Source organism: Manacus candei, unplaced genomic scaffold, assembly GCF_025592945.1.
Source record: "Manacus candei isolate 608988 ecotype Guabito, Panama unplaced genomic scaffold, ASM2559294v1 h1tg000037l, whole genome shotgun sequence".
Classification (NCBI taxonomy): domain Eukaryota; kingdom Metazoa; phylum Chordata; class Aves; order Passeriformes; family Pipridae; genus Manacus; species Manacus candei.
The window spans coordinates 1,875,725-1,941,805 of record NW_026138085.1 but is presented as its reverse complement, the minus strand read 5'-3'; the positions used below and the strand labels follow the sequence as shown (position 1 = coordinate 1,941,805).

At 55.9% G+C, this 66,081-nt stretch overlaps 1 protein-coding gene across 1 annotated transcript; it reads left to right on the top strand.

Annotated features, from left to right (window-relative positions):
• The first annotated feature begins 13,022 nt into the window (after window positions 1–13,022).
• On the top strand, window positions 13,023–24,790 carry LOC127473788 (uncharacterized). Its single transcript, XM_051793834.1, has 4 exons — window positions 13,023–15,664; window positions 20,118–20,134; window positions 21,769–24,583; window positions 24,671–24,790. Exons 1-4 carry the CDS (start codon window positions 13,208–13,210, stop codon window positions 24,788–24,790), a joined length of 5,409 nt encoding a protein of 1,802 aa, XP_051649794.1. The 5' UTR covers window positions 13,023–13,207.
• Window positions 24,791–66,081: the final 41,291 nt, after the last annotated feature.

Here is a 66,081-nt window from a genome sequence, read left to right as displayed (position 1 = left end):
TATCCAAGAATCGAATGTAGGGGAGGTTGGTCAAACGACAGATTTTGCACTTGAATCAAGCCCACTTACATATGTCTCAGCGGTCAGCAGTTTCCAGTCCTTAGCTGTACTTTTCTTCCACTGCTGTATCTTTTTTTTTTTTTTAAACATGTACCAACGTGAACGGGATAGAATTAGATGAATACTTTCTTAACAAACTTCAATCCTTTACACATTGATTTCTGAGAAAAAGAAATATCTTTCTTGCGGCTATAAAATGACTTGATTAAATGTGGATGTGTATCATTTAAGGAAACCATAAGTTTGTCCTAGATAGGGAGATGAAACTTTTGAAGCCCTTCCAATTTCCTTTAAGATATTAGCTGCATCTTTATTTCTATTGATAATTCAATCATGCAGCAATTAGCTCTGTGACTTCAAAAAGCATGCCATTGCTGCCGTCCCTCTTGTGTTCATGAGCCTTATGGCTCTGGCTATCCGGGGTGTTGGGAGTATGTATCTCAAAGCCTGCTTTTGAACAAATAGGATAAGACTAACGGTAATCGAGAAGTTAAAATAAGAAAAAAATATTTTCATTTATATATATTGGCATTAGTAAATAATTAGTTGCCCGTGCAGTAGTAACACCAAGTGCAGAGGATGCCTCTGCCTTTCTCTGGATCGTGATCACTTGGACGATCAGAGCAGAGATCTCCCTCAGAAAGGCCGAGGCAGGAGGTTCGCGCTGCACGGGACCGATGTCTCCATGGTGCCCGACCCGTCTTTTTGAGCTTCCCGTGGGCGAGGCAGGGCGGGCATCTTTCGGCAGCGCTCGGTGCGTGCAGTGCCGGGAGGAGGCTGCGGGCGCCGCTGTTGCCCGAGAGGAGCGAGAGGAAGGTCGGAGCGCTGCAGCCCCGCCCGCTGCGGCCCGGCTCGATCGCTGGATCGCTGGATTCCTGGGTCGGTGGCGGGATTGCGGTCTGCGATCTTCCCCGCAGTGCGGAGCCCTGCTAAACCGAGACGGAGGAGCCAGAAGACGCGGCCTGGAGTAGGAGCGGGAGCCGGATCGGCGATCGGCGGCGGGGATCTGCCGGCGGCGTTGCGGTGCCGGCGGTGCGGCGGCGGAGATGTGCGCGGCGGGGAGGCGCTGGGGCCGGCGGCAGCGAGTGCTGCTGTGGGGCGTCCTGCTGGCGGCCTGGGAGGCGGCGTGGGGGCAGCTGCGCTACTCGGTGCCCGAGGAGATGCCCAAGGGCTCGTTCGTGGGCGACGTGGCCAACGACCTGGGGCTGCAGATCCCGGCGCTCCCAGACCGTGGCGTCCGTGTTGTCTCTGTCGGTAGGACGCAGTATTTTGCTTTGAACGGGAAGACGGGACATTTAGTGACGGCCGAGAGGATCGACAGAGAGCGGCTGTGCGAGAGTGTGGAGCAATGCGTGCTGCGCTGTGAGCTGATAGTGGAGGGGGAAATGAAGGTTTACAGAATCATAGTGGAAATCTTGGACATTAACGACAACGCCCCGAGCTTCAAAGAAATTGAGCTCGAAGAGAGAATGAGCGAGAATACAGTCCCGGGATCGCGGTTCCCACTGGCCGAGGCTCACGACCCGGACTCGGGACAGAATTCCCTGCAGAGCTACGAGCTGAGCGGCGACGAGCACTTCTCGCTGGCCGTGCAGACGGGCCCCGGCGGGGATCAGCGTCCCGAGCTGGTGCTGGCGAAGGCGCTGGACCGGGAGGAGACGGCGTTCCACGAGCTGGTGCTGAGGGCGAGCGACGGCGGCGAGCCGTCCCGGACGGGCACGGCGCGGATCCGCGTGACGGTGCTGGACGCGAACGACAACGCGCCCGTGTTCAGCCAGGCGGAGTACACGGTGCGTGTGCCGGAGGACGTGCCCGTGGGCTCCACCCTCGTCACCGTGACGGCCACCGACGCCGACGAGGGTCTGTACGGGCATGTGAAATACTCGTTGAAGAAAATCACAGAGAAAGCCTCGCAGATTTTCCATCTCGACTCTGAGACGGGAGCCATCACGTTAGTGCAGAGCCTTGACTATGAAGAAGACGATTCATATGAACTGGAGGTTCAGGCACGGGACGGAGGAGGGCTTTTCGACACGACAAAAGCCACAATCACGGTGACAGACATAAACGATAATGCGCCCGAGATTTCCGTGCGGTCGGCGTTGAATGAGATTTCTGAGGATACCCCGACGGGGACGGTGGTGGCCCTGCTGCACGTGCAGGACCAGGACTCGGGGGCCAACGGCGAGGTGCGCTGCTCGCTCGACGGGGGCGTCCCTTTCCACCTGGAACAGTCCCTCGAGGGCTACTACCGCGTGGTGACAGCGAGAGAGCTGGACCGGGAGCAGGAGTCGGAGTACAACGTGACGGTGCGGGCGGCCGACGGCGGTCGTCCGTCGCTGCAGAGCAGCAGGGTGCTGTGTGTGCGGGTGCTGGACGTGAACGACAACGCGCCGGTGTTCTTGCAGGAGCGCTACAGCGCTCGGCTGTCGGAGAACAACGCGGCGGGCGCGCTGGTGCTGCGGGTGCGGGCGACGGACTCGGACTGGGGGGAGAATGCGCGCGTGCGGTACCGGCTGGGGGAGGGTGGTGTGCGGGGCTCGGCGCTGTCGTCGTACGTGTCGGTGCAGGCGGAGACGGGCGCGCTGTACGCGCTGCGCTCGTTCGATTACGAGGAGGTGCGCGAGGTGGGGCTGTGGGTCTGGGCGGAGGACGGCGGCTCGCCGGCGCTGAGCAGCAACGTGTCGGTGCGGCTGGTGATCGTGGACGAGAACGACAACGCGCCGCAGGTGCTGTACCCGCCGGCGGCGGGGGCGTCGGGCTCGGGGTGGGCGGGCGTGGAGCTGGCGGCGCGGTCGAGCGAGGCCGGCGCGCTGGTGGCCAAGGTGGTGGCGGTGGACGCGGACGCGGGTCAGAACGCGTGGCTGTCGTACGAGCTGGCCAAGGCGACGGAGCCGGGGCTGTTCCGCGTGGGGCTGCACAGCGGCGAGGTGCGCACGGCGCGCTCGCCACTGGCCCGCGACGCGGCGCGCCAGAGCCTGGTGGTGCTGGTGAAGGACCACGGGCGGCCGGCGCTGTCGGCCACGGCCACGCTGAGCGTGGTGCTGGCCGAGAGCGTGGCCGAGCTGCTGGCCGAGCTGGGCAGCGCGGCGCGGGCGGAGGCGGAGGCGGGGGCGGGCGAGGCGGGCGGCAGCCTGACGCGCTGGCTGGTGCTGGCCGTGGCCGCCGTGTCGTGCCTCTTCCTCGCCTTCCTGCTGCTGCTGCTGGCGCTGCGCCTGCGGCGCTGGCGGCGCTCGCAGCAGCAGCTGCTGGCGGCGGGCAGCGGCGCCTTGCGCGGCGTGCCGGCCACGCACTTCGTGGGCATCGACGGCGTGCGCGCCTTCCTGCACTCCTACTCGCACGACGTGTCTCTCACGGCCGACTCGCGCAAGAGCCACCTCCGCTTCTCGGCCGCCAGCTGCTGCGACACCCTGCCGGCCCGGCCGCCGCCCGACGAGCCCGCGCCGCTGCTCGGAGACCAGGAACCTGCCGGACCCCAACCTGCTGACCCCGCCCCTCCCCCGGTGAGTTCCTCATGCAGAACTCTGTCTGGGAGTCTTCCCTCTGCTGTTCCTCTGTCCTTTTTCCCCCGTGGCCTGTGCCCTGCACAGGGAAATTTGCTAACAAGTAAGGAGAGGCACCGTTCTTTGCTATGCTGTGGGCTGGTGCCTCTCACTGCGGTGAGAGGGACGTGGGATCGGTGCTCAGCCTCAGAGTTGTTGGGCGAGGTAGTAGAAGGGAGGCTGCTCTTGTCTGGCGAGGTTTTTTTGCCAGGCTTTGTGTTTTCCGGAAGCATCATTTCTTTTCTCCTTTTGTCCCCCTACAAGTGGAATTCCTGTCAGCGTTAAGTATTCTCCACCGATGTGTTGCATTACAGGGAAATTGAATTTCTGTTGCTCGCAGGGTCAGGTGTCTTTCTAACAGCACATGTGCATGAACAGGTTGGGATTCTCTTGAAACCGAATTTAGTGGCCCCGTGTGCAACATCACACGATATCTGTATTTATTCTTCTCAGCCTTTCTGTGTCTCCACGGTAATGCAGAGACCAGTGAAATGTTTTTTAACTCGTCCGTGCTATTATCTTTGTGCTCCTGGTGGAGGAATAGGCCGGTTAATTAGCAGTGCCTTGGTGATGTCTGTCTACTTGCTCTGAAGAGGAAAGAAATTCGTGAATATTGTGGCTGTTTGGGAAAGTGTAATGTAAAGGGATGGTGGAGGAAATGGCAGAGTTGTCTCAAGTCCATGGTCTGATGGTGGTCTCCAGTGAAGAAAATTTGCAAAAATGTGACTTTAGTCTTCTCAAAGACTTTTGTGTAGGTGACATAGTAATCAACCTGATTTGGGAGCACAAGGAGGTTCTTCCTGTGTATGTGCAGGTTGTCGTGATGAATTTCACCAATAGCTTAATTACGGACTTATGACAAGTGCCTCAATGTAACCTTTGAGATCCTACACCTGTCTATTCATTCTTTACTTAAGACCGGAATTTGGTGCCTTCCATAAGTGCCCTAATCCAGAAGAGGACGTTGTGATCCCTTCCTTTCTGCAGGTGTTACCTTCTTGCCTTGCTCGCTGTCATGACTGAAGGTGGGCCTTTGTATCAGATAATGTGTGGGAGATCAGATCTGTCACCCTTGTCTGACTGTCCCGCACACGCCTTTCGTTTTTACAGCTGTAAAGAGAAGGACTTTCAGAGAGGTGTTTCCTTAAGATGTCACTGGCAGAAACGCTCTTACGTGTCACATACATGTGGTGTGAAATCAAATACTGTCCACGTTAAAGAGAAGTTGTCTGTGCAACTTTCCTATGAGTGGGGTCTGGCTGTAAATGGTGGGGATGAGTGAGAATTATGTGAGCTGTGGAGGGTCTTGGGGGTGCTGTGTGTGAGGAGATACTGGTAGAGACAAGGCATGTGTTTTGTTAATGCACAGCGTTTATTAATGACCTTCTGCAAATGCGCCTATGGATGTCTTATCTTTGACATCACACTGCTCAGGATCCGACTAAGTTGTGGGTTCATCAGTCTGCTTTCCTGTTGCAAGGTATTTGCTGTGAATGGCAGTTATTGAGCATTCAGATAAATGTCAGTTTAAATTTTGAGACTCGTGTCTCTTCCTGATTCCCCGTGTGCTGAAGTAGAATGATACTCGAGCTGACACTGTGATGAGTGGTCCCTTATCACAGCTGCACATGGCTTATGCACTTGAGAGTAGTTTACTTTACTTGGAATCATACATTTCTTACCGGCAGCTGTGCTGTGATCCTTGTCAGATAAGAAGAAGTTGTGTGTGCTGTTTTTCTGTCAGACCCTTTGCAGTGTCTGTCTGCAAAGGTTGCTTTCCTGTGGCATAACGTTTGGGCAGGGTGAAAAATTCTGTCTGTGCAGAGACAGGGCAGATGAAGAAATTTGCTGTGGTTTTATTTCAAAAGTCCAAAAGATGTAATGATAGCCTAGTAGTTCAGGTTATCCTAGTAATTATATTGAGCCTCACAATCGTGGTTCTGTGCATTTTCCCTCTTTTACTGTACAAAGAAATTACATGGAGGAGCTGTGGCTGTGGGCTGTGGTATGAGCTCCTGTGTGAGTGTTGTGTGGGCATTTTACCACCTAGATGCCCTTCTTGTGTACCTACTACTGTTGAGCTAATCTGAAATGACAAGCTATTGACCCTTGCAGAGAAATGCAACTCCCCTTTCTGGTAACTGTGGGTGGCCTGGTAACAGTGGATATTAAAGATATTTGACCTGGGCAACTGCAGTTTTGATTAGACATCCTTGCAAATGATGCGGGTCAGAGAACAGCGTGCAGGTTGTGCAGGGCTGGAGAGAAGAGTCCTGTGACCTGTGCTGGAAGGTCTGTTGAAGGTCACAAGAGCTGTGGTTTGCTCTTTGCCCTGTTCGGTGCCCAGCTGTAGTATCATGGGATGTGATTTTCTTTTTCCCCAGTAAGTTTGGCCTAACAGATCTTACTCCAGCTGTATGGAGAGCCCTGGGAAGTTCTTCCTGTGTGTTTTCAGGTTATTGTATTATTTTTAAGGAATGGTTCAATTAGGTACCTATGGCAAGTGCCATAATAAAGGGAGTTTTGGGAGGAGCCAACTCTGTATTCGTTCCCTACTAAGTACCTGAATTATGTGCCTACAGTTAGTGCATCATCTGGAAGAGCACGTGTTGATTCCTTTCATTTTTGCAGATGTAAAATTCTTACTTTTTTCCCTTTTAATAGAAGTGTTTTCTTATAATGTTACTGGAAGGAATCCTCTTGGTAATCACATATACAGGTGATGAAGTCAAATATTACCCATGGTAATGGGAAGCTGTCTGAGGAACTTTTTGTTGAGTATCTTTGCCAGTTTTGAAGATCTGTGATAATTCTGTGACTTGTGAAGGGTTTGAGGAGAGACTTGGGGTTGCTGTGTGTGAGAAGTTAGTGGTAGAGGAAAGGCATGTGTTTTGTTGATTGCCAGGGTTTCTTCATGGCCTTCTGAAAATTGTGTGAAGGTGTCTTTTTGTTTTGGTGTTCCATCATTTACACTTTAATGAGCAGGCTGTGGGTTCACCAGTTTGGTTTTCCACTTCACGATGTTTGCTGTGAATGGCAGTTGTCAGCACAGATGGAAACTTTGCATCAGGAGTCACATACCTTCCAAGAAATTCCTGTGCTGGAGAAGGAGGATATTGCCTTTGAGTGATACTTTGATGACTGGATCACTAAATGAGCTGCCAATGTTTTATAGCCTTTATAACACTTCACAACTGTTCAAAATAGTGCATTGAATAGAAAAATCTCTGTGCCTTCATCCGTGTTGTGATCCTTGGGATCTGAAAGGTGGGAGTGCAGCTTTTCTGTTAGTGGTGTCTGTCTTCTGAATTTGCTTTCCTGTTGTGTGATGACAGAGGGAAGAAGTCTGTCTATCCAGAGACAGAGCCAGTGGAATAGTTTGAAATGGATAGAAGAAATGTGTCAAGCTCCATTTGTCCTAGTAGTTTGATGAGGCCCTCACGTGTGGTTCCAAGGATTTTGTTTTTTATGTTATTCAAAGAAATGACTGTGGCTGGGGTCTCTGGTTTGAGATCCCCTGTGACCCTCCTGTGCACTTGTTGCCAAACAGTTTCCTTTGCTGCTACTAAAGACAGAGAATGCAGAGCGAGGAAGCTGAGACTGGATTTGAACCAGGAAAATAGGTGTGTCCAAGTGGTTTTGTTTGGGCAGTGGTTGGATTACAGGTCTGGTGTCAAGGCCTGTGCAGTCTTTAACCTGTGATCCTGCTTTCATTTTCCTGAAATTCAGTGACACTCATGCAGCAATAATGAGCCATGTTAAATGGGTAGAACGGGTTATAATTCCTGTGTGAAACATCTTTTCTTTGATTCTATGAAAGACTCAAAAATGGCTTTGCACTTTCCCAATGTTATGTTCTCAAATGTGGAGGCCCAAAAGAAGGAATTTTGATGAATGGGAAACAAAACAATGGGTGTTATTCTGCTTAGCATAGAGATATAAAAACTGCTTGATCTGTTTTTCATGTTAATTTGCCCCGTGTAAGGAATGCAGGAATTCCAGGTAATAGATGGAGTGCTAAAAGGCTCTTAAAGTCTTCAATACCTACTATAGTTTCTTGATCTTAGAGTTGTACAATGATTTCATTAAGAGCAGCTGAGTTCCTTTAAGTATTGCTGTGCCATGAATCTTGGCTTGTGACTATTCAGTGTGACTCAAGGAGATGACCTAAAAGCATTCAATAGAGAATCGGAGTTGCAAATTCTTTTGGAGTCGAATTAAAATAAGTGCTTAAGAGGGAGAGACCTCATGGCCGTTGCAGCCCCATCAGGCCCCAAGTTGTTCCCCGCCGAGCGCGGCCCTGAGGCGGCTGCAGTGTTGTGTCGGCGCCTCCGGGTGCCGCTGTTGGGCCGCCGCCGAGCGTTGCTGGAGCCGCGGCCGCCGCCGCCTGTGCGTGCTGTCCCCGCAGGCTGCTGGCTCGGGCGGGCAGTGCGGGCCAGAGCGGCAGCGGCACGGGCAGCAGAGGCGAGAGGCGGCGCGGGCAGCAGAGGCGTGCGAGTTGGAGGCGGCGGCGGGCTGGGGGCGCTTTGTCGGGCGCTGCTGTGGCTGCGCAGAGCGGCTGCGAGGGAGGCGGGGCGGCGGCAGGAGCCTGGCGAGCTCGGCGAGCGAGCGCTGTGGGCGATGTCGGGCGGGCGGAGGGCGAGCGGCGGGCCGTCCGGCGGGCGAGCGCTGGTGCTGGGCGCTGTGCTGCTGGGGCTGTGCTGGCGGGCGGCGGCGGAGCGGCTCCGCTACTCCATGGCCGAGGAGCTGCCCAGAGGCTCGCTGGTGGGGCCGCTGGCCCGGGACCTGGGGCTCAGCGCCGACGAGCTGCCGGCGCGCAAGCTGCGGGTGGCGTCTGCCGGCAAAAAGCAGCTGAAATACTTCACGGTAAGCGAGACAAACGGGAACCTGTACGTGAGCGAGAGGCTGGACCGGGAGGAGCTGTGCGGCGAGTCGTTGTCCTGCTCGGTCAGCTTCGAGGCGCTGGTGCACAACCCGCTCAACGTCTTCCGTGTCGAGGTGGTCATTCAGGATGTGAACGACAACGCCCCACGCTTCCTGCAGGACAAATTCCAGCTGGAGATCAACGAGTTCACTTCTCCCGGCGCCCGATTTGCCGTGGGCGTGGCCGAGGACCCGGACGTGGGCAGCAACTCCTTGCAGGGCTACGAGCTGGAGACCAACGGGTACTTTGCGGTGGAGGTGAAGGAGAGTCAGGACGGTAACAAGTTCGCAGAGCTGGTGCTGCGCCGTGCGCTGGACAGAGAAAGAGAGCACAGTCTGCGTCTGGTGCTGACTGCGCTGGATGGCGGTGACCCGCCCCGGAGCGGCACCGCCCAGCTCTGGATCAACGTCACCGACGCGAACGACAACCCACCCGTGTTCGCGCACGACAAGTACCACGCGACCCTACGCGAGAACGCGCCTCCGGGCTCGACAGTGCTGAACGTCTCCGCCTCCGATGCCGACGACGGAACCAACGCCCACATCACCTACAGCTTCGGGAAAATGCCGACCAAGGTGCTCCAAAAGTTCATGATGGACGCGAAGAGCGGGACAATCACACTGAAGGAGGGGCTGGACTTCGAGGACACGCGAAGGTACACACTGTTGGTGGAGGCAAAGGACGGTGGGGGTTTGGTGGCACACTGCAAGGTGGAGGTGGAGGTGCTGGATGTAAACGACAACGCACCAGAGATCACGATCCTGTCGCTGTCGAGCCCTGTGCCCGAGGACGCACCAGTCGGCACCGTGGTTGCCTTGCTAAACGTAAACGACCCGGACTCCGGCGAGAACGGTGAGGTGTCGTGTGAGCTGTCGGGAGAGGCGCCGCTGTCGATCGTGGCTTCGTCGGGCGGCTCATCCAAGGTGGTGACGGCGAGCGCGCTGGACCGCGAGCAGGCGTCCGAGCACCGCGTGACGGTGGTGGCCCGGGACCGGGGCAGGCCGGCGCTGTGGAGCAGCACGGAGGTGGTGCTGGAGGTGTCGGACGTGAACGACAACGCGCCGGTGTTCGAGGAGGCGTCGTACAGCGCGTACGTGCGGGAGAACAACCCGGTGGGCGCGCTGGTGTTGCGCGTTGTCGCTCGGGACTTGGACTTGGGCGCGAACGGGCGCGTGAGCTACTGGCTGTCGGGCGGCAGCGCGGGCGCGTTGGGCGCGGCGCCGCCGGTGTCGGTGGAGGCGCGGAGCGGCGCGGTGTACGCGCAGCGCTCGTTGGACTACGAGCAGTGCCGCGAGTTCACGGTGGCCGTGCGGGCGCAGGACGGCGGGTCGCCGGCGCGCAGCTCGACGGCCACGGTGCGCGTGTTCGTGCTCGACCAGAACGACAACGCGCCGCGGGTGCTCTACCCGCCCCCGCCGGCGGCGTCGGGAGCGGCGGCGGGCTCGGTGGGTTCGGCTTTCGAGGTGGTGCCGCGTTCGGCGTCGTCCGGGTACCTGGTGGGCAAGGTGGTGGCGGTGGACGCGGACGCGGGGCGCAACGCGTGGCTGTCGTACGAGCTGGTGCAGGCGTCGGAGCCGGCGCTGTTCCGCGTGGGGCTGCAGAGCGGCGAGGTGCGCACGGCGCGGGCCGTGTCGGAGAGGGACGCGGCCAAGCAGCGCCTGGTGGCCGTGGTGAAGGACCACGGGGAGCCGGCGCTGTCGGCCACGGCCACGCTGCACGTGGTGCTGGCCGAGAGCTTGCAGGAGGCGCTGCCGGAGCTGAGCGAGCGGGCGGCGGGCGCCGAGGCGGCGGGCGAGCTGCAGTTCTATCTGGTGCTGGCGCTGGCGCTGCTGTCGGCGCTGTTGGTGCTGAGCGTGGCGCTGGCCGTGCTGGCGCGGCTGCGGCGGGCCGGGCCGCCCGCCGTGCTGCGCTGCCTGGGCGCGCAGCGCTTGTCGCTGGCCGGCGCCGCCTTCCCGGCCGACTTCTGCGAGGGCACCTTGCCCTACTCCTACAACCTGTGCGTGGCGGCGCCGCCCCGCGCCAACCCCGAGGCCGCTTGGCCGCCGCCGCCGCTGCCCATCGTGCCCGCGGAGGAGCTTGTGGCCGGGGAGCCCTGCGAGAAGCCGAGTCCGAGCAGCAGCGCCGTCCCGGGAGAGCCGCCCGCCGACCCCGACGCACCTCAGGTGTGTATATCCGCGTACTCTCTCTTTTCCTTGAACCTCTGGGCCGGCGTCCCGTATGCCTTTCGATTTTCCCAGGACGTGTTGCTAAGGTTCTTTAGTTCGCAAATGATTTAAATACTTTATATTGGGTCTACACGCACCAAGTAGCCAGTCTCTGGATTTGGTGCTTAGATGTTAACAGGTTCTGGTTCACGTGAAAAGCATTGACCACAACTCTCATTAGAATTAATAGCGGTGTACGCAAGAAATTACTGATGTTGCGTTACGAAAAATTAGGTGGACGCCTGAGTTTTGAGATTTCTTCTTCGGATGTCCTTTTCCCGTACTCTTGTACTTGGACCTGGCTGACTGCTGCTATTTTGGTGTTGCAAGTTCTATATTCTTCCCCACCCTTTATCGTCTTTCTTCCCAGAAATGGTAGCACTACTGAGTCTGACTTATTTTTTCCAGTCCTTATTTCTCTGATGCAAACCCGTTGGTACTGCTGAACCGCAGGTCTGTAAGCTCGTGCACTCTTTCTCTGAATCTTTCGTAACGGGGTGCTGGCGGCACTGGGTCCTTCACCTTCGTTTCTCTGCTGGAGTGATTAGTGCTGACCTGCGTTTCTTTGAAAGAATTTGAATAATACTATGTTGCGTCTGTTTTAGTAGCAAGCCCTGTGACCCGTCACTTCTCATCAGCTATCCGATGTGTTATTCTGTCACGTGTAGATTCATCGGGGATGTTCTTGCCGTTCAACTTCTGCTGCGTAATGTGGGGCAACAGAGGTGAAGCTCCGATTGATATTGTGCCTATCTTCATTTTCCACTCAGAACAGAAAGTTTCAGATTCAGATGAAAACGTGTCTGACAACGTAACTTGCACGAAATATTATGGTTTATTAACGGAGAAGGGCGAATATTTAGAATGACTTCCCCTAATTCTACAAGACTGGCTCAGGAAAATAGGATTGACGTTTTTCTTTCAGTATCTCGTTTTCCCGAAGTGATGTATTTTCAGCATTGGTTAATGCTGTTTCAGTGTTGGACTACCAAACGAAAGTGTATGTGCCTCGATGATAGGGGACGTTAGATATTTTTCCTCCCTACTGCATTTTCCTCCTCTCTGCCGTGTCCTCTCCCATCTTTTGTTGAAGGCATCTGCAGAAATGGAAGCGTTAGTGGGCTTGATAATTCTTTTTTTTTTTGACCTTGACTTCCTTAATCTCTTTGTGCAGTTATTTCTCATTTTTGGCTTCAACCTGAGTGGTTGTTGGCTCTTGTTTACCGTCTCTGTAGAACTGCCTGTTCTACATAGGTGTACGATGCGATCTAAAGAAGAAAATCACATGGCGCTGGTGGGTTTTTGTTTGTTTGTTTGAGGAGGTTGAGCGTTTTTTGTTGCTGTTTTTCTCAATCGGTCTTTTATTTCTAATCATTTCCTCTTAGAAATGATATATTTTCCTACTTGATAGTGTTTAATGACAAGGGTGTTCTAAGTGCTAGTTGTTTTATTTTTATTATGGACCCCCGAGGTGCATGTGGATGAGCACCGCTGCAGGGTGCTGAGTTACTCTCGAACGGAGCACTATGTCCAAAGTCCAGCACAACCTCTACTGTGTAAGTCTTCAAGGAAAAATTCGGCGTAGTGTTTGGAAAAGGGTGACTTATACAGGTTTGATTCAGTCCAAACTGATCAGTCTCTTATGTGGAGGTGAAAGTTAAAAGACCAGAGCTAAGATCTCTAAGGAGATTGGGTGGGTCATCATCGCTTTTTGTATTATTATGGGTCGGGTTCTATGCTGGCAGCGTTCCAGTGAGGGTCTATAAGTCGTCAGAAAGGGGGAGATGATGTTCTGTCCCTGTATTGCAGGATGTGAGGACTGCTCATTCGGACTGTTCATGGGGGTATTTTAGTCCCCAAGCCCATGACTTTGGTTTGATCTGCATTCAATCTACTCTGTGCAATGGGGTGGGGAGTCTGTGCTTTCGAGATTAACGCAAAATGCTGATAACACTTTGCACGTCATATCAGGAGCAATTTCTATAATATCACAATAAAAATTTCCCGTGCGATTAGAAATACAACGACGAGGGCAGGCGTGTTAATTCTAATTGATCGTGTTGAGCTGGAGGATCAAAGCAGAGGCCGGATGGAGCAATTCCGAGGAAGGAAGTGCACTGCCGAAGGGAACACACATCTCCGTGGCAGTGCGGGCATGTCTCGTTGGCGCTCGGTGCGTGCAGTGCCGGGAGGAGGCTGCGGGCGCCGCTGTTGCCCGAGAGGAGCGAGAGGAAGGTCGGAGCGCTGCAGCCCCGCCCGCTGCGGCCCGGCTCGATCGCTGGATCGCTGGATTCCTGGGTCGGCAGCCGGATTGCGGTCTGCGATTGTGCCTGCGGAGCTGATCCCTGCTGAAGAAGGCGGTGGGTCTGGCGGCAGCGGCTGGGAGCGGCAAGTCGTTGCCAGAGCGGGAGCCGGATCGGCGGCGGTCGGCGGGGATCTGCCGGCGGTGTTGCGGTGCCGGCGGTGCGGCGGCGGAGATGTGCGCGGCGGGGAGGCGCTGGGGCCGGCGGCAGCGAGTGCTGCTGTGGGGCGTCCTGCTGGCGGCCTGGGAGGCGGCGTGGGGGCAGCTGCGCTACTCGGTGCCCGAGGAGATGCCCAAGGGCTCGTTCGTGGGCGACGTGGCCAAGGACCTGGGGCTGCAGATGCCGGCGCTCCCAGACCGCGGCGCCCGCGTTGTCAGTGAAGGTAGGACGCAGTATTTTGGTCTGCACGGGAAGACGGGACATTTAGTGACGGCCGAGAGGATCGACAGAGAGCAGCTGTGCCGGCTGGTGGAGAAATGCGTGCTGCGCTGTGAGCTGATAGTGGAGGGGGAAATGAAGTTTTATGAAATCGAAGTGGAAATCACGGACATTAACGATAACGCGCCCACTTTCAGAGAGGCAGAAAAAGAACTGAGAGTGAGCGAGACGACAGCTCCGGGATCGCGATTTTCCCTCCGGGAAGCGCAAGACGCAGATTCAGGAAGAAATTCCCTGCAGAGCTACGAGCTGAGTGGCGACGAGCACTTCTCGCTGGCCGTGCAGACGGGCCCCGGCGGGGATCAGCGTCCCGAGCTGGTGCTGGCGAAGGCGCTGGACCGGGAGGAGGCGGCGTTCCACGAGCTGGTGCTGAGGGCGAGCGACGGCGGCGAGCCGTCCCGGACGGGCACGGCGCGGATCCGCGTGACGGTGCTGGACGCGAACGACAACGCGCCCGTGTTCAGCCAGGCGGAGTACACGGTGCGTGTGCCGGAGGACGTGCCCGTGGGCTCCATCCTCGTCACTGTCACAGCCACCGACCCCGACGAGGGCTTGAATGGGGACGTGAAATACACTTTCCATAAAATTTCAGACCGAGCGTCGGAACTTTTCTATCTGAATATCGAGTCAGGAGAAATAACCCTTAAAGATGATTTGGACTTCGACGAAATCTCCTTCCATGAACTGGAGGTGCAGGCACATGATGGAGGAGAACTCTCTGACACGGCTAAAATTATTATCACTGTGACAGACGTGAACGACAATGCGCCCGAGATTTCGGTGAGGTCCGCGTTGAGCGAGATTTCTGAGGACGCCCCTTCGGGGACAGTTGTAGCCCTGCTGCACGTGCACGACCGCGACTCCGGGGCCAACGGCGAGGTGCGCTGCTCACTCGACGGGAGGCTCCCGTTCCGCCTGGAGAGCTCGCAGGGCAGCTACTACCGCGTGGTGACAGCGAGAGAGCTGGACCGGGAGCAGGAGTGGGAGTACAACGTGACGGTGCGGGCGGCCGACGGCGGTCGTCCGTCGCTGCAGAGCAGCAGGGTGCTGTGTGTGCGGGTGCTGGACGTGAACGACAACGCGCCGGTGTTCTTGCAGGAGCGCTACAGCGCTCGGCTGTGGGAGAACAACGTGGCGGGCGCGCTGGTGCTGCGGGTGCGGGCGACGGACTCGGACTGGGGGGAGAACGCGCGCGTGCGGTACCGGCTGGGGGAGGGTGGTGTGCGGGGCTCGGCGCTGTCGTCGTACGTGTCGGTGCAGGCGGAGACGGGCGCGCTGTACGCGCTGCGCTCGTTCGATTACGAGGAGGTGCGCGAGGTGGGGCTGTGGGTCTGGGCGGAGGACGGCGGCTCGCCGGCGCTGAGCAGCAACGTGTCGGTGCGGCTGGTGATCGTGGACGAGAACGACAACGCGCCGCAGGTGCTGTACCCGCCGGCGGCGGGGGCGTCGGGCTCGGGGTGGGCGGGCGTGGAGCTGGCGGCGCGGTCGAGCGAGGCCGGCGCGCTGGTGGCCAAGGTGGTGGCGGTGGACGCGGACGCGGGTCAGAACGCGTGGCTGTCGTACGAGCTGGCCAAGGCGACGGAGCCGGGGCTGTTCCGCGTGGGGCTGCACAGCGGCGAGGTGCGCACGGCGCGCTCGCCACTGGCCCGCGACGCGGCGCGCCAGAGCCTGGTGGTGCTGGTGAAGGACCACGGGCGGCCGGCGCTGTCGGCCACGGCCACGCTGAGCGTGGTGCTGGCCGAGAGCGTGGCCGAGCTGCTGGCCGAGCTGGGCAGCGCGGCGCGGGCGGAGGCGGAGGCGGGGGCGGGCGAGGCGGGCGGCAGCCTGACGCGCTGGCTGGTGCTGGCCGTGGCCGCCGTGTCGTGCCTCTTCCTCGCCTTCCTGCTGCTGCTGCTGGCGCTGCGCCTGCGGCGCTGGCGGCGCTCGCGGCAGCAGCTGCTGGCGGCGGGCAGCGGCGCCTTGCGCGGCGTGCCGGCCACGCACTTCGTGGGCATCGACGGCGTGCGCGCCTTCCTGCACTCCTACTCGCACGACGTGTCTCTCACGGCCGACTCGCGCAAGAGCCACCTCCGCTTCTCGGCCGCCAGCTGCTGCGACACCCTGCCGGCCCGGCCGCCGCCCGACGAGCCCGCGCCGCTGCTCGGAGACCAGGAACCTGCCGGTGCCCAGCAGCCGGACCCCGCCCCTCTCCCGGTGAGTTCCTCTGATCAAACTGTTTCTGCGAAGCTTCTCCTTCGGCTCTTCTGCTGTTTCCCTGCCGTACTTCATTCTGTGTGTACGGAAGTTTGCTGACAAAGCTGGCAGAGGTTCGTGCATTGGTACTTTGTCGGCTGGGGGGAGGTGGACTTTGGGTCCTTGGTCGGTGCTCCAGGTTGCTGGGGAGGCAGGTGTAGTGAGGCTGATGGTGGCTGGAAGTTTCAGTGATGCTCTGTGGTTTCATCATGCACCAAATCCTTTCTATTCCCTGACGTGTAACACCCGTGTTCCTTTCAGTCCTTGGTCTTCTGTACAGGTGTATTGCCTTACTAGCAAATTTTTGTTTGTGTTATTTGCACATTCAGGTGTTTTCCCAACAGCACCTGCACTTGATTTGGGTGAGGTTCTCTGGATTGCAAGATTAACTTTACCGTATGTGACTCTGCTGCTCAGAATTTGTACTCTTGTAGCCTTCATGTGTCTCAATGATACATAATGGAGGTCAGTAGGAAATGTCTTTGCATTCGTCCATACTTTATTCCTTGTGTTTCCTGTAGAGAAATTGGCTGGACAACAACTGGTGCCTTGATGATGTCTGTCTGCCTGTTATGAAGATGAAGGATTGGGTTGCAAGCAGTGACTGCTCAAAAACATTTATGGGTGGCTGCTTGTGGAGGAGGAAATGCAGGAGGAAATGACAGGGGTGTTGTGCTGATTTCTTATGTTTTGAGGTTGAGTCTTGTGCAATGAGGCTAGATGTGGTTTGGCTATAAAATACATGTCATGGCAAGAGCCTTGCGCGAGTGCAAGGGGAGAGACTCAAGGTGCAGAGGGAGATGTAAGGAGAGGGTGATTGCCCCTATTCACTGACCCACTGTGAATGTCTGCATACATTCACTGGAGCACTGCTCCTCTTTTCCTTTTAGAACTTTGAGCTTTCTTCACAGAAGGTCAGTGAGCAGAGAAATGTATCTTCATGCAGAAGTGTAAAGATATCTGTGTGAAGTCAGTGGATTGAAGAGAAACAGTCGGATAAACTGTGTGTTATGTGCCACGTACTTGTAAATTAGATGGTTCAAAGAGCATTCTGGATAATGTGATGGGTCGGGGATTTGAGTCTTGGGAGCTGTGCAGGAGAGTCTGTTGAAGGACACAAGGAAATGCTTTTCTTGTTTTTGGGTTCATTACCCACCTGTAGTATCTTGCAATGTGAGGTTTTCCTTCCAAACTGTTTGGCAGGAAGACATATTCCAGCTGTATGGAGAGCCCTGGGAGGTTTTTTGTTTGTGTTTGCATGTTGTCATAATTGTGTAACTGCAAAGCTTAATTATATAGTTATGACAAACGTCATGTGGGAGCTTTGGGAAGAGCAAGCTTTGTGTTCACTTCCTCATAAACAACTGAATTAATCTCCTACTCTTAGTTACATAATCTAAAAGAGTGTTGTGGTCTTAATTTCTGCAGGAGTCAACTATCTGTCTTTCTGTTTCGATGATCTCAAGATGGGCCTTTGTCTCGGATAGAGTGTGTAAAAGCAGATCTGCTCTATTTGCCTGCCTGTTACATTTGTTGCCTTTCCTGTTTACAGCTGGAAAGAGAAAGGCTTTCAAGACATGTTTCTTTCAGCTGTCACTGTAAGAAATGCTCTTGCTTGTCACATGCCAAGGGTGAGAAGTCAAATAATATCCACAGTAAGGAGACGTTGTCTGAGAAATATTTCTTTTTTGGGGAGGTCTTTCTGTCAGTCTTGAAGATCTCTGATAACCATGAGAGCTGTGAGGAGTCTGATGAGTGTTGTGTGTGTTGTGTGTGAGGAGGTGCTGGTGGAGACATGGCCTGTGTTTTGCTGACTCCCAGAGATGAAACTTGGCCTTTTGAACATAAGTCAGAAGGAATCTTCTTTTTTGATATTGCATGGTTTGGACTCAAATGGCCAAGTTTTGGCTTCAGCACATCTTATGTTATGAGTGGTAGAGCTTTCAAAGAGCCCATGTGTGATGTTCCCTTTGAGCTGATATTTGATGACTGGGTTTTTAAATGAGCTTTTGATTGCTTTTGATCTGTATAACATTTTAAAGTTATTCAAATTATTGGAATGATCAGAATAATCTTTGTTGTGATGCTTGGGATCTAAGAAGTTGTGTGTGCAACTTTTCTTGTAATGTTGTCCATCTGCAGATTTAACTTTCCTGTGCTGTGGTTTTTGGATGGGGAAAAGAGTTCTGTCTGTCCAGAGAAAAGGCTGTGCAGGAGTTCACTCTGACACACTGTGAAGTGGCTAAAAGAGAGGTGTAAAGGTTCAGTTTGATCCAGTTGCTGGATGAGACCACAGCTGTGGTTCCAAACTTGTTTGTTTTTTCACTGCCAAAGACATGAGTGTGTCTGGGGTCTATGCTGTGAGCTCCTGTGTGAGCCTCCTGTGTACTTCCTACCAACCAGTTTCCTCTTGCTGTGTTTTATTTGTTTGTTTGCTTTGTGTCAAGGAGTAAAGCTGGTCCTCCTTGTGCCTGGCAATGCTGTGAACAAATCAAAGCTGTTGAAGCTTCTGAGGAGCAGCTCAGATATCTCAGTTCCCCTGAACTAACAGGAGTTATTTAGTGTGGAGAAGAGAAAGCTCAATGGGCACCTCATTTCTCTGGTTGGGTGAGGTTTTGATGAGGGTGGATGAGGTTTTGAGTGTTTTAATCCAGTGGAAAGTGTTCCTGCCCATGGTAGAGCTGGGGATTGAATGACCTTGAAAGAACCTTTCCAACCAAACTACTTGAAAAGCAGTTGTAGTGAGGTGGAGGTTGTTCTCTTCTGCCAAGTCTTAAAAGAAAGAGGAACAGAAAATGGTCTTAAGCTGTACCATGGGTGATCCAGGTTAGATATTTGATTTTCTTTGTTTGTTTGTTTCTCTGAAAGAATAGGTACTGGAATAACTTGACCAGGGAGGTGATGGAGTCACCCTCTCTGGAAGTGTTGGAGAGGTCTTTGGATGTGGCACTTGGGGTATGGTTTACAAGTGATTGTGGTAGTGCTTGGGCTGAGGGTTGGACCAGATGATCTTGAAGGTCTCTTCCAACTTTTGATTCTGTCACTCAGTATGAAACACCAAAAGACATCTTGTGATTGTCAGGGTGGGAGAGAAGTTCTTCTCCATACTCTGAAGGTGGACATCAGCTAAGACAAACAGTTTGATAAGTTTGTATTTCCCTAAAATGGGACTGAATTAAATGCTCTTTTTGCTGGGGCTGCCATGTAGTCAAAAGTTGGGTATTGTCCATGGTGCAACCAAAGGCTGTGAATGCAGAGCCAGGAAATGGAGAGGCTGGATTTGAATGAGGAAAACAGGGGGGTTTGATTTCATGCCTGGTGCCAAGGTCTGTGCCATGTTTCCTTTGATCCTGATATCCCTGTCCTGAAAGGCAGTGACAGTCCTCCAGCAATAAAGGATTTCCTGAAAACCTGTGCATTAGAGAACCATGAATGGGTTCTACAATGTGTAGACTGAATTACCTTTCCTATATGAAACTTTGATTATCCATTTGTATCTCTGCAGAGCAGAGTGATGTAGAGTTTCTTCATAGTTGCAATCAGACTTTCTTTCAAGATTTTGTTTCCTGTAAGGTCGTGGTCTTTTTATGCACTTCTGGTCAGTGCTTCTGCCTTTGAACCTGTGTCTGTGGTTTGGCAGCAAATGCTTCCTTCAGCCACCTCGGGCAAAATTCTGTGTGTGAGGAATATGAAGAAAAAGCAAAAAGGGAATCTGTTGTAATTTCTCTGAAGGTTAATCTTGAGAAAGGGGCCCATGATGAAGTGCTTGATATTTGTGGGAGGTGAGCAGGCCACAAAGTAGAATTGCTGAGAGCTGAGGACTCTTTCTTAAAATGAATCCCATAACTAGGTAGTCCAGTGTAAGATGTTGGGGCTGCACTTGCAGCTTGAGATCTCAGTGACTTCCAAGTGCTTGCAGAGATGAATTTCAGTCAAGACCCAGAAGATTTCCCAGTGAGGTTCTGTGATCACCCCTTGTCTTCTGATGCTTTACTGCCTTGCTTCTCTGATTTACATTTTTGGGTTTTGTTTCTTAGTTTGACATGACAGAAGGTTTCCTTGTATTTATCAGCATTGCTTCATTCAGCAATGCATGGTGTGTTAGTGCCTCTTGTTCATGCTACAGCAGGTGTGAAAGGCTGGAGAGTGAAGGTGTCCTTGAGTTCTGTTACTGTCAGGACAAATAGATATAACCAAGACCTAAGCAGAAGCTGTAAGCCTGTAGAACAGTGTTTGTGGTAAAAGAAGGCAGAAGATTCACTCTTAGTCATTCCTTTGGTGAGCCATTCTCTGTTGGATGACCACTCTTCTTTTATTTTGGAGCTTTGTAATTTTCAGTCTTTAGAATCCTTCCATTTTTTCTCAGAATGGTGGTGAGCAGGCAAACGTGCCTCCCTTCTTGGTGTTCTTGTAGTGCATTATCATCTCATGGTAAATTTTGCCAAGGATGAGAGGGTCACAAGCAAAGCTGCCAGTTGTGTAGCAGGAAAGAGAAGACAGGAGAGCTCTGTGTGTGAGACTGTAGAAGGACATGGTCATTCCCTTGCTTATCAAATGTCACAGGTAACACCTGCATGTACCTGATGGGGTACCATGTAATCTGAGCTGCTTCTGAACAGTGAGGCCTATGAAATATTATTACATCTGTTCCTTTCTGTGTGTTCCCAACTCTTGCCTTTCTTGGTGTCATGAGCTCAACCTCAGGCTGTCTGCTCTTATGTGGAAGGTCACTTCTCTTCCAGCTGTCCCAATGCAGTTGAGATCCCTTACACACCTGTGATGTTTACAGCTGTGAAGGGGAAGCTTTCACAGGCCTATGTGCTCACCCAGGCACACTTGTCTGTAGTGTAACAGTGCAAAAGCATCTCTGCTACAATCCTCAAAGGGCAGAGTGGTCACCCAGTGAAGCCAAGGCTTCTCTAAACAGACCAGGAGCCAGTGGGAGAGTATGTGCAGAGTGTCTCTCACACAGTTGCCCAGAACATGCTGGACACTCATCTGGAGACTGTTACATGGATGAGGAACTGGCTGGATAGTCACCTTGAAGGAGTTCTAGACAACAGCTGAATGTCCAAGTGCAAACCTGCAACTTGTCCCTCAAGGGTCTTTCCTGGGAGCAGTACTGTTTAGTATCTTCATAGACACTGGGATTGAGCACACCCTCAGCAAATGTGCAGCTGACACCAGTCTGAGTTGATTCATGAGAGGGCAGAGATGCCAGCTAGAGAGAGCTTGATAGGCTGGAGGAGTGGGCCGGTGAAAACATCCTGAAGTTCAACAATGCCAAGTTAAAGGTTTGCACCTGGGTCAGGGCAATCTGCAGGTTCAGTAGGGAGTTGTACATTGGGAAGAGCTTTGCAGGGAAGTACATGGGGTTACTGGTGGGTGGTAAAATGGGACATGATTTGGCAAAATGCACTTGCTTCTTAGAAAGAAGGTTGTATCCTGCACAGTATAAGACAATAAGGCAAACAGGGTGATAGGCTGGTTCACCCCTTCTAAGCTCTTTTTGTGTGACACCAGCTAAAGCAATGCATGCTTTCAATGACCTTGAAAGAACCCTTCCAACCAAAACCATTGTTTGAATCTATGAAGGACTTGGTGTGGCTTTGCAGTTTCCTATTGTCAGCCCCTCAAGTATGGAGAGGAAAAGAAGGATGTTTCAAGGATCACAAACAAAAGAGTAACTGTTATTGTGCTATCTTAGCATAGAGATGGCTTCCATTGCTTTAGGTTGATCCATTTCTCGGGTTAATTCATCCCAGGTAATAAATGCAAAAGATTTCAAAAGATCTAACACAGTTCAAAAATGCTCTTGAAGTCTTCCCTATATTATCATTTACTGGTCCTATAGTTGGCCCTGGTTTTATTAAGAGCAACTGTGTTCCTTCCCTTATCATTCTGCTATGAATATTTATGATTATTTGCTTCTGATTATTCACTGTGATAATGACCTAAAATCACCCGACAGCGCATCTCAGTTCCAAAGGCCTTAGGAAGCACATTAAGCAGGTCCTGCTTTGATTGCTGATGGGAATCGAGGAGAGACCCCATGGCCGTTGCAGCCCCGATCGCGACCCCAAGTTGTTCCCCGCCGAGCGCGGCCCTGAGGCGGCTGCAGTGTTGTGTCGGCGCCTCCGGGTGCCGCTGTTGGGCCGCCGCCGAGCGTTGCTGGAGCCGCGGCCGCCGCCGCCTGTGCGTGCTGTCCCCGCAGGCTGCTGGCTCGGGCGGGCAGTGCGGGCCAGAGCGGCAGCGGCACGGGCAGCAGAGGCGAGAGGCGGCGCGGGCAGCAGAGGCGTGCGAGTTGGAGGCGGCGGCGGGCTGGGGGCGCTTTGTCGGGCGCTGCTGTGGCTGCGCAGAGCGGCTGCGAGGGAGGCGGGGCGGCGGCAGGAGCCTGGCGAGCTCGGCGAGCGAGCGCTGTGGGCGATGTCGGGCGGGCGGAGGGCGAGCGGCGGGCCGTCCGGCGGGCGAGCGCTGGTGCTGAGCGCTGTGCTGCTGGGGCTGTGCTGGCGGGCGGCGGCGGAGCGGCTCCGCTACTCCATGGCCGAGGAGCTGCCCAGAGGCTCGCTGGTGGGGCCGCTGGCCCGGGACCTGGGGCTCAGCGCCGACGAGCTGCCGGCGCGCAAGCTGCGGCTCAGCGCGGACAAGCAATACTTCACGGTGAGCGAGACAAACGGGAACCTGTACGTGAGCGAGAGGCTGGACCGGGAGGAGCTGTGCGGCGAGTCATTGTCCTGCTCGGTCAGCTTCGAGGCGCTGGTGCACAACCCGCTCAACGTTTTTCATGTCGAGGTGTCCATCCAGGATGTGAACGACAACTCCCCGGTCTTCAGGAAGACGGCTCTGGACCTCGAGATCGATGAATCGGTTCCTCCCGGCACTCGTTTTCCTCTGGAGATGGCAAGGGACGCAGACGTGGGAAGCAACTCACTGCTGACTTACGAGCTCACCAGCAGCACGTCCTTCTCTCTGGCTTTAAAGGAGAGTGTGGACGGAAGGAAACAGCCGGAATTAGTGCTGGAGCGAGCGCTGGACCGGGAGAAGCAGAGCTCCTTCGAACTGGTGCTGATGGCAGTGGATGGCGGGGACCCAGCGAGGTCCGGGACTGTTCAGATTCGTGTCAACGTGTCTGACGCCAACGACAACCCACCCGTGTTCAGCAAAAGCGTCTACGAGGCGCGAGTGGCCGAGAATCTGCCAGAGGGTTCGCTTGTGCTGCGGGTGCGGGCCACGGATGCGGACGCGGGGTCCAATGGGCGGGTCTCCTACTCCTTCGGCAATGTTCCAGATGGCGTCCCCTTGTTGTTCTCTGTCGACAGCGAGAGCGGCGAGATCAGGACAGCAGGTCCACTCGATTTCGAGGAGACGAGAAAATACATCTTCGTACTGCAGGCGACAGACGGGGGCGGACTCACTGGTTACTGTGAAGTCCAGATAGAAGTCTCAGACGAGAACGACAATGCCCCCGAGATCACTGTTCTGTCGCTGTCGAGCCCAGTGTCCGAGGACGCGCCAGTCGGCACCGTGGTGGCCCTGCTGAAAGTACGAGACGGAGACTCCGGCGAGAACGGTGAGGTGTCGTGCGAGCTGTCGGGAGAGGCGCCGCTGTCGATCGTGGCGTCGTCGGGCGGCTCTTACAAGGTGGTGACGGCGAGCGCGCTGGACCGCGAGCAGGCGTCCGAGCACCGCGTGACGGTGGTGGCCCGGGACCGGGGCAGGCCGGCGCTGTGGAGCAGCACGGAGGTGGTGCTGGAGGTGTCGGACGTGAACGACAACGCGCCGGTGTTCGAGGAGGCGTCGTACAGCGCGTACGTGCGGGAGAACAACCCGGTGGGCGCGCTGGTGTTGCGCGTTGTCGCTCGGGACTTGGACTTGGGCGCGAACGGGCGCGTGAGCTACTGGCTGTCGGGCGGCAGCGCGGGCGCGTTGGGCGCGGCGCCGCCGGTGTCGGTGGAGGCGCGGAGCGGCGCGGTGTACGCGCAGCGCTCGTTGGACTACGAGCAGTGCCGCGAGTTCACGGTGGCCGTGCGGGCGCAGGACGGCGGGTCGCCGGCGCGCAGCTCGACGGCCACGGTGCGCGTGTTCGTGCTCGACCAGAACGACAACGCGCCGCGGGTGCTCTACCCGCCCCCGCCGGCGGCGTCGGGAGCGGCGGCGGGCTCGGTGGGTTCGGCTTTCGAGGTGGTGCCGCGTTCGGCGTCGTCCGGGTACCTGGTGGGCAAGGTGGTGGCGGTGGACGCGGACGCGGGGCGCAACGCGTGGCTGTCGTACGAGCTGGTGCAGGCGTCGGAGCCGGCGCTGTTCCGCGTGGGGCTGCAGAGCGGCGAGGTGCGCACGGCGCGGGCCGTGTCGGAGAGGGACGCGGCCAAGCAGCGCCTGGTGGCCGTGGTGAAGGACCACGGGGAGCCGGCGCTGTCGGCCACGGCCACGCTGCACGTGGTGCTGGCCGAGAGCTTGCAGGAGGCGCTGCCGGAGCTGAGCGAGCGGGCGGCGGGCGCCGAGGCGGCGGGCGAGCTGCAGTTCTGGCTGGTGCTGGCGCTGGCGCTGCTGTCGGCGCTGTTGGTGCTGAGCGTGGCGCTGGCCGTGCTGGCGCGGCTGCGGCGGGCCGGGCCGCCCGCCGTGCTGCGCTGCCTGGGCGCGCAGCGCTTGTCGCTGGCCGGCGCCGCCTTCCCGGCCGACTTCTGCGAGGGTACCTTGCCCTACTCCTACAACCTGTGCGTGGCGGCGCCGCCCCGCGCCACCCCCGAGGCCACTTGGCCGCCGCCGCCGCTGCCCATCGTGCCCGCGGAGGAGCTTGTGGCCGGGGAGCCCTGCGAGAAGCCGAGCCCGAGCAGCGGCGCCGTCCTGGGAGAGCCACCCGCCGACCTCGACGCACCGCAGGTCTGTAAGCCCCTTCACTCCCTCCTTCTGACGTTTTCCTAAGGGTGTGCAGGTGGCAGTGTGTTCTGTGACTTTGTTTCGGTTCAGGTGCAGTATGTGCCTGTCGCTGTTTCCGCATGCGCGGGTAATAACTCTGCCCCGTTTCAGTCAGCAGGCGTTGCCAACCGGCACTTCCTGCCTTATGAGCTGTCACAGATGTCGGCTTAGTCGAGAGGTTCTTGTCGTTCAACTCATGCTGTATAAAACCGTAGAGGACTTGTAAAGATCTGCTTCTACAGTCTGCTTTCTTTAATTTTCCTCTCAGAGCAGTAACGTAGCGACAGCTCCTCTTTGGTCAACTGCTCAGGTTTTTCTGCAAACCTTGTGTTGTGTGAAATAGCATGGGTTAATAACGGTGAAGGTGGGTACTTAGAAAGCGATCTGCTAATTCCACATGGTGGAGTTGGCAATACCAATGACGCTCAATAATGAGATTTTTCCTTCCTGATCCTTCCTTACCGTGTAGATGTACTGACCTGTTTGTTTGTTATTTCGGAATGTTAAGGACACTTGCTAGAGGAAAGGACAGCTGTTCTTCCCTAAGGAATATGCCTACCTTCCACCCTGTGCCGTCCCATTTTTTGGTGTATGTGGGCTACAGAAAAGGCAAGCTATGATGAGATCAGTTTATTTTATCAGAGCTTTTTTTCTTTGTTCTCTTTCTGCGATTATTTCTCATTCAGAGTTTGGTTCCTTCTTATTTACCGTTCCTGAGATGGTTAACTACAGAGAGATTGAATGTGATCTAAGAAATGCTTGATAGCACCTCTCGTTAAGGCTGTGATCAAGAATGGAACACTAGGCTGTATGCAAAAGCCTTAACATTTAGGATGTAATGAAAAATTGAGAAGTACTGGTTAGAGGAGAGCAATGCAGGCTGAATCGGAGTAGCCTCGGATGTGCAAGTGAAAAGTAAAAAAGCAGAGAGGGAAGGGCAGTCCCTAGAATGGCTGCTTTAGAGGAGGAATCTTCATCAGTGCTATGTGCCATTGCTCAGGGCCTGAGAATCTACCGTGACTGGACGTGTTCGAGCGTTGACGCTCAGAGAGGAAAAACTACAGGACGACTGACACAAAAAGCTCTGCAGTTGCAGGGAGGATACTGTGCTTTCCTATCATGGAGTAGTAGATTCGGAAAACTCTGCACCATATTAAAAGAACTTTGTATCTATAGATTATCACAATCCCATCAATATTTTCCCGTGCGGTAGAAAGAACATAACGCCAGGTCTCCACTGTACTGGACCCGACATTTTCGTGACGAACGTCCCGTCGTTTTGAGCTTTCCATGGGCAAGGCAGGGCGGGCACTGCTCGTTGGCGCTCGGTGCGTGCAGTGCCGGGAGGAGGCTGCGGGCGCCGCTGTTGCCCGAGAGGAGCGAGAGGAAGGTCGGAGCGCTGCAGCCCCGCCCGCTGCGGCCCGGCTCGATCGCTGGATCGCTGGATTCCTGGATTGAGAAGCGGTCTGTTTCCGATCGTCCCGTCGGTGCGGATCCGAGCTCCAGGGAGGCGGAGGGGCGGGCGGCAGTAGCCGGGAACGACAAGTCGAGCCGGAGCGGGAGCCGGATCGGCGGTGGTCGGCCGGGATCTGCCGGCGGTGTTGCGGTGCCGGCGGTGCGGCGGCGGAGATGTGCGCGGCGGGGAGGCGCTGGGGCCGGCGGCAGCGAGTGCTGCTGTGGGGCGTCCTGCTGGCGGCCTGGGAGGCGGCGTGGGGGCAGCTGCGCTACTCGGTGCCCGAGGAGATGCCCAAGGGCTCGTTCGTGGGCGACGTAGCCAAGGACCTGGGGCTGCAGCTGCCGGAGCTCCGAGACAGCGGCGTCCGAGTTGTCTCTGTCGGTAGGACGCAGTATTTTGCTCTGCACGGGAAGACGGGACATTTAGTGACGGCCGAGAGGATCGACAGAGAGCAGCTGTGCCGGCTGGTGGAGAAATGCGTGCTGCGCTGTGAGCTGATAGTGGAGGGGGAAATGAAGTTTTATAAAATCGAAGTAGAAGTCACGGACATCAATGACAACGCGCCCAGCTTCCGAGAAGCAGAAATTGAACTTAGGACTAGCGAAACGACAGCCCCGGGGTCGCGGTTTCCCCTGGCCGAGGCTCGCGACCCGGACTCAGGAAGGAATTCCCTGCAGAGCTACGAGCTGAGCGGCGACGAGCACTTCTCGCTGGCCGTGCAGACGGGCCCCGGCGGGGATCAGCGTCCCGAGCTGGTGCTGGCGAAGGCGCTGGACCGGGAGGAGGCGGCGTTTCACGAGCTGGTGCTGAGGGCGAGCGACGGCGGCGAGCCGTCCCGGACGGGCACGGCGCGGATCTGCGTGACGGTGCTGGACGCGAACGACAACGCGCCCGTGTTCAGCCAGGCGGAGTACACGGTGCGTGTGCCGGAGGACGTGCCCGTGGGCTCCGTCATCATCACCGTCACGGCCACCGACGCTGATGAGGGGTTGAACGGCTACGTGAAATACTCGTTGAAAAAAGTGTCGGACATGGCATCGGATATTTTCCATCTGAACGCCGAGACAGGAGAGATCACGCTAGTACGAAGCCTGGACTTCGAGGAAGGCGACTTCTACGAACTGGAAGTGCAGGCGCATGACGGAGGAGCACTCTTCGACACGGCCAAAGTCACGATCTCAGTTACAGATGTCAACGACAACGTGCCAGAGATCTCCGTGCGGTCGGCACTGAGTGAGATTTCTGAGGACGCCCCGTCTGGGACAGTGGTGGCCCTGCTGCACGTGCACGACCGCGATTCGGGGGCCAACGGCGAGGTGCGCTGCTCGCTCGACGGGAGCCACCCGTTCCACCTGGAGAAGTCCCTCGAGGGCTACTACCGCGTGGTGACAGCGAGAGAGCTGGACCGGGAGCAGGAGTGGGAGTACAACGTGACGGTGCGGGCGGCCGACGGCGGTCGTCCGTCGCTGCAGAGCAGCAGGGTGCTGTGTGTGCGGGTGCTGGACGTGAACGACAACGCGCCGGTGTTCTTGCAGGAGCGCTACAGCGCTCGGCTGTCGGAGAACAACGTGGCGGGCGCGCTGGTGCTGCGGGTGCGGGCGACGGACTCGGACTGGGGGGAGAACGCGCGCGTGCGGTACCGGCTGGGGGAGGGTGGTGTGCGGGGCTCGGCGCTGTCGTCGTACGTGTCGGTGCAGGCGGAGACGGGCGCGCTGTACGCGCTGCGCTCGTTCGATTACGAGGAGGTGCGCGAGGTGGGGCTGTGGGTTTGGGCGGAGGACGGCGGCTCGCCGGCGCTGAGCAGCAACGTGTCGGTGCGGCTGGTGATCGTGGACGAGAACGACAACGCGCCGCAGGTGCTGTACCCGCCGGCGGCGGGGGCGTCGGGCTCGGGGTGGGCGGGCGTGGAGCTGGCGGCGCGGTCGAGCGAGGCCGGCGCGCTGGTGGCCAAGGTGGTGGCGGTGGACGCGGACGCGGGTCAGAACGCGTGGCTGTCGTACGAGCTGGCCAAGGCGACGGAGCCGGGGCTGTTCCGCGTGGGGCTGCACAGCGGCGAGGTGCGCACGGCGCGCTCGCCACTGGCCCGCGACGCGGCGCGCCAGAGCCTGGTGGTGCTGGTGAAGGACCACGGGCGGCCGGCGCTGTCGGCCACGGCCACGCTGAGCGTGGTGCTGGCCGAGAGCGTGGCCGAGCTGCTGGCCGAGCTGGGCAGCGCGGCGCGGGCGGAGGCGGAGGCGGGGGCGGGCGAGGCGGGCGGCAGCCTGACGCGCTGGCTGGTGCTGGCCGTGGCCGCCGTGTCGTGCCTCTTCCTCGCCTTCCTGCTGCTGCTGCTGGCGCTGCGCCTGCGGCGCTGGCGGCGCTCGCAGCAGCAGCTGCTGGCGGCGGGCAGCGGCGCCTTGCGCGGCGTGCCGGCCACGCACTTCGTGGGCATCGACGGCGTGCGCGCCTTCCTGCACTCCTACTCGCACGACGTGTCTCTCACGGCCGACTCGCGCAAGAGCCACCTCCGCTTCTCGGCCGCCAGCTGCTGCGACACCCTGCCGGCCCGGCCGCCGCCCGACGAGCCCGCGCCGCTGCTCGGAGACCAGGAACCTGCCGGTGCCCAGCAGGCCGACCCCGCCCCTCTCCCGGTGAGTTCCTCATGCAGAACTCCTTGCGACGCTTCTTTCTGCTGCTCCTCTGTTCTTTTCCTACAGTGGCCTGTGTCCTGCACAGGGAAATTTGCTAACAAGTAAGGCAAAGCACCGTTCATTGAGGCGCTGTGGGCTGATGCCTCTTGCTGCGGTGAGGTGGATTTCATTCTTATGTTTGGTGGGTATTGCAGGAGAAATGAGGCTGTTCTTGTTGGAGCTTCGGTCTTCGGGTTCTACTGTTTTTATCATGTGCCTGGTTGTATCTCTTTTTGTCCACAACATTCTTAATTCCAGTTTTTCTGTCAATATTAGCTCTGTTGAAGTGCTGTGTTGCATTGTAAGGAAATGCATTTTTGCGTTGTTAGCAGCATTCGGTGTGTTCCCGATAGCACATGTGCATGAGTAGGTTGAGAAAGGGAACATTTGTGTTCTCTTGTATAAATTTCCATATGGGGGATAATGTATTCACCTTTTTATGCCATCTTACTTTTTCTGTTTTGTTTTGTTTTCTTTGCTTTTTTTGTTTGTTTGGGATTTTTTTGCTTGTTTTGTTTTTTCTCCACATCATTATCTGCTGGTGGGTGTAGTCCCACATGATCTTATATTGCTTATTATTTATTATCGTTGAAAATAGAGTATGAATTACACAGTAGTATGGCTTTTGAACAGCGGCGCTTTTCTCAAGTCTGTCTTTGTATTTGTTCCAAATCCTTTTCTTTCAATAATATTTAGGATGAATGTAAGCCATTGTTGGAAATGAACCTGGAGCCACTTTTGCCTGCTTCGGGTTGGGTCTTTTCCCTTTCTTCTGTGTGAAAGTTCCTCATACAGCCTCTTCCTCCACCAGTAGTGACAGCAGCGTCAGTTCTGTGTAGCAGAATGCACTGTGTGATTTCCACATTGGAAACCACTCACTCCCTCAACCAGGAGACCCTTCCCAGGCGTTCTTGCGAGATCGGTTGTGGGAATTTCTTTGGTTGGGTCATAAGTGAGCTCCACACTCAGGATGGAGACGAGATGGTGGAAGAGGAGTGAAATTGCTTATTGCTAAGTGTTAATTCCAAAATACACCAAAGTACTGGTTCGTCAGCTTGATGGTGAGCCATCGCTGTGCTCTTCCAAAGGTGGAGTCCAGGAACTAAATCTTCCCAGATGGAATGTTCCACTTAATGACTATAAGACTCCTTTTAGGCCTTCAAACTAACGGTGACGTGCAAGAAAGTAGAGTGTATTGTCGTGGTTTCTGCTGAGGTGTGTAACAGACGGCAGGGCACTGCAAGAAATGTCAAGGTACACTTGCTGTGAAGGGTTTTTCATTTAAGCTCTTGATGTCGCCTTAAATGTCGTTTGGTATCGTTCTCCCTCGTGTAGCAGAGCTCAGTCTTTAGATTCCAAGTGTTTAAAATCAATGCTAAGTGCATATGAGAGAGTAGCAAACATTCTTAATGGCGTTAGTGGTTTTCTCCTTTTGTGCTCCTTACCAGTCGGTGAGCACACCCAGAGTCTTACTGCACCTGGAAGGATTTTGTGAGAATGATCTTGTACACGAGAAGCTCCTTCTGACAAATGAACGTTAATTTCCGAGGGATTGTTACTGTTCCGTGGGCACTTTTTCTTTTTTTTATTCTTGACTGTTGTGTCTTTTTCAGAGATGTGGTCACAGGTTTAGAGAGATGTAGTTATAGGTAGTGCTGTAGCCGAGACTGTAGTGACAGTATGTTCTCATGTGCCTAATGCCCATAAAATGTTCATTTCTTGCTCACAGCATTACTCACACGATTGAACTCTTAGGCACACACGGGTATTTTCTTCATGAACGGCTTAGCTGAAGTTTTTTTAAAAAGCCTGTCTTTCTTTGCTTTATTTATCACTACTGTCTTACCATACAGAGTTTTCATCTAATGTTAATTCTTTGAAATGCATGAAAGTGGTGTCTAAGTAATGCAAAGCAACAAATGCTGAGGAACTGTGAGATTTTGCAGAAATATCTTCTCAGTATGGGCAGGCGTTCCTCTTGTTTGTGTCTCTCCAGCTGAAGTAGAGTGTGGCTACTTCTTAATGGGAGGAAGAGCCTGTTCTCACAGCGATATTGTGGCCGAGTGATCTTTTGCTAATACCTGCTACAATGTAAGAAGCTTTTGAAAGAGAAACTGAGTCCTGTAATCTGTATCTTGGATACTTTCGAGGCAGTGGCAAAGGCGGCATAACTGGGAACTGAGTTATCCCCAGGACGCTGTAAATGAGCCCCGTGGTAATCCACGGAGCAATAGAATAATCTTGAGCAATAGGAGTGTTAGGAAAACCTGCTGTACCCGTAGTTTCCCAACTCCTGGTCTGTGTAGCGCTTGAAATCATTCAGCTGGTCATAACGTGCCCTGCTCTGTCCACAGTCATGAATCAAGAGCTGTTGATGTGCGTGGAGTCTCGTATTCCATTATTTGCCTTGATTGTAGCTGAGAGATGGTGTCAGTGCAAACAGGCACCGAGGAGGATCAAGTGCTTTTTCATAGATGGTGCTCTCAAGAGGGTTTTACCGTTTCTATTTTCTGAGCATCCCACGCCGGGAGCATTCAGTGTTTTATTGATGCAAATTATACATCAGTGCGTTTGTGCTGCGGGTAATCTGCCTTCTCTAGTTTTGCCCTTCTGAAATTCCTTCATGCGACTTTTTTTTGTCGTCTTTTTTCCTCCAAGTTTCTGTCCTGGGAAAGGTAGCTGACAAGTCATGTATGCCTGGGCCACCAGTGCATATCCTGGGTGCATGGATACCTTTTTGCTGTCCATCCATGTCTAGATCTTACTTACCCCATTCACTGAAAAACCTTTATGAAGAAATGTTTCAACAGGTAATTTTAACCAATTCTAGAGCAGTAAATTGTGGTAATCCCCTTGATTCCTAATGGTGGGAGCATGTACTGTTAATGCTGTTCTAGAGAATAAGGCTTGCCGGTTTTCCCCAGTCTCAGTCACTCTGAGAGGGATATAAAATGAAACCAATACAAACGAGAATCTCCTGAAAGAAAATGCTGGTTCTGGTGCTTCCCTTCTACAAAGGCTTCTCTTTTGAAGAATTTTGTAGATGTTGATTCACAGAGATGGGAGAAAGGAATTAAAAGAGCTGGGTAAAGACAGCCCACAGAATAATAGAAGGGATTGGAGTCTGAAAGGCATTTTCTATACAGTGGACCTGCTTCTGCTTACCAGTACTCACCTGTCCTCCCCTCTACGAAGTCTATGTGATCCTCCACTGCTTGGTAACAGTTCCCCAGTCAGACTCTGAATTTTCACTTCTGAACAGAGCCGCTCGTTTCCACTTTCCAGGGGTATAAGAAAACTCGTCAAATTGAACAACAAATCGCGCTTCTCGGTGACCGATGGTGGCGACTCCCGGGAGATGCGGTGCGGCTCCGGGCGAGACCCCCTCGGGCGCGGCCCTGAGGCGGCTGCAGTGTTGTGTCGGCGCCTCCGGGTGCCGCTGTTGGGCCGCCGCCGAGCGTTGCTGGAGCCGCGGCCGCCGCCGCCTGTGCGTGCTGTCCCCGCAGGCTGCTGGCTCGGGCGGGCAGTGCGGGCCAGAGCGGCAGCGGCACGGGCAGCAGAGGCGAGAGGCGGCGCGGGCAGCAGAGGCGTGCGAGTTGGAGGCGGCGGCGGGCTGGGGGCGCTTTGTCGGGCGCTGCTGTGGCTGCGCAGAGCGGCTGCGAGGGAGGCGGGGCGGCGGCAGGAGCCTGGCGAGCTCGGCGAGCGAGCGCTGTGGGCGATGTCGGGCGGGCGGAGGGCGAGCGGCGGGCCGTCCGGCGGGCGAGCGCTGGTGCTGGGCGCTGTGCTGCTGGGGCTGTGCTGGCGGGCGGCGGCGGAGCGGCTCCGCTACTCCATGGCCGAGGAGCTGCCCAGAGGCTCGCTGGTGGGGCCGCTGGCCCGGGACCTGGGGCTCAGCGCCGACGAACTGCCGGCGCGCAAGCTGCGGGTGGCGTCTGCCGGCAAAAAGCAGCTGAAATACTTCACGGTGAGCGAGGAGAACGGGAACCTGTACGTGAGCGAGAGGCTGGACCGGGAGGAGCTGTGCGGCGAGTCGTTGTCCTGCTCGGTCAGCTTCGAGGCGCTGGTGCACAATCCGCTCAACGTCTTCCATGTCGAGGTGGCCATCCAGGACGTGAACGACAACGCGCCGCGTTTTCTGCGAGACAAATTTCAGCTGGAGATTAATGAGTTGACTTCTCCCGGCTCCCGATTTGCCGTGGGCGTGGCCGAGGACGCGGACGTGGGCAGCAACTCCCTGCAGGGCTACGAGCTGGAAGCTAATAAGTACTTCAGAGTGGAGGTGAAGGAGAGCCAGGACGGCAACAAGTTCGCAGAGCTGGTGCTGCACCGTGCACTGGACCGGGAGAGCGAGCACAGTCTGCGGTTGGTGCTGACTGCGCTGGATGGCGGTGACCCGCCCCGTAGCGGCACCGCCCAGCTCTGGATCAACGTCACCGACGCGAACGACAACCCACCCGTGTTCGCGCAGGACAAGTACCACGCGACCCTACGGGAGGACACGCCTCCGGGCTCGACAGTGCTGAACGTCTCCGCCTCCGATGCTGACTCCGGAACCAACGCCCACATCACCTACAGCTTCGGGGAAACGCCGACCAAGGTGCTTCAGAAGTTCTTGGTGAACGCAGAAACCGGGACGATCACGCTGCAGGAGGCTCTGGATTTCGAGGATACGCGAGGCTACACTCTGTTGTTGGAGGCAAAGGATGGTGGGGGTTTGGTGGCACACTGCAAAGTGAAGGTGGAAGTTCTGGACGTGAACGACAACGCGCCCGAGATCACCATTCTGTCGCTGTCGAGCCCGGTGCCGGAAGACGCGCCGGTCGGCACAGTGGTGGCCCTGCTGAACGTGAACGATCCGGACTCCGGCGAGAACGGTGAGGTGTCGTGTGAGCTGTCGGGAGAGGCGCCGCTGTCGATCGTGGCGTCGTCGGGCGGCTCATCCAAGGTGGTGACGGCGAGCGCGCTGGACCGCGAGCAGGCGTCCGAGCACCGCGTGACGGTGGTGGCCCGGGACCGGGGCAGGCCGTCGCTGTGGAGCAGCACGGAGCTGGTGCTGGAGGTGTCGGACGTGAACGACAACGCGCCGGTGTTCGAGGAGGCGTCGTACAGCGCGTACGTGCGGGAGAACAACCCGGTGGGCGCGCTGGTGTTGCGCGTTGTCGCTCGGGACTTGGACTTGGGCGCGAACGGGCGCGTGAGCTACTGGCTGTCGGGCGGCAGCGCGGGCGCGTTGGGCGCGGCGCCGCCGGTGTCGGTGGAGGCGCGGAGCGGCGCGGTGTACGCGCAGCGCTCGTTGGACTACGAGCAGTGCCGCGAGTTCACGGTGGCCGTGCGGGCGCAGGACGGCGGGTCGCCGGCGCGCAGCTCGACGGCCACGGTGCGCGTCTTCGTGCTCGACCAGAACGACAACGCGCCGCGGGTGCTCTACCCGCCCCCGCCGGCGGCGTCGGGAGCGGCGCCGGGCTCGGTGGGTTCGGCTTTCGAGGTGGTGCCGCGTTCGGCGTCGTCCGGGTACCTGGTGGGCAAGGTAGTGGCGGTGGACGCGGACGCGGGGCGCAACGCGTGGCTGTCGTACGAGCTGGTGCAGGCGTCGGAGCCGGCGCTGTTCCGCGTGGGGCTGCAGAGCGGCGAGGTGCGCACGGCGCGGGCCGTGTCGGAGAGGGACGCGGCCAAGCAGCGCCTGGTGGCCGTGGTGAAGGACCACGGGGAGCCGGCGCTGTCGGCCACGGCCACGCTGCACGTGGTGCTGGCCGAGAGCTTGCAGGAGGCGCTGCCGGAGCTGAGTGACAGAGACGATGTGTCCGAGCTGACGTCTGATCTAAACCTCATTCTCTTAGTGTCGCTCTCTGTGGTGTCACTGTTGTTCGTTTGCACGGTCTTTTTTGCATTTTTCTTTAAATGCCGACGTTCGAGGGGCCCTCCCATTTTTTTGACTTCTGATAAGGAACTGTATTCCAGCCTTGGCTCAAAAGCACCGTACAACTACTGCAGCAGCACGCTGCCCTTGCCCTACTCCTACGAAGTGTGTTTAGCCTCCGAGTCGGGGCAGAAAGACTTCACATTTTTGAGACCAGGGACTGCAGCAGTGTCTGCTCGTCTCCTCGCCTGTGAACCCGGCTCAGGCACTCAGTCTGGGAAGGACCCTCCTAGCCCCGGGGGCTCGGACCAGGTGAGCTTCTGACTTAAGGTTTTTCTCTGTGGGCTTGTGTGAATCTTCTTAGGGTCTGGAGCACAGGTCCTATGGGGAGAGGCTGAGGGAGGTGGGGTTGTTTAGCCTGGAGAGGAGGAGGTTCAGGGGAGACCTTATCGCTCTCTACAACTACCTGAAAGGAGGTTGTAGCCAGGTGGGGATGGGTCTCCTCTTCCAGTCAAACAGCAGTAGGACAAGAGTGCACAATCTTAAGCTGCAGCAGGGGAGGTTTAGATTGGACATTAGGAAGAAATTCTACACAGAAATAGTGACCGGGCATTGTAATGAGCTCCCGAGGGAGGTGGTGGATTCACCATCCCTGGAGATGTTTAAGAAAAGGCTGGATGTGGCACTGAGTGCCGTGATCTAGATGAGAAGGTGGTGTTAGGTCATAGGTTGACTCCATGATCTCAGAGATCTTTTCCAACCTAATTGACTCTGTCATTCTGTGATTGTTTTTTCTGTCTTCTGCTGTCAGGAATTAGTGGGCCACCGGCAGAGCTCATAGTCGCTTCCTGGTGCACTGCTCAATTGCTCAGGGACGTTGGGGGGTGAATGGGTGTGTGTGTGTGTGTGACATCGACTGATCCTTTTGAACTGCTAGTCTTATCTGCGAATTGACGATATTGCCCCGATTTTTGCAGTGTTATCAGTACTTCTCTGTCTTGGAGAGAACAGACAGGCGCGAGTTTCACCGAACCGTAGTGGTGGGATGGACGTGGGATGGAGTGGGGACAAAAGTGTCGTGGGGTCCGAAGCTGAGACAACCCTTTCCCCTTGATCTAGCGACTACACTAATTGCCTCTACCACATTTAAGCGCTTTCATGTGATAATGATGTGTGTCTATATCGACGCCTTCACTCAGTGAGGGAGTAATCCCGTAGTTCTCTGCCTTCCTTTCAAGCTCTTTTCGAATAATGCCAGAGTAAGTGTCTTAGGCTGGGACTTGGCTTGAACCCGTCCTTGAAGGAATTCCTGGTGCTGTGGAAAGCGTCTTTCCCCTACCTGTCCTAGGTTTCCACTCCTCTTCCTGCAAACGGTGCTTTCAGGCGCTTTGAAGCGTCATCTGCAATATTTGAGCTTCCCACCAAGGTGGAGGAGACGTAAGGGCTCCAGATTAATTGAAATATGGTAGGTGGAAATGTTCAGCCTTCCGTGCCTTTCCCGAGACCTCTTTGCTGTACTCATCTCTCCGTTGTTTGGGTGTCCCACTACTGCTGGGATTAAACGAACAAGGTACTCTGCATACGGGTGTGTGCACTCGTATGGAGGGAAATTACTTGAGAACGGCGGTCCCCACGTTAGAGAAATTGTTCGGTAAACCGAGTTTAGGAAAGACACGAAATGGGCAGTGATTGGAAAAAGGATTCAGAGCTTCTCTCAGAGAAAATAAGTCGCTGAAGGCTGTTTAAAGATTTGTCTAGAAGAGCACAAGGGATTTTCTTTGGTTTAGATTATGTGTGAGAAAGAAAGATAATTCGGATTTGGTTGCCTATGAGAAAAGAAGTGCTCTGGGAACGTTAGATGACTAACACTGGATTTTATCGGTGCGAACCTTACACTTCTCTCGCATTCTGCGGGCTAGTGATAAGAATGATAAATAGCGCTGATAAGGTTTATCTTTTGGCAATGATTAATAAGTAGAAAAGGAAATAGCTGAACATGTAGAGAAGACGGACTGCGCCGACTCATTTGATATTGCTGAGCCTTCATATAAGCGCAGAAATATTTCATCTCTGGGTGGATCCCGTGTGCTCACGGTAGTTATTACAATTGTGCGGGGCGAGGACACGCGACAGAGTCGAGGTCATTCTCGCTCTGGCGAATGTCGTGTCTCCACGTTGGTGCGGGTGATTTGCAGCCCCTGCACAACGAGCTGAGCCATTACAAGTAGCGGGGTAACAAATAACCAGCCACAACGTTTCCCAACCGCTTCCGCGGGGCTTTAAAAGAAGCGAATGAACACGTGGGAGGTGATTTCAAGTTCGGTTTATTTCACGGACATCGCTGTCCCTTCCTTAACAACCTCGGCTGTGGGAAGACACACCTGGACGCTGTGTCTCAGCCGAGTTTTGACAGGGCTCCTGGTGCTCCCTTATCAGACTTCCTCGTCCCCTTCCCATTACACCGTGACAGCTGAGCAGTTGTGCGAGTGTCGGACAACGAGGGCCGAAATTGGGGTCTTTTTATCAGTAGGGGTGCGCGAGAAGTCGGAAAACCCGGAGTATCACGGGTCGTTGATGACAGCAACAACCCCAAAGGCAGGCAGGCACCTCAGGAAATGGCTGATTTTCGCCCAGGAACTGCCGGTGCCGTGGTCTACACGGTGCCGGACCTGCTGGGCTTTGCTGCACGGGAACGGGATCCATTCCCGGCCCCGGTGAGCCTGCACGTCGCAGACCGTGATTTCCCTGCGTCTGGCTGGTGAAGAAGGAAGGGTACCAGGGAGCGAGCTGGGAGGTGACGAGCGTAGGAGGGCGTATTAAACCGAGATTTCTACGATTTGTCGGGAAAGATGCCTGCTGGGATAGTGGTGGCGGTGGGGATCCCGCAGGAGGGGCGGTGCTCCTTGGAATCCTGCGGCGGGAGCCTCCCCGCGGCGTGACTCTGTGCTGCAGCCGGAGGAGCTGCTCGTAACTCAGCAGCACGAAATCAGTGTCGTCTCTGTGCCGGCGACGCTGCTTTGGTGACACACTGAGCCGCCACGTCGCGACTCCGTGGGATGTCAGGAAGGGGCTAACCAAGCACTTGGGTGGGATGACCGGTATCCTGAAGGTCCTGAGGGACACTGGAAGCTGGTGCCGGTACTGGCTCCCCCTCTGTGCCCTGCATACCCCGGACGACCCTCCCCACTTCTCCTCCCGCCTGCTCCACCTCCCCTTCTTACTCCCTCTACCCCATTCTAACGAGGTGTTCCCGGGACACAAACACACACCAAAGACCCCACGTCTCCGTATCGCCCTTTTTGGCGTCATCCTCTCTGCCAACTCTTACACCTTCCTGCCCACACACGCAGTCCCCGTGCCCGATCCACCCTGCCCCTGCCAGCGCTCTCCCAGCCCGCCTGTCCTTATAGCGGGGGTTCTGTCAGGGCTGTGCTCTCCCTTCAGCTTCTGCCGGCTCCAGCCCCGCTGTCCTCGGGCCGGGGTCGCCGCTCTCCCTCCGGCGGGGCTCGGCGGCGGCGGCGGCCCCGCGGAGGGGCTTTGGAGCCCTGCGCTCTGTGCAGTTATTGGACGGGACTCTGTGTGCCGCTGTCGGCCAATGATGGAGCGGGGGGGAACTGGCGGCCCGGCCCCGCTCGGAGCCGGGATGAGGCGCAGACGGTCTCAGAGAGACTCTGGGAGTGAGTCACCGCCGAGCCCGCCGAGCAATGCCCGGCTCTCCGCCGCCGCTTCCCGGGGCCGCTGGGCAGCGGCATGACGGGGAGAGCTGAGGATTTGTAGCCGGGGCGGGGGGGCGAAGCGGAGAGCGCGGCCGTCCTGTGCGATGAACGGCGTTGCTGTAAGGAGCCGCGGGGTGACGACGGGGCAGGTACTGAGCCTCTTGCTTTTGTTCGGCGTTTCCGACTGGGTTTCCGCCGCGATTCGCTATGCGATTCCCGAGGAGGCGCGGAGAGGCTCCGCGGTGGGGAATGTGGTAGCCGACCTGGCGCTGGACCTCGGGCGGCTGCCGGGACGCCGACTGCGGGTGGTGTCCGGCGGCAACAAGAAGTACTTCGGGGTGGATCTGACGAGCGGGGCGCTGCTGGTGAGCGAGCGGATAGACCGGGAGGAGCTCTGTGGCGCGCTCTCTCCCTGCTCCCTCAGCTTTGAGATCGTGGTGGAAAACCCGCTGGAGCTGTACAGCGGCACCGTAGAGATCCAGGACATCAATGACAACGACCCGGTTTTTCCCAGCAGCCAGGCGAGGCTGGAAATCAGTGAGTCTGTGGCGGCAGGAGCGCGCTTCCCGCTAGAGAGCGCGCAAGACCCCGATGTGGGAATTAACTCTTTGCAGACCTACCAGCTGAGCGCCAACCCGAACTTTGCACTCGACGTGCAGACGAGGGTGGATGGCAGCAAGTACGCGGAACTGGTGCTAGAGAAGGAGCTGGACAGGGAGGAGCAGAAGGAGCTGAATTTGGTCTTGACTGCGCTGGATGGAGGCAGCCCACCACGGTCGGCCCATGTGCAGATCCACATTGACGTTGTAGATGCCAACGATAATGCCCCGGTCTTCAACCAGTCCACCTATAAGGCAAGTGTGAGGGAGAACACGCCCAGCGGAACCCTGGTCGCCAGGATCAGTGCATATGATCTGGATGATGGGCCCAATGGAGACATCGTCTATTCCTTCAGCAGCCACACCCCCGCCAAGGTACGGGAACTCTTTGCTCTGGACTCGGCCACAGGGGAGTTGAGGGTCAAGGGACAGCTGGACTATGAGGAAGCGAAGCTGTATGAGATTTACTTACAGGCTAAAGACAAGGGAGTCGTTCCTGGTGTGGCTCATTGCAAAGTGCTGGTGGAAGTTGTGGATGTGAATGACAATGCTCCAGAGGTGACAGTGACTTCTGTGTACAGCCCTGTGCCTGAAGATGCAGCTCCAGGGACAGTCGTAGCTCTGCTGAGTGTAACAGACTCGGACTCCCATGACAACGGCCAGGTGAACTGCTTCATTTCCCCTGGGATCCCGTTCATGCTCAGTTCTTCACTCAAAAATTACTACACACTGAAAACAGAAGGAGCTCTGGACCGGGAAAAGGCATCGGAGTATAACATCACTATCACAGCCAGGGACTCGGGCTCACCACCCTTGTCAGCAGTAAAACACATCCTGGTGCAGGTGTCAGATGTCAATGACAACGCGCCCAAGTCTTCCCAGGACTCCTACGATGTGTATGTTCTGGAGAACAATATGCCTGGCATTCCCATCCTTAATGTGAGCGCCACAGATCCAGACCTTGGGCGCAATGCCCACCTCTCCTATAGCCTTTTGCAGGGTGACTCCACTGTGGGCCACCTCTTCTCCATCAACCGGGAGAACGGCACCCTCTACCTGCTCACCTCCCTGGACTACGAGGACCAGATGGAGTTCAGCATGATGGTACAGGTCCAGGACGGCGGCTTTCCGCCTCTGGCCACTAATGTCTCGGTCAGTGTGTTTGTCACTGACGTCAATGACAATGCCCCAACCGTGCTGTACCCCCACCCCAACAGCTCTGCCACCTATCCCGATGTGGTGGCACCCGGCACTCCCGCCGGGCACATGGTCACCAAGGTGGTGGCGGTGGATGCAGATGCAGGGTACAATGCCTGGATCTCCTATACCCTGTTGCAGGCCACTGACCCCAGCCTCTTCTCAGTTGGGCTGTACAATGGGGACATCTTCACGGCCCGCCAGCTCCGCGAGGATGACCCTCCTCAGCACACGTTGGTCATCCTGGTGAAAGACCACGGGGAGCCTGTGCTGTCCACCACTGCCACTGTCTCCATCTCTGTGGCCGAAATGGTCAAGGAGGTGCTCACTGATCTCGCTGATGTGGCACCTGCCAATGACCCCAGGAAACATGTGACTTTCTATCTCATCCTGGCTGTGATTCTGGTCTCAGCAGCCTTCTTCATCACCATGTTGTCTGTGGGCATCTTCAAGTGCTACAAGTGGAGGCAGTCAAAGGAGCTGTTCAACAGCTCCAGGAGTACCACATACAGGACACCAGGGCCCTTCCACCACATCGATGCTGTGCGGGGTGGCTTCACGCCACCCAACTTCTACCACCAGGTCTATCTCACCACGGACTCTCGCCAGAGTGACCTCCTGTGTAAAAAGCCCTTCACTTCCAGCCCCTTGGGGAGCCGTCAGAGCACCATAAGGAATGGTGAGCCAGGGCTGTACCACCAGATCGTGGGCACTGCCAGCCGGCTCCCCGCACCTGCCGAGGTAATGTAGCTCCTTCCTTGGCATGTCCCAGCGCCGGGCAGAGCCACGGTTCATTTGTGCCATACGTGTTTGGTGGCGTGTTGGGGTTGGGAGGGATGTCCAGTCGCGCCGTGCCTGTACAGAGTGGTCAGCTATGGCTGAACAGGCCTTCTTTGGAGTCACGTGAGCTGTCCTGAGTGTCAGTGACATTTGCACCGTGCTGAGCAGGATCAAGTGAGTCAGTTTGCTCAGGTTGGCAAACATGTCTTTTGGATGCAGTTTTGGGTACGCCTTGAGTGAGTAACCGGTGGAGCCTGAGGTCAGCTTGCAACCACTTGTAAATCCTTGGCACAAAGTTTGTTGCTGATGGTATTTCCTTCCCTTTGCAATAGGAGAGCTGAGGGGAGCACTTGCAGTGGGTGGGAACACAGTCTCTGTGCCCTGGTGGGGACTGAAGAGGTGGTGGTGCAAATGGGGCTGGGAGCCACCAGCTGCCAGTGGGGGACCAGGGTGTCACTACCCACAGTGTAGCACAAAAAACTGAAGGATGATGCTCGTTCCTCTGTGTGACAGACCGTGGCCACAGAGCATCCCTCCCATCTGTGCTGCTCCTCATGTTTGACTCCTGATGCTTCTGGTTTTGTTTCCATGGAAGCTCTGTGATGGTGTTTCCTTCAGGGTGGAGGTGTGGGACTGAAGATTGTCCCAGTTGTTTGCAGGGCTCCACTGAGCTGGACTGTGGCTCTGAGCAGGATGGGGAGTCCTCCACTCAGATGTTGTTCAAAAACCTTATTCTAAGCTCTGCATGGTTTGTAATATGCTATCTCTGGGTGATGTCTGATGTCCTGACTGAGCAAACTGCAGGCAGGAAGGCGTTTGCGCATGGCAGGCAGCTCCTGTGCTTCTTCCCCGATGGGAATTGTGCAGCTTAATTGGAAAGCTTTCAATGACAGGAGTGCTTCAATCCTCAGAGGTGAGGCCAGGTAGTGGATCCAGTGGATGGGGGTGGGGGTGGGGGTGGTGGATCTGGTGGGTTTCCAAGGTGGCTGGTGCTGGTGATTTGTCCTTGCTGGGAGGCTGTGAGTGAGAGCGACCGGTTCCTCAGAGCAGAAGGAAGTGAGGTGCAGCGGAAGCTGTGCACGGGTGTGAGGCTGCGTGTGCCGCCTGCTCAGTGTGGCCAAATCACAGACGGAGGCAGAAACCTCTCAGAATTATTTTATGCCTTTTTTTTTCCCTTTTTCCCCCCCCCCCCCCGCTTGCGTCACTGCTCAGACTCAGCACTTCTGGTTTCTGGCAGGTGGGAATGGCTGCAGCAGCTGCAGGAGCAAGTGTTCCTCTGCACCGTGCAGGCTGTGCTCAGGTTGGGGACAAGGATGTCCCCTCGACCAAAAGGTCCTGGCAAGATGCCTCTGGGGATGGGGGCAGCAAATTGTTTGAGAGTGGGGTGGAAGGAGGTGATACCAGGCAGGCAGGAAGCCTGAGCCTGAGCCATGACTCCCTCCTACTCCCCAGTACTGCACTGGAAAGGCACTGGCAGTGAGAAATCAGCTGGGCTGGCACCGAGCCCTGGATTTTCAGTCTTTGTAGTGACAACAGCCCGTGTCAAGCCTGCAAAGGCTTTACACCTCTTTGCTTTGCAGGACACAGCCAGCCCCCAAAACTGATGCAGAGGGGAGGGTGTTGGCCCTGTCTGTAGCAGGCAGTGTGTCCTGCCATGAGGGATCCCACTCTGCAGGATCTCCAGTGATCCCTGGGTTGTCTGGGTTGGAGCCCTTCCACAGGGAGAGCTCTGGCCCTCTGGAATGGGGAACATTTCCTTGTCCATACTAGACACCCATACCCTTCCTAGACACCCCATACCCTTTCTGCCTTGTCACTGTCCCTATCCCAGGCTTTGACAGACTCAAGCAGCAGCAGAATCCCCCCCTGTGAAGCCCTTGCTCCAGCTCCTTGGTGATTGAGCCATCTTGGGACACTGGGTGGATTCTCCCAGACCATGTGGGCTTCACAGGGGGCTTCTGCTGAGGCACCACAGCAGCACCAAACCCACTACCAGGGGCACAGCACCCTGTATTGCCAGCAGCACTGTCTGTCACCCCGCTGTGCTGTCTGGGGCCCTGCCTGGGATGGGGACAGGGCACATTCCAGAGTCAAGGCTACTGTGACAGCTCCTTGCCGGTGGCACTGCCAGACACACCCCGAAAATAAGTACCTCCAAACAGGTATTGGTCTCTATATACCTTTATTGGTCTCTGTAGATCACTGTGGAACCTTAAAGAGCCAATGCAGCGTTTTGCTGCACTGGCTCTTTAAGGAAGCCTTCTCCCCTCCTCCGGAGCGGGCAGTAGGTGGGACCCGCGCAGTGTTCTCACCAGTCCTCGCTGTGTCTCTCCCTGACTGGCAGCAGGGTGGTCCCGCCTCACGGCTCTTGGAATAGGCAGGGAACTGCTGCAGAGGGGAGGGAGGACCCTCGGAAGCAGCACCTCCACCGTGTCTGTCCTTGCCAGAAGGATGGTGTCCCTGTCACCGGCCACTGTCCCAGGCACTGGTCCCCTCAGCCTCTCTCACTGTTCCCTCAGGTCCCTTTGGTGCCCAGGTGGTGGGGGCAGGCAGGGTCCCAGGCAGGACCCCTGCCTGCCACACCAGTGCAGACCCCAGACCCCAGGGTCTGTGTGCACCCAAGAGAGGGCAGGGTGGCCTTCAGTGCACCAGGGACAGAAAGGTGGATGCACCAGGGACAGAAAGGTGGAGAGAGACTTTTTACAAGAGCATGTAGTGACAGGACATGAGGGAATGGTTTCAAGCTGACAGAGAATCTTTAGATTAGACATTAGGAATAAATTCTTTACTGGGAGGGTGGTGAGGCCCTGGGACAGGTTGTAAAGAGAAGCTGTGGCTGCCCCATCCCTGGAAGTATTTAAGGCCAGGTTAGACAGAGCTCCAAGCAAGCTGGTCTAGTGGAAGGTGTCCCTGCCCATGGCAGGGGGTTGTAATTAGATGGTCTTTCAGGTCCCTTCCAACCCAGGCCATTCTATGATTCTATGACTGCACAAGGCTTCTGCAGGGATGTGAGCTGAGTTAACACCCTGCAGCTTGCCATCATCCTCAGTGACAGGGAGAGGAGGCAATTACGGTTTGCTCCCCTCTGGGGAGGCTGAGACCTCTGCTTTTGTCCTCAGATTGCAGGGCTGCAAAGCCGTGTCTGCTGCAGAATGTCAGTATGTGTGTCTGCCAGGTGGGAGGCTTGGGCCTCCTTCCCAGTCTGACATCCTGACCCGGTGTTGTGATTCAGGGGTGTTCTAGTGGCCTTGTATTTGCAGTGATTTGGGTACTGTGAAGACTTACCTCTTCCTCGTCCCAGGGTGAGGAAGGGGTTCCAGTCAGGTGTGCTTTGGGAGCAGTTGTACTCTGGCATTGAATGGCTCACCTGTCTTTGCCTTCCCACCTTCAGCCTCCCACTCCCTCAGGTGGGCTGGCAGCGGTGGGCATCCCTGTTTCAGTGCACAGTCTCCTGGCTGGTGGTGGTACTGGTGCCAGTGATGCCTCACTCAGAGAGGCAATGATGGGGTGCAGGCAGCAGCCAAAGCATTAGCTGGGGGGGAGAAGAGGGGTGGGAGAAGAGCCCTTGGCACCTCAGGGCTCTAACAAGCACCTTTTCATCAGGCATGAAAAGTCCTTTGGCGTGCGTTCCTGACAGCTGCCCTTTGTGTGTGGGCACGATGTGAAGCCCCCATTGTGGAAGGGGGAGCACACAGGGAGGGTTTGTACCTAGCTTCCAGGCTGCCAGGACGTGCAGTTTCCCTGTGAACGCAAAGCGAGCTGTCGGAGCAAGTGAGTCAGGCTGGCAGAGGGGAGGCCGGGGGTGGCAGCCCCGCTGTTGCCGGCTCAGGCCCCTGCTTCCCTCACCTCCAGAGCCACTGCCGGCTGAGAGGGGACGGAGCTCTCGGCCAATTGGGCGCTGATCTGAAGCGAGGGGGGGAAATCTGCTTCTCCCCCCAACCCCCCTCCCTCCCACCTCCGCGCTGGGGCTGTGATTCAGTTCCCCTCCCCCAGCCCACCCCCTCTGCTCGGAGGCTGACAGCCGGAGCCGCAGCCTGCCGGAGCCCCGGAGCTGTTTTCCAAGCCGTGGAAGAGAGACCCAGGGATTTTATCGCAGTTCCTCAGTGCCTGCCGTGTCCCGGGCCAGACGCGCACGGACATGGAGAGCGTCAGCCTCCAGCGACCCGCCTGGAAATGGCAAGTACTGAGTTTGTTTTTGCTCTGCGGCTGGGGCCGGGTCTCCGGGCAGATCCACTACGCGGTGGTTGAGGAGTCAGAGGTGGGAACTGTGGTGGGGAACATGGCCCGGGACCTGGGCTTGAAGGTGGAGGAGCTGCCGGGTCGCAGGCTGCGCCTGGGCTCCGAGGAGAGCTCGCGCCACTTCGCCGTGCGCCTGGACAGCGGCACGCTGGTGCTGAGCCAGCGGCTGGACCGGGAGCGTCTGTGCGGAGCAGCTGCCAGCTGCGTGCTGTCGGTGCAGGTGCTGACGGAGAACCCCCTGCAGCTCTTCCGCCTGGAAGTGGAGATCCTGGATGTGAACGACAACTCCCCGAGCTTCCCCACTGCCCAGCGCACCCTGCGCATCGCCGAGTCTGCCACGGTGGCCGCGCGCTTCCCCCTGGAGAGTGCTCAGGACCCCGATGTGGGCACTAATGCTGTGAGCTCCTACAGGCTGAGCCCGAACTCCCACTTCTCCCTGGACGTCAAGCAGCAGCCGGATGGCAAACTCTTCCCGGAGCTGGTGCTGGAGCGTGCCCTGGACCGGGAGGAGCAGCCAGAACTGCAGCTGGTGCTGACGGCCGTGGACGGGGGAAGCCCAGCCCGCTCGGGCACAGCACAGATAACAGTCCTGGTCCTGGATGTCAATGACAACGCTCCCACCTGTGACCGCACCACGTACAAGGTGCGAGTCCCGGAAAACACACCTGTGGGGGCCCTGCTCCTCCGGATCAACGCGTCTGACCCCGACGAGGGTCCCAATGGGGAGACACAGTACTCCTTCGGGGTTCACACCTCCGACTCGGTGCGGAGGCTCTTCTCCCTGGATCCCCACAGTGGTGAGGTCCGGGTGAGTGGGGCCCTGGACTTTGAGGAATCACCTTTCTATGAGATCTATGTGCGAGCCCATGACGGAGGGGTCCCAGAGATGGAGGGCAATTGTGTTCTGCAGGTGCAAGTGGAGGATGCCAATGACAACCCCCCAGAGGTGCTGCTCACCTCCCTGCTGAATCCGGTGCCAGAAGACACCCCACCAGAGACTGTCGTGGGGCTCTTCAATGTCCGGGACCGAGACTCAGGGGCCAATGGGGATGTGAGCTTGCAGATCTCCCCTGATGTGCCTTTTGCCATCAGGTCCCTTCAGAACCACTTCTCCCTGGTCACCCGGGAGAGCCTGGACCGAGAGTCCACCTCACAGTACCGAGTGGTGCTGATCGCCCGGGATGGTGGGTCTCCTGCCCTCACCACAACACTCACACTGCTCCTCAATATATCTGATGTGAATGACAACCCCCCACGCTTCTTGCAGCCCTCCTACGATGCCTTTCTCGAGGAGAACAACCCGCCTGGCTCCCTGCTGTGCACTGTCTCTGCCTCAGACCCTGACGACGGGGATAATTCCCGGCTTGTTTACTCCATAGTGAGTGGCCAAATGCAGGGTTCCCCCATCTCTTCCTTCGTCCACATCAACTCTGACAATGGCAACCTCTACGCTCAGAGCACCTTTGACTTCGAGCAGCTGCAGGTTCTGCCGGTCTCTGTGGCCGTGCGGGACTCGGGGTCCCCCCCACTCCATGCCAATGTTACTGTCTACATCTATGTGCTGGACCAGAATGACCACCCCCCCACCATCCTGCACCCTGCCAGTGACAGCGATGTCTCGGCACCCCAGAGGGTCCCGCTGTCTGCCCCACCGGGCTCCCTGGTCACCAAGGTGACAGCGGTGGATGCGGATGCCGGGTACAATGCCTGGCTCTCGTACCGGCTGTTGCCACAGTCCACCGACCCCTCCTTGTTCCACATGTCTCTGCACACCGGGGAGGTGCGGACGGCACGTGCCTTCCAGGACACCGACATGGCAGTGCAGCAGCTCGTTGTCCAGGTGACGGACAACGGCGACCCACCACTCTCCACCACTGCCACCATCACCGTGGCCCTGGAGGAGGCAGCCCCGGAGGAGAGCTACAAGCCTCGGGACTTCCTGGCTGGTGCCAAGGAGAAGCCGGACCTGACCCTCTACCTGATCATCGCGCTGGCAGCCGTTAGCACGGTGGCACTGGCCACTGTCACCGTCCTGGCCGCCAGGTGCCTCCGGCGCAGGGGCCGCGCCGCCGTCTCACCCTACTGCTGCTGCTGGCTCAGCGAGTCGCCCTCCCGGGACTTCTTCAAGCACTCCAGCCCCAAGCTCCAGCTCAGCTCCGACGGCACCCTCAAGTACATGGAGGTCACGCTGCGACCCACCGACACCCAGTCCCAGTGCTACAGCACCTGCTTCTCCCAGGGCTCCGAGGGGAGCGACTTCACCTTCCTGCGGCCTTGCCCACCCTCCGCGACCTTGCCGAGGGAGCGTGGGGCTCTCCTGCCGGCCGGCGGCACGCTGCGGGAGCGCGCCCAGGTGAGCGGCCCCGGGGCGGTCCTGCCGGCCGGCGGCGCGCCGCGGGAGCGCGCCCAGGTGAGCGGCCGCGGGAGCGCGCCCAGGTGAGCGGCTGCGGGAGCGCGCCCAGGTGAGCGGCCCCGGGGCGGTCCTGCCGGCCGGCGGCGCGCCGCGGGAGCGCGCCCAGGTGAGCGGCCGCGGGAGCGCGCCCAGGTGAGCGGCCGCGGGGTCGCGGCCCCGCCGAGCGCGCGGAGCCGCCGCGCGGGTTCGCGGCGCGCGGCAACGGCCCGCGGGCCGTGATTGGCCGCCGTGTTGCTGTCCGGGCAGAGCGGCGCGCCCATTGGAGGGCGGCGCGGCGCCCGCAGCCAATGGCGGCGCGGCTGCGCCGGGCCCCGGCGCGCCCCCGCCCCGCCGAGCCGCGTCCGCCCCAAACAATGAATGGGAGCGGCGAGCGCTGAGCGCGGCCCCCGGCGCGGAGGGCATCGCTGCCCGGCCGGCCACCCGGCAAGGATGCCGAGGGCAGGGCAGGCGCGCCGGTCCCTGGGGCTGCCGCGTGTCTTCTCCTTCTGTTTGTTCTTGCACAGCTCCTCCGCTCAGATCCGGTACAGCATCCCGGAGGAGCTCACCCGGGGTGCCTTTGTGGGCAATATCGCGAAGGACCTGGGCACCGATGTGGCGAAGCTGGCGGCAGCTAATCTGCAGGTACTGTCAGATTCGGATTCCCAGTACTTCTCTGTCAACGTGAACACCGGTGTTATAATGGTCAGCGAGCGGATAGACCGGGAGCAGCTCTGCGGGCAGAACCCACGCTGCTTCCTCCACTTGAAACTTGCCATCGAGAACCCAGTGGAGTTTTACCGCATTGAGGTGGAGATCCTGGATATCAATGACAACCCCCCGGAGTTCCCCAGTGAGGAGGTTTCCCTGCGCATCTACGAGCTGGCGTCTCTGGGTGCCCGCTTCCCCATCCAGCCTGCCCAGGACCCTGACGTGGGCACCAACACCTTGCAGACCTATCACCTGAGTGCCAATGACAACTTCAACCTCAACGTGAAGGCGCGCACTGACGGTGGGAAGTTCCCTGAGCTGGTGTTGGAGCGGGCCCTGGATCGGGAATTCAGAGCTTTCCATCACTTGGTCCTGACTGCTGAAGACGGGGGCTCTCCCCCACAGTCCAGCAAGATACGCATCACTATTCAGGTCCTGGATGCCAATGACAACCACCCTGTCTTTGACAGACCATCCTATGGAGCCCGCTTGGTGGAGAACTCGCCGCTGGGCACCCTCGTGGTGAAGTTAAATGCCACCGATGTGGACGAAGGACCCAACGGAGACATCCGCTACTCCCTCAGCAGCCACAACTCGGCTGCCTTACGCCAGATCTTCGCCATCGACGAGCAAACTGGGGAGATTCGTGTCCAGGGCAACCTAGACTTCGAGGAGGCGACGGTGTACGAGATCGAAGTGGAGGCCAAGGACATGGGGTCGCCCACCATGGAGGAGCACTGCAGCGTGGTGGTGGAAGTCACTGATGTGAATGACAACGCACCCGAGGTCATTCTTACCTCCTTCTCCAGCTCCCTGAGTGAGGACGCCCTGCCGGGCACAGTGGTGGCTGTGATACACGTCAGAGACAGGGACTCTGGGGAGCAGGGCAAGGTCCTGTGCCACGTGTCTCCGGATCTTCCCTTCCAGCTGCGCAAGGACTACGAGCACCAGTACTCGCTGCTAACCAGCACCCGTTTGGACCGGGAACATGTTGCCTACTACAATGTCACCGTCTCTGCCTCGGACCTGGGCAATCCCCCACTCTCCCGCCACACCATCTTGCCAATCACCCTGACAGATGTCAACGACAACGCTCCCCAGTTTGAGCAAGCATCCTATGAAGTGCTGGTGGCAGAAAACAACCCAGTGGGCATCGTGCTGGTTACGGTCTCTGCTGCTGACCCTGACTCGGAGCAGAATTCCCGCCTCTCCTACTCCATCCTGCGAGCTGGTGGGACAGATCCAGGCCTGGATCCTACTCGCTACCTCTCCATACATCCCACGAGTGGGCAGGTCACTGCCAAGCTCCCTTTTGACTATGAGCAAACCACCTATCTCCAGTTCCACGTGGAGGTCTCTGATGGTGGCTCCCCGGCCCTGAGGAACAGGACGCTGGTTCATGTTTTTATAGTGGACCAGAACGACAATGCCCCACAGGTGCATTTCCCCAGGGCTGGGGAGGACTCCGCTGCTCAGTTCCGAATTTCCCCCTCCATCGCCCCTCCTGCTCTCATCACCAAGGTGGTGGCAATAGATGCGGACTCGGGGCGCAATGCCTGGCTATCCTACCACCTCGTGGAAGCCACAGACCTGGGGCTTTTCAGCGTGGCCCTGCGTTCCGGGGAGGTCCGGCTCACGCGGGCTCTGCAGGACACGGACGCCTCTGCGCACGAACTGCTGGTGGTGGTCCGGGACGCCGGGGAGCCCCCACTCTCCACAGCCGTCACACTGGTGGTGCTGGTGGAGGAGAAGGGTCCAGAGGCCCTGCAGGGCTCCGAGGGTCGGGCTGCTGACGGTGGGGGATTGCCCACTATCACGCTTTACCTGATTGTATCCCTAGTGCTCATCTCCACCGTCTCGCTGGTGGGACTGGCAGTGCTGGGCGTACGGTGCCTCCGGCGGGGCTCTGCACCTGCCAACCAGGGCTGCTGCGTGGAGAGCGTGAACACGCTTCAGCCCCCTCCCAGCCACATTTTTGGGCACTTGCACTATGAGCCTAAGCAAGGGGACACCGTGATGGGCGTGCAGGTGACAGCAACAGCTCCCCCCGCCCCGCGTTACCGCTCCTGCTTCTCGCCGGTCTCGGATATCAGCGAGTTCATGTTTGTGAAACCCTCCGCGGATCCTCCTCCCCTCTACAGCGAGGTGAGATTGGGAGTGTGTTCTCCAGCCTGACCGCAGCCTCAGTGTGTGCGGGGCTTGGCACCGAGCCGGCTCGGGATGCGGGACCCCCGCCGGCTTTGGGCAGGGGGTGCGGCCGGTGCCCTGTGCCAGCAGCCGGGCAGGGCGGAGCGGGGTTCCCGCTGCCGGGAGTCCCCGGCGCCCTCCCGGCGCTGCGGGGGCGGAGTGGCGGCGGCGGGGGAAGGGGGGGGCCACGCCGTGCGTATTTTGGGGAAGGCGGTGAGAAGGAGAAGGGGAGGAGGAGGGAGAGAAAAAGGAGGAGGAGGAGGAGGAGGAGGAGGGGGCTGTGGAGAGACGTAAAACTGTCACTCGGTCCATCCCCTCCGCTCGCCGACTTTGTGTGTCTTTGCGTACCGAGAAGCGGTTCATCCGGCCGGGCTGCGCTCGCCTCCCCCCCCGCCCCCTCCATCCTTCCCTGTCCGGCTCCGGCGGCTCCTGCGGCGGCTTCCTCCCTGCACAGCCCGCTCGGACCCCCCCGGGGCGCGGGGGTTCCGGCGGCCGGGGCCGGCAGCGGGGGCGGGGAGGCGGGGGAGGCTGCGCGGAGCCGCCGCCGCTCCGCTCCGCGCGGCTCCGTCCGCACACCCGGCACGGGATGCTCGCGGGACGGAGTTTGCCATGGCAGCTCCCGCTGCTGCTCGCAGCTCTCTCCTGCTTGGCGGCTCCCAGCTGCGCCCAGCTCCACTACTCCGTGCCCGAGGATCGAGAGCCGGGCTTCTCTGTGGGCGACCTGGCCAAGGACCTAGGGGTGGAGGTGCGGAGCCTGGCCGCCCGCAACCTGCGCCTGGTGAGCGAGGGTGGGCAGCGGCACTTCCAGGTGGACCTGGCGGCAGGCGTGCTGCTCCTCGACAGCAGGCTGGACCGGGAGGCACTGTGTGGGCAGAGCCCCACGTGCTCCCTGCACCTCCAGCTCGTCATGGAGAATCCCCTGCAGCTCCACCGTGTTGAGGTGGACGTCCTCGACGTGAACGACAACGCGCCCCAGTTCCCCAAGCCGGAGGTGGTGCTGGAGATCACTGAGGTGGCCAACCCTGGGACTCGGCTGCCCTTGGAGGTAGCAGAAGACCCGGATATGGGCTCCAACTCCATCTCCACCTATGAGCTCAGCCCCAGCAAGCATTTTGCCCTGAGCATCAATGTGAGAGGGGATGGTGTTAAAATGCCTGAGATTGTACTTGAAAAAGCACTGGATAGAGAGAAAGTGCCTGTTCATCATCTAACACTGACAGCCTTGGATGGAGGGAATCCAGTGAAATCTGGCACTGCCAAGGTTACCATCCATATCCTGGATGCAAATGACAACCCTCCTGTCTGTGACCCACCCATATCCAAGGTACATCTGGAGGAGAATGTGCCAGTGGGCACTCTGGTCACCAAGTTGAATGTCACCGACCTGGATGAAGGTCCCAACGGGGATGTGGAATACTCGTTCAAAACCAGCAATAACGCACCTGGTAAATTCACCAAGCTGTTCTCCTTAGATCCCCGGACAGGGGAGATCAGAACCAAAGCCCTGCTGGATTATGAGGAATCCAGTGCTTATGAGATTGCTGTTCGAGCCAGGGACAAGGGATCCCCAGCCATGGAAGGCCACTGTCACCTGAGAGTGGAGTTAATAGATATCAATGATAACAGCCCAGAGATTGTGCTGACCTCTGTCTCCAGCCCAGTGCAGGAGGATGCAACCCCAGGCACTGTGATTGCCCTCATCGGTGTGAAGGACAGCGATTCCGGTGACAACGGGCAGGTCCGTCTGCAGATAGCGAAAGAGCTCCCGTTTAAACTGGTGTCATCTTTTAAAGAGCATTTCTCACTGGTCACAAGTGGTCCCCTTGATCGGGAGAAGGCCAGTGGATACAACATCACAGTGAGGGCTGTGGATTCTGGGTCCCCCCAGAGGGCCACACAAAAAACCTTTTACCTCCGCATTGCTGACGTGAACGATAACGCCCCGAATTTCTCCAGCCCTTTTGATACAGCTCACGTTCAGGAAAACTCCCTTCCTGGAACTTCTGTCTTTTCAGTGTCAGCGTCTGATCCTGATGAGGGTAGCAATGCCAAGCTGTCTTACTCCATCCTGGATAATGGGATGCAGGATGTACCCGTCTCAACCTACTTCCGAATAGACCAGGACAACGGCACCATCTACACCGTGCGAGCTCTGGATTACGAACAGGACAAGGTGTTCCAGGTGCCTGTGCAGGTGAAGGATGCTGGGTCTCCTGTGCTGAGTAGCACTGCTGTGGTCCATGTGTTCGTCCTGGATGAGAACGACAATGCTCCCAACATTGTCTATCCCTCTGTCCCCAAGGGCTCTGCCTTCCACCAGGCCATCCCGGCCTTGGCAGAGCCTGGCTATCTGGTCACCAAAGTTGTAGCAGTTGATGCTGATAGTGGCCATAATGCCTGGCTGTCCTACCAGCTGCAGGAGACGGCTGAGGCTTTGCCTTTCCAAGTGGAACGCCGCTCTGGAGAGATAAGGCTTGCACAGGCTCTCAGGGAGTCAGAAGATTCCCACAGGCTGGTGGTCGAAGTGAGGGACAATGGCACACCGTCCCTCTCGGCCTCCGTGGTAATAGTCATTTCTCCGGAGGAAAACAGCGTGCAGGACTTCTCCAAGTCCTTGGACCTCCCGCAGTCTTCTCCCCAGGACACCAACCTAACGCTTTACCTCATCATCTCCTTGGTGTCCATTTCCCTTGTGTCCTGCGTGATGTTTGCTCTGGTGGCTGCCCGGTGTCTCAAAGCTGGCAGTGCCAGCTGGACCTTGGCGGGTTGCTGCCGGGGGACTGGCCGCAAGCCCGCCTCCCATTTCCGAGGGCAGATGAAGCCAGATGGCTTCATCAAGTACCTGGACGTGGGAGGAGCGGGTTTGACCTCCCAGGCACAGAACTACACCTCCTGTTTCTCGCCCATTTCTGACCAGAGCGATTTCCTCTTTGTAAAGCCTTTCAGCCATTCTAGCACTGCGGAGACCGTGGCTGCCTATGAGCAGGTGACCAGCACCTTAGCGAGTCCCTGCGATGGGGTAAGAGATGGGTCTTTCTTACTGTCCTCTCTGCTAAGTGCAACAGTCTGTAATATCCAGGCCAGCTGGCTCTTCTCTGTCTACCCTTCCTCCTAAGAAAGTGGCCTCGGGGAATGTGTGTCACCGTCACCTCCTGGGAGGTGGCAGGTGAAAGTTTTGGCTGGGCTCGCTGGAGCTGGGGGACGGGGCTCGCTGGAGCTGGGGGACGGGGCTGAGCAGCACTGTAGAATCAAAGACAGCGTGTTTGTGGCAGTGGAGAGTTTCCTCTTGGCCCCGTTCGTACTCATTTCTTTTTGAAGTGATTCTTAGCGTGGTCAGGGACATGCTTTTGGGGGAGGGATTAACTTCTTGATTCCATTTAACCCCTTTGTTCTGCACGGCATACAAACCGTGACAGGGGAGATGTTACGTGGAAGAAAAGTCTGTCAGTGTTTCTTTTGCTCAGTTTTAGAGATGCACTGTAGAAATTTCTCATTTCTTAACCTCCAAGTGTTATTAATTACTGACTGTGCCCCAGCAAGGGATCATTTTTCAGCTTGAGCAAGGGGCTGAATTCACTATTCAGCACTGAACTACTGAAATGTCAGTAGTGGCATTATTCACAAAGATCCTGGTAACCTTATGTGCCCTTGGGCTTGCAGAGGCTGAGGCAGCGGCAAGCTTTGAAAACTTGAGCTCCTTGTACTCAGATGCCTAAATATAGATGTAGGTGACTGTGTTTAGCTGTAGCTTTTATAACTTGGGGGTATAAAAAGTAACGCAATTTTGTGTCACAAATGCCTGCCCTAAATTTGAAAATGGTAATTACAGCAGGAACTCAAAATATAGATTGGGAAGGGCTTCTTTAGTGCAGGATTGTGTGTCAGCATGTGCAAAAATGTGTATCTGAAATCTGGAGGGCAAGTATTTAAACAGCTTCATTTGCATGCGGCTTGGGGACCAATGGGGCATCTATTTCAGGGGAGTAATTTATTCTAATATCTTCTTTCATGAGGATCATCAAAGCTGCAGAGAAATTAATAAAAGCACATCTACTAAATAAAAAATCTAGGTCAGCTCTGCCCTGTCTTCACTTTGCCTTAGTAATTGCATGTACAAGCAGAATAATCCCATAAAACTGATGTTCCATTGTGTGGACTGTGAACGGCTCATTCCTAAAATAGCTGAGAGAAGTGTTGTCCTTTCCAGGTAGTATGTCATCACTCTGGAGTCAATCAAGATTTAATTATTATTATTTAATTATTTAATTAAGGGTTCATTATGATTTTCGGAAGTGTGTGTTTTCCAGACAGAAAACAGCTCTGCTATTTAGTGTTTTCCACAAAGGCGTAATTCAAACAGGAATAAGCAAGCATACTCCATGTCCTTCCTTATTTACAGAGTGTTCATTGTCTGGTGGTAAAATAACATGGGCAGAAGGTGATACGGGGGCTTCTTAATGAGGTTACAAAGTGTGCTGTTGTGTCTGAAGGTTATTGTGTCTCCTAAACAAATAATGCTTTTTCCTCTTGCTGTCGGAAGTTCATTCTTTTCTCTGTGGACAGAAAAATATTGTCGTGCTCCAAGGCCACAGCATCTAGGAAAAGTCATTCAAATACAGTGTATGAAAATAAGATCTCAGGCAGGCTTTTTTAAGGACAGAAGGAGGAGAGATTAAAAAGGTCTGTTGCCATTTTACCTTAGAGCATTAAAAGCATCTTCCTCAGTATCAATTAACTCTGCCACCCCCACACCCCCCCTTCCTCCTCCAAGCTCATTACTGTGGTACCACTGCTCCTGCTGAATTGATGCTCTTATCAGTTTATTTCATGCTTCATTTCTTTCACAGCCTGGTTTCCTGAGCTGCTTTGGAAGATCATTCTCTGAACAGTTTTTGTCATGCTTTTCAGTATTCATGCTGGTTCAGAAATACTCAGGAAAGAGGGAGGGGGGAGCTTTCTCTTTGTTCTAATTGATTTGCTTCACTTGGAAGGAACATGCTGATATTCCAGACTGAAATAATCCAGGATCAGCTCGCTTTCATTTTTCAAAGGAAAGAATGGAGGTATTAAAACTCTTATTTTTCTCTGCAGCAAGCTCAGCCCAACACAGACTGGCGCTTCTCTCAGACCCAGAGACCTGGAACAAGTGGGTAAGTGCCTCTTTCTCCATTTTTCTGTGGGGTGAAGGTTTCTTTCCTTTGTGTGTGCCACTTCCAGTGATGGAAAGCCCCTGACTGGCAGCTCTGAGAATGGGTGTCCCCTGTCATTGAGAGAGTCAGAAATGGAGCTGCTCCTGTGTCAGCTGTGTGTGGTGGGGTGTGACAGCTGTTGTTGGCAATGGTGTGTCTGGGTTTGGTGTCTACACCTCAAGGAGGACAGTCAGGAACTGGGGGAAACTCCAGGTGAAGTTGTGAGATGGTTAAAGGACTAGAAAATATGTTTCACAGAGAAAGGCCTCTTCTCTAAAGCAGATTTTGAGCATGTAACGAGATTCTGAGCCCAAATTCTTAATTCCTCTCCTTGCACAGAGGCCACTGCAAATCCCTGGAAATCACTCCCCTTACCAGTCCTGGAGCCTTGAGCTCTGTGCTGCTGAAGTGCATTCACAGAATCACAGAATGGGTCAGGCTGGAAGGGGCCACAGGGGGTCACCTGGCCCAGCCTCCCTGCTCAGACAGGGTCATCCTAGAACACATGGCACAGGATTGTGTCCTGACAGTTCTGGAATATCTCCAGGGAGGGAGACTCCACCACCTCTCTGTGAGGTGTGTGTGAGGTCAGAAAGGATGAGAAGCCCCAGCAGCAGAGCAGAGACCTGCCTCCCAAGTAAGCATTCCTGTCTTGCCTCTGGCCCAACAGTTTGCTTGTCTTGGGCCACAGTGAGAGGCCACTGACAACCAAATGTCCTTTGCCTCTCCCATCTTCCCTCCTGGTTCATAAGCAGGGCCAGGGCTCCTCTTCAGAGGGTGAACTCCCTTCAGTACCATGAGGATAAGGAAGAACTTGAACTGGGAGTCCACCTTCCTCCATGAATACCCCAGCCAGAGGTTATTGTGTGGGAGGAGGTGGCTCCAGGATAATTTATATGTGAAAAGGTTATATCTTTTGGGGCATACCCAAAGATTATACCCTTGGGAGTAAATTTGGATGATGTGCTTCCTTGTCTGGCTGGGTCAGGCAGTGTGTCTCTGTGCTTTGTCTTTCCTGGTGGCCACTTGGGCAGCTCCCATGGAGGTTTAAAAAGTGTCATGGAAGTGTTGGGTCCTGGATTTTGGTGTCAGAGCTTGCAGTTAAACATCTGCAGCGGCTGGTTCTGTCTGAGTCTTTCCCTGGGTCTGGCTCAATAATTTGGCTTATCAGAAAATTAAGAGATTGCTGTAGCCAACTTGTTGAAGTGATTAAACTTTGCTATTAGGCTCTTCTAGCTGATAAAGCTAAAATGGAGCGAGGGTTTGATGTAATTAGATAAAGTGCTCGTGCTAGAAACCAGCCATGGACTTTAAAACAAAGCTATGGCTGGAAGAGTTTTCTCAGAGGTCTGTTGAATTCCCCATCAGTGACAACATTTTAATCAAGGAAAATCTTTCCAACCATTTCCGCTCCAGTTGAGATGACAATTAACAAAGCCCTGTTAATGCAGAAGTGCACCATGGCTGCTGTAATAGTTTTGTTATGAGAAGGCAGTAAATGAGCCCCACCAGAGCAAGCTCTCCTGCTCCCTCTTCCAGCATCCTGCCGGGGCTCTTCAAGGCACAGAGCTGATGCAGTCCAGACTTCCTGAGCTCAGTGACAGGGGCCTTTTCTCAGGTCGTGGGACAGCGGCACTCACCCCAGCTCCCAGCCTCTGCCTGGAGCTCTTTACAAGCTCCATCCCCTTCCTAAGTGGGAGCAGCAGCATGTGCAGTGGGAAGAGAGGGGACAGGAGGAGAGGCAGCCTCAGACTGTTTGTGGGGAGCTGAACTATCATGGCATGTTAGTTCTGGTGCAGGAGCCATGATATTACCCCTGGGTGCCCATGATAGTCCCTGAAACAGCTGCTCTTAGAATCACAGAATTATTTGGGTTGGAAAGGGACCTTAAAGCTCATGTCATTCTTTGCCCTGCCATGGGCAGGGACACCTTCCCCTAGAGCTCAGAGCCCCCTGTCAGTGCCTGTTGTGGCAGGGGATCCCATAGCACGGGCTAGACCCCTGGGTTTGGAAAGAGACTTTGCCCAGGCACAGGCTGGTGCTGAAAAACTGAAAAAGCTCAGTGGATTTGAATCCCTGCTGGTTTTCCCACTTACCTGTGTCCCCATCTGCAGCAAAACAGCTCTTGCTGATGTTTTTTTCCTGGTTCCTTTCATCCTGTTATAAGTTAAATCAAGGGGATGTTTTTATTCTAAACCTGTGGGACAGTACTAAAGGATGGAAATAGAAAGTGCTCCCATATGTTCAGTGTCCAGCCCTGACATCTCTCTAGTGATCAAACAGGCAAATCCTGGAAAGCAGCCCACTCCCCTTTGTGCTCTTCCCGTGCTCTTCCCAGCGTTTGATGCCTGGTGTGTGAATTCCCCAGGCTCTGGTTGGTAGTACAGTTATTAAAGAGGGGGCAAGGGCAGCAGCCTGAGCCTGTTGCTCTCTGTTAAATCCTGTACAACTGCTTCTCCTGCTGACAGGTGAACCTCTGAAGCACCAAGAGCTCTCTGAACTGCAGGGCTCTGCTGGGAGCTTGGGGAACACAGCCCACCTCTTAGCTGGAAAGGAAAAAAAAGTGGGATGTGCTCTTAACTCTATTTGACCCAAATTAAACAGCAATACAAACACGGCAGCTTAGGCCAGTGGTTTGGATGGATCCCAGAGGGAGTCCAGCACTGACCCTAAGCCAGAAAGCAAGCTTAAACCCATGCTGGGATTTCTCCCTTGCTGTCTCCATGGGAGCTGGAGAAGAAACAATCCTGTCTTAGCACAGCCCTGCCCATCAAAACAAATCCCACATGCCTCTGAGCACCTGGAACCAGGCAGAACAGGGAAAGCTCAGTAAGACAGGGACTGGCTCTTGATCTGGAACGTTGTTGCTACGGGACAACAAAGGGAATCTGCTCTTTGTTCTGAAACGCGGGAGAGGAGCTCTGGTGCACATGCTCGGGAAATAGGAGCTCAGACAGTCTGCTCTGAAAATGTGGTGGGGAGGCAGACCTGAGCAAAGCAATTCTGAATTAATCTTGTTTGGGAAAAACAGGAGGACAGATTAATTTAATGATGCTCGTGTTTTGTTTTCTAAGAAAACAAAGCACCCGTGCTGTCGCTGGGCAAATGCAAATGAATCCAGGCTGATTCCGAGCAGCAGATGCCACTCCCAGACAAATCAGATCAGTGGCTGAAGTGGAGATTACAACAATGAGTTGTCCAATGAGGAGTAAATGTACAGTCCAGCATCGTGGCAGGATATCCCTGTGGGATCATCAGTGTGGGGTTTTCCTGCGAGGAGGGGGATCGTGTATGGGGGGAGAACACAGAGACCGGTATGAGGGACCCATCTTGTTGTTTTGGTTTGGGTTTTGTTGTGCCTTGCACATTCATGGTGCTTGCCTGACCCCAGCTGCTCTTTGTTTTGATCTCTGTGTGATGGTTTGTTCAGGAAAACACCTGGCTGAAGTCAGGATTTCCTGCCTGGAGGAGTGGGGAGGGCTCTGTGTCGCTCACAGGTAGGCACAGGAGGGTGGGAAGAGCTGGTATGTCCTGGGCATCTTGTGGGAGGAGTGAGGACAATTCTGGGCTGTATGGACAGGCTGGAAGGAGACCCCGGGCAGAAGACACCCCAGAGACTGTGGCAGGGGACTGACCAGGAGGTGGGAAGCTGTGTGAATACCCCTAGCAACCCCAGGGGAGGGAGGAGCAAAGCATGTAAAGCAGATACAGAGTGCCATTTCACACCCCCTTCTACTTATCTTCTCCAATCCTGAATCCCCCTTTGTTAATGCTTCCCAAAGCTGTTGCTGGCCAGGCTTCCCCTCCCAGGCTGAACACAGCCAATAGTGATGTTCACTTCACTTGCTCATTAAGCAGCATCTCAGCTGCTTTGTCTGACCCCATCCATCATTCCCCCCCATGCCCAAGGGGTTTGGGGCTGATAGTGGAGATGCTGCAGCAGTGCCCACAGGAGAGTCAGGAAGGAAAAGAGGGATTTTTTTTTTGATTCTTTATTTTGTTTTCATGCAAGAACTCCAGGAGTTTGTCTTGCAGGACTAACCACAGCCTGCCCGTGTGTGCTGGGAGACAGGGAGGGGAGTAAAGGCATCCCAAGAAACTCTCAGGAGCATTCTTGGGGCTCAAAGCATGCAAGTACTACCAAAGAGGGGGATTGTGGTGTGGTTTTGGGGTGCTCAGGATGTCCTACATGTCTGGGTGGGACATCACAGAGCAGGCAGCAACTGGAACCAGAGGATGAGACAGAGGGAGACACGGATGTTCATGAGCTTACACAGCACGGGGGTGGATACCCAGCACAGAGACAACTGGCCACAACTGCAGGCTTTACCCACATCCTTCCTAAAAATAAACACTTGCTAACCCAGGAGCCACAGGGATGTCTGTGGGCGTTGTAAACCTCTAGGAATTTACGTTGTGAGTTTGTGTTGTGTTCTAGTGGAGCCAGCAGCAAGCAAAATGTTTACTCCAAAGCACATGCACAGGGCCACCAGTGGGGCTGTCCAGGTAAACACTGAACCCTTTACCTTCTGCTCATTCATGGAAAACACATGGAAACATGTCAGGGCATATGCCAGGCAGAGGTGCTGGACAAGCTACAGCTTCTCATGGGGGGGGGCAAGAGGAGCAGCAGAGAGAACGGCCACTGTGGGAAGTTTAGGAATTAATTATAATCCTCAGATTTCCATCCCAAATGCGTCCAAGGGTTGAAGCCAGCAGTGGTGTTTGCTTTGCCTGCTGTGGTTCCACATGTTTTGCTGGTGAATTAGAAAGGTCTTTGGGCTGAAATTCCCACTTCTTCTGACTGGGTTATTTTTGCCTGCCTGTTTAGTATTGAGTGTTTAGTGACTCCTCCACAGCTCCTGCAGCATGTGGAGTGTGGGGCTGCTCTAAACTGCCACCCCAAGGCCTTGGGAAGGTGTGAGTGGAGCCCTGCAGCCTGAAAAATCACAGCAGCCTCTGGAGATCCCTTTGAGGTCATTTGGGGGAACAGCCATAATCAAACTGACAGTGCTCTCCTAAGATTGAGAGCTGCTGTGCTTTGTGGGGCTGTGGATCTCTGAGTGCAGGAGGAGTTGTGCCAGTGAAGGAGCTTGGCTCTGAAGGGAGGGTTTTCCCCCCTGCCAAAGCCTCTGGGGCTGTGGAGCTCAAATCACCAGCTTTTGTCAGGTCCTGGGGAGCCTGGGAGAGAACTTGCCTTTTTGGGGAGTATTTGAAGTGGTTGTTGATGCCTGATGATGCAGCCCCCAGCCTGTTTGTGTGACTTGCTCAGCAAACAGCTCAGAGGGAGCCACAGAAACAACAGCCAGATGGTTCTATCTGTCAAGTTTGGTGTTGCCCTGGTGGGTCCTGAAACAGGAAAGGTTGAAGACCACTCAGAGGGTCATTGCTTTGAGGTGCTGGAGCATGTCCAGAGAAGGGAACAGAGCTGGGGATGGGTCTAGAGCATCAGGAGCAGCTGAGGGAGCTGGAGGTGCTCAGCCTGGAGAAAAGGAGGCCCAGGGGAGACCTTATAATTCTTTAAAACTCTCTCACAGGAGAGTGCAGCCAGGTGGGGGTTGGTCTCTTCTTGCAGGTAACAAGCAACAGGACAAGAGGGAATGGCCTCAAGTTGCACCAGGGAGGGTTTAGGTTGGATATTAGGGAAAGTTTCTTCCCTGAAAGGGTGTTCAGGCTCTGGCACAGCTGCCCAGGGCAGTGGTGAGTCACCATCCCTGGAGGGATTTAAAAGCTACGTGGATGTGGCATCTGGGGACAAGGTTTAGTGGTGGCCTTGGCAGTGCTGGGTTAATGGTTGAACTCAAATCTTAGAGGGCTTTTCCAGCCTAAACAATTTTGTGATTTTGTGACTGGGGTTTCCTATCAAACACTGCAGAGAAAATGCTGCTTTAAAGGACTGTGAGGCTGCTCAGAGCCTGGCTTTGGTCTGAGCAGGGGCTGCAGCCTCGTGGTGCAGTGTTGGAGTGGATTTGGGGTGCTGGGACAGGCAGGAGCTGTTTTAATGCTGGGAGCAGGACTTGTCTCTGGATAACTGCTCTCCTTCCCCCTCTTCCTACAGAGCTGAGCTGATCCTGGGACTGGAAGCTAAAGGTTTTGTGGTGATATGTCCTGGTCCAAACCTCACCTCCCCTTCCACATTCAAGGGACCACAGAGCTGGTCCCCCATACCACCTGTGAGCACTCCTGCTTGCAGGCTCCACCCTTTTGTCTATTAACAGCCCAAATCTCAGCAGATTCAGTATTTGGGCATCTTTCTACATCACGTAGCCCTTTTCAGCTGAGTGTTTTCTTCCCTTTGTTTCTTTCCCTCATTGACCATCCTGGGCCCATAATCCCTTTATCTGCATTTGTCATGGCCATTGAAGTCTGAGCCATCCAGATCCTGCCAAGTGGGGCAAAAGCTGTAAAATCTTTTATGGAGAAATGGAAATATCCAAGCAATTGGGATGCATTTCTCATTCTGGAGAGCCCTCAGAATATCAGGAGTTTCATCATCGGGGTTTTATGCATAGAAATGCTATTTTAGGTAATTTAACAGGTGCTACATGTATTAGTTTAATTTTTCTCCCTCCATCTGCTTCCTGCACAGCTGAGCACGTGCCATGGCTGGCTGCAGAGCTGATGGATCCAACAAACAGGCACAACAACCTTTCCAAAGAATTTCTCAAAATACCCTTCCTGGCAGGTTTGGGACACTGGTGGCTGTAGGATGGCCTGGGGGAAACAATGACTGATCTCAGCTCTATCTCCTTCAGGAGGGCTAGAAGAGTCTCCAGGAGGGGGACCCTGCTTTAGTCCTCCTTTTAGAGACATTGTGGGCTTTTGTTCTGCCTCCATCCAGCAGAGCAGGTACATCCCAGCAGCTCCACTGGCTGGAAGTAAGGACTCTGTGGTGCTTTAGGAGGCTGGAAATATTCCCCTCCCCAAACACACACACACTTCCCCGCTAACATTTTCAGTCCCATCTTTGCAAAGTCACGATCTTAAAGCTGGGCCTCATCCAGGCTCTCTCCAGCCCCTGTAATTGCATTACAGAAGTGGATGGGAATGTGTGGAGCCGGGGGAGCGGGGGGGAAGGGCTGGCAGCATCCTCTGTCAGGGAAGGGAAAAGGACGGGAAACTGGGGCAATTTTGGAGCTGACTCCGTTTTTTTTCAGAGGCTGGGGGAGGGGGGTGGGCTGTGGGATGCTGCCATGGGAAGCAGGACAGAGGGATGCTCGCCCTGGGGCTGTGTCCCCAGCCAGGGGCTGTGTCCCCACATGCCTTGAGTGCAGCTCAGGCTCAGCACCGGCAGGGCCGGCTCTGTTCCCTCTCACTTGTCACTTGGCCAGCCTGGGAACACTCAGGCTGAGATTTTACTGCTGCTGCTGCCTCCGGCTGGAGCTGCGTGTGGGAGGCAGCAGGGGGGGATGGGGACAGCTTGGAGGAAGCTGGGAGAGAGGAAAGAGCAGTGCAGGGGGGGCTCTGACAGGGGGGCAGCCTGGGGGGAGCAGGTACTGCCTGGGAATGGGGCTGGAGGAATGGGCTTGAATGTACCTCTGGCTCTGGGAACTGGATGACAAGGGGAGGGCAGGATGTCTGGGGGAGGTGATGGGAGGGTGGGAGCAGCATCCGGAGCTGGGGTGCAAATGGGAGTGAAAAGGGGAGAGACGGGGAGGAGAAGTAAATCCCAGTCAGCCCTCCCTGGAGTGGGGAAGCCTGGGAGCAGCTTCCCGTGGGGTTTGGGAGGGGCTGGCTGGAGAGCCACTGCCATAGGAGCCAGACAGCCCCAAGTAAGAGAGGAGGGAGGATGCTGAGGGTGTCCCGGGAAAATCCCCAGCCCCAGCACTGCCCACAGCCCTGCCAGACGTCTCAGAGTGCCAGGGTCTGGTCTGCAGGGCACTGAGCTGCCCTCTGCGTCTCTTGGGGCTCTTACAGCACTGCTCTGGCATGAATAAACTTTTCCAGTTTGTTGTGGCACTGCTACGGGCTCGTGTTACCAGCTGCAGAGCAAGGAAAACAATTTTTCAGGAATCCATGGGGCGGTTGTGCAAATAAATGTTTGGAAGGCCTTTGGCTGCCATAGTGACGAGCTCCATGGCAACTCTGCAAGGAAATGAATAATTCCGTGCTCGAAGTGGAATAATTCCCTGCTGGAAGTGGAAGATAAAAAGGGACCTGATGGCTGAGGGTGCTGCAAAATAGATGATCAGCAAATCACCCAGGTGCACCCATCAGGGGGGTGCTTGTGAGAGCCCTCAGTAATGGGGCAGTGTTGGGATGCAGGATGGATGCAGTGGGGCTGTGTCAGGGCCTCCACATAAGCCTTTTGTCTCGGTGTTCCCTGATTTCCATGTAGCCACGTTTATTGAAGGCATGTGCAGGTCGTGCATGGGCTGTACCTGCCTCTGCTGACACAGCTCTGTCTCCACCATGCCCTGAGCCCCTTAAGATGCTGCACCCCTGGGCTTGTCTCAAATATGGATTTGATTCCTCCTCTCCAGCTCTGGCTACGCTGGAAGCGTTCCCGAAAATGAAAGCCAGCTCTTTTCTGAGCTTTGAAGTGTGGAGTAGAACTGAACAGAGAAAAAAAAAATCTATCCCATGGGGGATGGGTTTTTAGAAAAAAAACCCACCCTATTGAGTCAATGGCATTTGTATGAAAAACAGTCCTTGGAGTCATTTCCATAGGAATCAGCCCTCCCATTCCGGGCAGGCTCCCTGCAGCAGCATCCAAGGCTGCAGCTGAGTGGGGAGCAGTGTGAGAAGGGGGGGTTCTGGGGTCTGCCCACCCCAGGAAAGGGAAGCAGGGCAGGGCAGGCTGCCTTCTGTTGAATCAGTGATTCACAGCTGTGACTCACAGCCCCATCCTATAGTCATGGAAAACAGCCAGGTCTGGCCATCAGCTGTGTACCTTTTCCACTGCGAGAAGTTATTTTTGGGTGTTTTTAGATTACAGCCCTTGTACTTTTTTTTTTTCTGTGCCTCTGAATTCTGGATGATTGCACTGCAAGTAATTGAGGCACTTGAATTTCCTGCTTAGAGAAATGAGCTCAATACCATTTTTTTGCAACTCTAAGGCATTTCTAAAATAGCTTTTCTGCGTGGCATCATGGGGAGCAGGCACACAGCTCTGGGGCTCTTTGTGCTGAATTTGGGAGCACTGGGTGCAGGAAGGTTGCAGAAAAGGATGTGGGGGCTGTCAGCTTGAACATGAGTCACCAGTGCATCCTTGCTGTGATGGAGACTGGCTGGGTTTACTGGTAAGGTTGTAGCCAGCAGGTCAAGAAAAGAGATGGTTGCCTTCAATTTGGCACTCACAGGTCCACACCTGGAGCACTGTGCCCAGTTTTGGGCATAGCTTTGGGCTCCCCACTGCAACAAAAACAGGGCCATGTGGGAACCATCAAACTGATCCGAGTGCTGGAGCCCAAGGAAGGGGGGGAGAGGCTGAGAGAGCTCCTTCAGATTGGAAGTGTGAGAGCTGGGAGCACTAGATGATCCTTAAGGTCCCTTCCAACCCAAATCATTGTAGGATTCTATGATTCATGTCCCTCTCTAGTCTGATTTTGTGATCCCACGGGACAGTAAGGGGATGTAGGGCTTTGTCTGTCCCCCTCACAGTGGGGTGTTGACATAACACAGGGACCAGACAAGCTCATCACAGAAGTTCACAGCGGGTCTGAAATGCTGCCCATCCTCTGGAGGTGACCTGAGCTGGCTGGTGATGCACAGCCACCCCTCCCTGGGGCACACAACTCTAACCCAAGAGCTCAGAACACCCTGAGCAAAATTCACACATTTCTTGGTGCTGCTGCTCCCCCTGTGTCTGCACTGGAGGGGTTGGGTCGTGTCCCTGAGCCCCTCCCAGGCTGCAGGGACCAACCCCCACCCTTCATCCCTGCCTTTCCAACCCAGCCCTGCCCAAGTGTGGTGCTCAGTGGTGCCAGCTCTCCTGCCTGTGCCTGCATACAGCCCTGGGGCCAAGGTTGTTGTGCTGGGGGAGTGAGGACCAGCTGGTGAGGGAGCTTAGTGAGGTCTGGGGTCCTGGTGCAGGTGAATGCCTTGAGCACAGGGTGAGCCTTTCCCCCCGTGCATTCCCACTGTTGCAGGGCACAGAGCGTGGCTTTGGCAGGAGGCAGGAAGAACTTCTGCCCAGGGGAGCCTGTTGCCTGCAGGAGGGGTGGGAGAGGAGAGAAGTCTTTTGGGAGGTGGAAAATGTGATGCCACATCAAAGAGAGAGTTGAACCTGGGCCTCTAATTTCAAAACAGAGTTCAAAGCACCAGAATGTTACAGTCACAAAAATCCCAAAATGTATTTGGCACTTCCTTTTGCTTTCTCTTCCCCCATCCCTGGGTGCCACCATCATACTGGGGAAGCTCCCAGAACCAGGACCAGCACCTAGGAGGCTCAGGGTCGTTTCTGGACAGCTTTCCTGCAGCCCTGAAAAGCCTGGGAACTTTGGCTTCCAACGTGTGGGGGGGGGCAGGAGC

Excerpts from the sequence above, each read along its gene's own strand:
- LOC127473788 (XM_051793834.1), top strand. The coding sequence starts at position 13,208 with ATGTGCGCGGCGGGGAGGCGCTGGGGCCGGCGGCAGCGAGTGCTGCTG. Across the intron at positions 24,584-24,670 it reads CCGACCTCGACGCACCGCAG|GTGCAGTATGTGCCTGTCGC; the intron begins GTCTGTAAGCCC and ends GTTTCGGTTCAG.